This window comes from Blennius ocellaris, assembly GCF_963422515.1.
Source record: "Blennius ocellaris genome assembly, chromosome: 10".
Lineage (NCBI taxonomy): Eukaryota > Metazoa > Chordata > Actinopteri > Blenniiformes > Blenniidae > Blennius > Blennius ocellaris.
The window spans coordinates 9504325-9565272 of record NC_137659.1 but is presented as its reverse complement, the minus strand read 5'-3'; the positions used below and the strand labels follow the sequence as shown (position 1 = coordinate 9565272).

At 47.1% G+C, this 60948-nt stretch overlaps 2 protein-coding genes across 2 annotated transcripts in view; both read left to right on the top strand.

Moving 5' to 3' along the window:
* Positions 1-2371: 2371 nt before the first annotated feature.
* Positions 2372-45071, top strand: skila (SKI-like proto-oncogene a). Its single transcript, XM_080503691.1, has 8 exons — positions 2372-2476; positions 13666-14951; positions 35990-36085; positions 36690-36778; positions 38401-38543; positions 41977-42368; positions 43180-43410; positions 44595-45071. The coding sequence occupies exons 2-8, from the start codon at positions 13707-13709 to the stop codon at positions 44838-44840; spliced, it is 2442 nt and encodes an 813-aa protein (XP_080359817.1). The 5' UTR covers positions 2372-2476; positions 13666-13706; the 3' UTR covers positions 44841-45071.
* Positions 45072-51767: 6696 nt separating this feature from the next.
* nadkb (NAD kinase b) overlaps positions 51768-60948 on the top strand; it is a 10655-nt gene continuing 1474 nt past the window's right edge. Inside the window, exons 1-10 of the mRNA XM_080503912.1 lie at positions 51768-51908; positions 52842-53132; positions 53260-53343; positions 53963-54092; positions 55528-55636; positions 56342-56427; positions 56624-56726; positions 56831-57000; positions 59954-60053; positions 60145-60302. Of these exons, the coding sequence (XP_080360038.1) occupies positions 52843-53132; positions 53260-53343; positions 53963-54092; positions 55528-55636; positions 56342-56427; positions 56624-56726; positions 56831-57000; positions 59954-60053; positions 60145-60302 (1230 nt within the window). The 5' untranslated portion in view covers positions 51768-51908; position 52842. The remainder of the gene's footprint in view (positions 51909-52841; positions 53133-53259; positions 53344-53962; positions 54093-55527; positions 55637-56341; positions 56428-56623; positions 56727-56830; positions 57001-59953; positions 60054-60144; positions 60303-60948) is intronic.

The window sequence follows — 60948 nt, the reverse complement described above, 5'->3', positions numbered from 1 at the left end:
TTGTTGTTCTCGGGGGCTGGATGGGGTGTATGCACATCTGCTCTCATAATACAACTGCTGACCTGGCTGTTGGGGGGTGGGGTGGGTGGGGGGTGGGGGGGATGACTCGCTCCGCGGGTCAGCTGGGCAGACCGGGAGATGTCCATGTTCACAAAGGCCGGCTCAGAAATCGAGGCTTTAACTCACCTCAACTTAAAACACACAGTGTGATCAATAAGAAGTTCCCACTTTTTTTTTTTTTTTTTTTAATTCTCATTATTTGTACAGTTACAACAGCTCCTCCTGAGTGACCTCTTGAGCCTTTGTAGAGGACGGGTCCACATAAAGGGGGATGGGGTGGGGAGCTGTATGTGTGTGTTTTGTGTGTGTGTGTGTGGGAGGGGGGGGGTGTTGAATAGAGGAAGCCAGCCATTTGCCCACAGCAGAGAGTTTCTTTGTCCACTGCGATCGGGTTGACCATACTTTGATTTGAGACCTGCCCTGGCTTCAAACGCGTATCCCGCTTATCCGGTTCAGGGTCGCAGGGTGCTGGAGACAATCCCAGTCCACTGTGGACGAGGGCAGGTTGCCAGTCTGTCAAACGGCAAACACATATAGGGGAGACGACGAGACACACTCACATTTAGTGCCACCAATTGACCTCACATGCATGTTTTTGGACTGTGGGTTCCACTGGAGCACCTGGAGGAATCCCATGCACACGCAGGGAGAACATACAAACTCCACAGAGAAACTGTGAAGCGAGATCACGAACCACCGTGCCACCGTGGCGGCCTGACCTCAGAAGTGACACTCATAATTACTCAAAGATCCCTCATGATAATACTCCTTTCTATGGAAACAGAATTACATTATGTGGCAAAATAGCATCTCTCTGTACCTAAAAACACAAACTAAGAGGTTAGTCAACATGCTTTATTATACCTTTATTATACCTTTCACGTACCTTTAAAAAATTAAATAAACGACAAACGTTTTAGTGGACAAAACATAGACAAAACTTTGTTCTCAATGCTGGGAACGAAACCACATGTAACAACGGCCCACTTTACACAACATTTTCAATGTGAAAATGCAAACATTTTGTCATGTTTTGGGTATCTGTTTCCACGACAACAGTGCTCACGGCCCCTGGAAACACAACTTTTTGAAAACGGCTCCCACAGTTAGCTATATTACAAAAACAAAGCAACAGCACCCACTAGTGGCCCAATGCGCTAACTATATTGTTTTCAAAACGCGAACCTTTTGTGAAACAGAAACGCAAAAATAATGCGTTTTCACTTGAGTCGCTGTTTTAGAGAGGATGTTTCAACACTCTTGTCTTTTATCACCAGTTTCACCAGCGAGTGAGATAAGATCGGCTGCTGTCATGTCGTTTCCTGCTCAGCAGACATCAGCCAACATTAAACAAAAACAAACTTCGTGAAGGTCTAAGCTGAATATGCTCAAGTCATAATGCTGGAACACTTGTGAATATTTGATTTGAATGATTATGAAGTAGGAATAAAGAGCTTGTTTTATGTATTCCACCATCCGTCCATCTCCTATTGCAGAATGATGAGGCACCAGATCCAATCTCAGCTGATGTGAAAGCACGATGGTAGAAAACGCTTTTCTTGTGTGCAAAATGCTCATACTCTGGTGCCCATACCATAAATGCATTAAAAGTGGTGGATGTTTGGATTTCATCATGGCCCTTCATATTACTTTTTTAATATATAATTTAAGCTACATATGTATATTTTTTTTAAGAGTTTTTCTTGTTATTTTAAGTGTCAGTACATTTTTAAGGAGGGGGGTGTTTAAAGAACCCCTGGCTCCAACTAGTACATCTCTTTAATAATCAGTTTGTGTTACTTGTGGTATTGTGTGGATGTTTTAGATTCATCGTGGCCCTTCATATGCCTTTTTTTTTGGGCAGGGATAATTTTTGCTCTATGTGCATTTTTTTGGGGGTCATCTTGTGTGTCTTTGATGCATTTTATTTATTTATTTTTTTTAAACCGGGGAGGTAGGTAATCTGTTCATTACACGCTTTCTATTTTAAAATGTTTCTGAAACTGTATATAACAGCTGCAGTGAGGATCCAGCGTCGGAGCTCCGGGAACGACCTCTAAAAGTCCCCGCCGTTGGGCTCGGTGCGGGGCGGCCTGCTTGCTGGCGTCGGTCGGTCCCCGCAGTATTTTATTTTTTTTTTCTCTACGCCGCTGGAATCATCAGCCCTCAGACGGACAGACAGACAGACAGACGGGCAGACAGGCGGACAGACGGGCGGTTGGACTGACAGAGCAGAGAGACACCCCCGCATCGCCGCTTCCGTCAGCAGGCTGACGTCCCCGCCTCTGATCCGTGTGCAGAGTGACGTCGCGCGGCTGTAGTGGAGCCTCGAGCTGCATCTTGTTGACGCTCCGCCAGGCTTCCAGAGCCGAGCAGACCCCGGGCGAGTGAGGACGACCGACACGCAGCGTCCAAGGCAAGTGCTTTTTTTTTTTCCAACCCCCCTTTTTTTTTAAATTAAATAACATTTAATTAAAAACAAAAATGCGGGGCTTTTTTTTTTTAATAACGGTTCGACACACCGCGATTTATTATTTCATTATAACGTAGTAACGGACCTCCAGCCTTGAATTCCTGCGTTCCGCCGCAGCCGAGCGCGGCGGTCGAAGCTAGCCTGCTTTTAGCCTGCCGTAGTGCTCTCTCTCTCTCCGGGGCTAGCCTGCTCCGTCGCCGCCGCCTGCCGCCGCTCACACTCGGCTCGCGTCGCCCGCCTCACCCGCCGCGGTTCGGGGCGATAATCACGAGTACTTTTGCCGGGCTGTCTGCGGCGGAGTCGGGTCAGACGGATTTACTATCATTTCTCCGGGGGAGGAGGAGGAGGAGGAAGAAGAGGGGGGTGAAGGTGGTGAAGTTAGCCTGTCCGTGCTCTCCGGGGCTCGGTTCGCCTGCTTCAGACAGCTCCGGTGAAGAGAACCGGGGGGGGGGGGGCTGGGACTGTGGTTTGAAGGGAGCTTATATTCTTTTTTTTGGTGGACATTTTTATCTTTACATTTTAATCCCTGCGTAGTTAACCTTCCTGCTGAAATGGAATTATTTGGAGGGGGTGGTGTAGGGGTGCTTGTGGAGGAGGGCGGGCGGGAGGGCAGTGAAGCCCCCGCCGTGCCCGGACCGGGTCGGTGTCCCTTCCCTTCCCTTCCTATTCCCCTTCCTAGTCCCTTCCCCTCGGTTTCCTTCGCTTCTCCCCTCCAGACCAGACTGGAGCGTAGACAGTGAATGTCATTATCAGCACTGTCTGCATACCAGCGCCGAGCCAGCGGAGGAGGAGGCGAGGTACAGCCCGCAGACTGCGAGGGAGGGAGGGAGGGGGGAGGGGGGAGGGGGGAGGGGGGGGGGGGGGGAGGAGGAGCGGGGCGGCGGTTTACGCGGTGTCCTTGCAGCAAAAAAAAAAATCAAAAATTAAATAAATAAAAATAATGAGGAAAACTACCCCCCCACAGAAAGGATAGAAGTGTGGATGAATTGGAAAAATATGTGCGATAGCTACGATCCGCGGCTCGATTGCAAAGCGGAGTCCCCCATCCTCTTCCTCCTCCTCCTCCTCCTCCTCCTCCTCCTCCTGGAAGGTGTCTCCCCGCAGAGCCTCAGTTATTGGCCGATACACATCTATGTGTGGCTTTTCCTCCTCTTAATACCATCAAAAAAAACAACAAGCAGAAACATATACAATGTTGAAGGAGACGAGCTGGAGGTTTTCACTGCAGAGCTCCAGGGCGGAAAAAAGCGCTGGTTGTTGCTCAGATCTGCGAAGAAATACGTCGGATGTTTCTGTTTTCTGGTGTGATTGTAAGCATTTCAAGGTAATATTAAAATAAAAGGTGTATTTTCACTTTGAAGTGCATCAAATCGATGAATTCTGGTGTCATATTGCAACTGAAGGAGTAGGAACAGCCAATGGAAAAAAAATGAGTTTTTTTTTTTTATTTGAGGATTTCTGAATTTTAAGGAAATAAAAAGTCACGTTTTTGAGATTAAAGTCAGATTGATGGGAATTGAGATCTCGTTTTTATAATTAAAGCCAGACATCTTAGGAAAAACAGCCTAAAGATAGATTTATGAGACTTTTTTTTTCTTTCATTTTTCAGACTAAAGTCAGATGTCTGAGAAAGAGTCTGAATTTTGAGATTAATCTCAAATATTCACACACGAACCTGATAGAATTTGGAGGAAAAGTCAAAAAGTACTGACTTAGAATTTACCCAGAAAGAAAAGTTAGAATATTATATTTTTAGATTTATGAAAAACAGGAATCATTCTGAGTAATAATTTAAATGGGAATTATAAGATTTTAGGTCAGGATTTTGTAGCAGTAGCTAAAATCGAGTATTCAAAAGAAAATCGGGGAGCTTGTGTTGTTTACCTTCTCTCATTGGTAACACCTAAGCGTGTGTGTGTGTGTGTGTGTGTGTGTGTGTGTGGGGGGGGGGGGGGGGGGGGGGATTAATGATAGAGAAAGAGAGGGAGGGAGGGGGAAACACCATTTTCCGCAATCCTACGCGTCAAGCTGTGAGAGGACAGAAAGAAGGGGGCGACTGCTGTTAACACTTTTATCAATTGTTTTACTCCGACTTGATGGGGTCAGCGTGGGGTAAGCGGACCCACGGGGGAAGACGCTGCCACTTTCATTTGCAAAGCGAAAAGTTTCTGGACCTATTGTGAGAATCAGCTTTACATTAACAATGTAATAGAAGGGGGGTGGCTTCAGGCTTTAGTGTGTGTGTGTGTGTGTGCTTGTCTCTTCTCGTGAGCTAGTTTGGCTTGTTAAGACCCTCACAAGTTTTTTTTTTTCTTCTTCAAAACCTTTGGAACAAATCTGGATGCAGGTTTCCTCCAATTACCCGGCGCTGCAAAATAAGCCCGGTGTTTGTGTGAAGGGAGGTTAATGGCCATTTGGTTCAGTGGCCCATGCTGGAAGCCATTGACCCCCTTCAGCCCCCAGCTGGGGCTGCATAAAACATTCACTTTCTCTCGTGAGTGTTTTATGCTCCACAACATTTTATCTTGTTGGAATTATCATCAATTCCGCGCGTCCGTTTGGTTATGAAGAAGAGTCAAACCGTTGTCTGGATGAATTGCAGGAGTCTTTATTGTACTGAATGCATTCAGGGCAACCATACATGCACTACAAGAGTACAGAATAGAAGCCTCGTACTTTGACGGAGCATAAGATTTATACAGTTGAACATGACCTCTTGACCTCGGCGGACCCCTTATTTGGTCTCAGAAGGTATTTCATGCTTGTGATTGGTCACAGTCAGATAGTGGTCTCTACATGAGTCAATGCATACGTCATGGCAAAGGTAAAGTTTTTGGGGTAAACAAGAGCTGGTTTGAGCCGGTTCTTCAAACCGAAAGTACCTGAGGTGAATGTGAGGACAGAGGTTAATAAGAGGACAGGGCTCTGATTATAAGAGGTAATACTGTGTTAACCCTTTCAATCCCCCTTTTGAGCTTATCAAAGCTCAACACAAGGAAATGTGCCTAAAAAATAAAGATACTAAAAAAATATATATATTTATCCCTTTTGGGCTTTGTCCAAAAATGTAACAATCACAACTGTCAAAACATCATTTTGAGACCTTATATTCAAGTAATTACTTCAAACATGATTATGATACTTCAATAGCGGAATAAAGAGAGAGAGAGAGAGAGAGAGAGAGAGAGAGAGAGAGAGAGAGAGAGAGAGAGAGAGAGAGAGAGAGAGAGAGAGAGAGAGAGAGAGAGAGAGAGAGAGAGAGAGAGAGAGAGAGAGAGAGAGAGAGAGAGAGAGAGAGAGAGAGAGAGAGAGAGAGAGAGAGAGAGAGAGAGAGAGAGAGAGAGAACTATGGAGGTGGTTTGGCACACCACTTGTTGGAGAGGAGCACTCCTTCTCGCTCTCTTGGTGAAGGGAGGTCTTGCACCTTTTCCTTCCTGGGGCGTCTTCCGATCTCTCGTCCCGCCGAGGATCAGGGTGGACTACCTGATCCTTGATGAGCCACCAGAGGATTATTCTGCCTCTTTTGTTGAGGTGGTCTTTGGTTCCTCAGCCGAGGAGGTCCGGTCCTGCTGGTCAGCAGGTGTTTCACGGCGTCCGGTCTCTTCAGCCGAAGAGGGAAGCGCCGTTGTCGTGTGGGATAGATGGTACCAGGTGTCCCCCTTTCCTTGGAGTCGGACTGCATGGGAGGTTCTTTCGGTGACAGCGAATGGTCCGGTCCAGCGAGGTTCAGACCACTTTCGTTTCAGGGATTTCAGGTACACCTGTCCTTTGGGCAGGGCTGGTTGTCCTGTAACGTCAGCGACTGCAGCCTCGTCTGGTTTCGGGTCACCTGGAAGATCAGAGAGTCTGCAGAATTGATTAGCAACTTCTCTCGCTTGTACATTGATTTTTTCATTTGTGTACGTTACCAGTCGAGTCTGGGGACCTGGAAAAGGTCTACCCGTGCATGCCTCAAAAGGCGTCTGTGTCCTTGTCCCACTTAGGGACATTCTGACTGACATAAGTGCCAGTGGTAAAGCCTGCAGCCAGTTCATAGAGGTGGAGTGAACAATCTTTCCCAGTTTGTCCTTCAGAGTGCGGTTCATCCGTTCCACCAGTCCCTGAGACTGGGGATGATAAACCGATCCGAACCTATGTTTGAGTCCCAACATTTTCTCCACTACTTGAAGATGTTTGTTTTTGAAATGAGTTCCATTGTCTGATTGTATCACTCTGGGGAACCCGTGTTGCGGGATGTAATGGTTCACCAAACACTTAACCACTGTGCTGGCGTCTTCACGCCGAGCCGGATATGCCTCTGGCCACCCTGACCAGGCATCTGTTAGTACCAGAAGGTACCTTTGTCCATTAACTGGAATGAGCATGTCGGTGTAATCCATTACAACAAGTTGTCCTGGTTCTGTTACCTGGGTCTGAGCTCCTTTACCGGGCTCTGGTTTAGTCGTTGGTTTGGAATTGTACAGTGCACACGTCACACATTCAGACAACACATTTTGACATACTTGCAACATGTAGGGATGCCACCAACATTTTTCCAACCTCCTCCAAACTTCCTTCAGGTTTGAATGTGATGGACTGTGTGCTTCATGTATCAGTGTTATCAATGTGGATTGTGGGACTGCAATCTTTCCGTCTTTTCTCCATATGCCCTTCTCATCCTTCTTTGCACCTTTTGATATCCAGCCGGATAGTTCCTCCGGGGAAACCTGGTGCTGTTCCTGTTCAGGTTCTAATTCAGAAAGTGTTTCTGAGGTTCTTAGAACCATCTGGGTGTCAGCTGGTTGGTACCCGGCAGCCATTTTGGCTGCCTCATCAGCTGCACGGTTTCCTCGGGTAATGGGATCTATCCCATTTGTGTGTGCTTTACATTTAACAACAGCCACTTCTTTTGGTAGGTTTATCGCTCGTAGAAGTCGGTGTATGTCTGGGAGATGTCTCACCTGTTCACCTCCAGCTGTAACAAAATCATTTCTGATCCATTCTGTCAGGGTTACATGTATTATTGTACAAACGTAAGCTGAGTCTGTGAAAATATTTACAGTGCAACCTTCAGCTAGCTCCAATGCTTCGCACATTGCAACTACTTCTGCTCTTTGAGCCGATTGTTTCCCTTCAATCTTTTTGCTTACTTTTATGTACAAATAGCCAGTGTCTTGTTCCTGTTCTACCACTGCACATGCTGAAACTAGTTCGTTTACTGTAAGATCTCTGTGACAGCACCCGTCGGTGTAGAGTGTGAGGTCAGGGTTTGGGATGGGTGTCGTGTGCAGTCCGTCTCTGAGTTTGTTTTCTCGTAGAGTCAGTTCTGTACAGTTATGTGGTTTTCCTTCCAACACAGCGTCGGCCATATTGATTCCTTCATGTGTCCATGTGATGTGTGGTTGTGTCAGCGCTTTGTCAATGTCTGTTTGTCGTTTTGATGTCATTGTGAAAGCTTTGCTGTCCACTAACTGAACTAGCTCATGTGAGCAGTGTATAGTCAGTGGATGTTGCATAACAACATGAGCTGTTTTTTGTAGTAATCGAGTTGTTGCTGATGCCAGAGCTTCACACAGGGCGTGTCGTGCCTCATATTGTTCATATGGTGTGGAGATGTACATTAGGACCTTTCTCTCTCCCCCTTGCTTCTGGTGCAACACACCAGAAGCACTGTTTGTTTTTGCTGAAACATCAAGGTGAAAAGGAAGTGTATAGTCAGGGAGAGCAGCATCAGCAGCAGAAGAAAGAAGTTGTTTAAGCGAGACAAACGCTCGTTCAGTATGTATGTCCCAGTCCAGCTTAGCAGTGAGGTTTCTCATGCCTTTTTCGTTTACCAGGCGCCGCAAGATATGTGTGCGTTCCGCATAGTCTGGGACATGGAATCTGGAGAAGTTGCACAAACCCAAGAAAGAAAGCATTTGTTTGACATTTTCAGGTTTAGGATGGGAAAGAACAGCACAGCGGTGAGATGACAGCATGCCAGAGCCGTTACAGGAGACTTCTCGTCCAAGAAAAGTCACGCGTGTGCGAGCACATTGCAGTTTGTCACGGGAACATTTCAGACCTGAAGCGTTAAGATGAAGTAGGAGATTGTGAGTTGCAGTTAGAGCAGATTCTTCAGTTGGTGCAGCCAGGAGGATGTCGTCCACATACTGGATGAGGAGGACACCCTCCGAGAGTGACAAAGGAGACAGAACCTTACGGAGAACCGCATTGAAAATGCCAGGAGACAGAACAAACCCTTGGGGCAGACGCGTGTAGGTGTACTGAACTCCCTCCCACGTGAATGCCACCATGGGCTGAACCTGCGAGGAGATAGGGATCGAAAAGAAAGCATTAGCAAGGTCAATGACAGTGAAAAATCTGTGTTCAGGGGTCAGTTGAGACAAGGCAGTAAATGGGTTAGGGGTTGGGAGAACAGGCGTGGTTACGTGCGCATTCACAGCTCGAAGGTCATGGACCATCCTGTACTTTCCTTGGCCTTTCTTTACTGGAAGCAATGGCGTGTTCCATGGAGAAGGCTCCGTCGTTGGTTGGAGTACGCCAGCCATCAAAAGGTTATCGATGGTACCTTGAATTGCTAACCTGGCTTCATTTGGGATCGGATACTGACGTTCCCACACCGGGGTGGGGTCGTGTTTCCAGGTCACCGGAGTAGTCTGGACATGTCCGACATCGTCTTTTCCTGTGGACCAAACAGATTCGGGCACGGAAGACAACAACGTTGCAGTGTGTTCGGAGTCAGTGGTTTCACGGCCATGTGATCGTGGGAGAAGATGATGTTCATAAATTACAGAGAATGTTGTGAGATGTGGGGGAACGGGGATGCGATAAGCCTGCAAGGATTTAGAATACATAAGGTCCAATCTGGTGGTTGTACACCAGTCTGTGGCCTTTTCACAGTCTGCTGCAAAAGGCCCTAGATCTTTGGCGGTGTGTTTGGGGCTAATTAGCAGTGTGACGTGTGGTGCACAGGGTACCATGGGTGGGGGTGGTGTCCGCATCATATACCACTCCCGTTGTTCTGTTGTGAGCGAGATGGATAAACATGCACCCGGCGGACCTACTACCAGGTAGGTCGGGGTCATGGAGTCCATCGAGTCTGCAAGAGATTTGTCAAATGCATCCAAATAACAAGTGTCATCACATCTGTCATAGTACATAGTGCAATGCAGAGGGTCAGGAGGAGGTCTCAGGGGAGAGAGAGTCATCATCCATGGCGTCCAGCTGTTGACAAAATCAATGACAGACCTCCAGTTTGGTGCGGTGATCTGCACAGCAGCCCAGTAGATGTCAGCAACTTGAGTCGAGTTGCTGGTTTCCCACAACGGGAGCATAAGGGCAGCCACATCATCTGAGCAGTTCAATACAGTTCCATCAGGCAATGTCATTTGAATGCCGGCAGAATGGCATTTCAGCAAAGGTGTGAACACGGCCAGCAGGTCTCTTCCCAGGAGGTTTACTGGACACTGAGGAGCATATACAAAAGAACAGGAGTGTGTCTGTGCACCCAACTTTGTGAGGAGGGGTTTTGTGAATTTGCAGGAAGTTGATTGACCCTCAAAACCAGTGAGTTCAATAGATCTTTTGGAGAGAGCAGCCTGGCGTGGCAGTTCGTTCAGAGTGGATGTTCCAGCACCTGTGTCTACCATAAAAGAAAATTGTTGTTCACCGACTGTCATAAGAACTCTGGGTTCCTGCAACCCAGGTTCCAGAACTGGTTCCGGGCCCCGTCATTGTGGATAACTGCCTCCTCGCGGCGGTTGCTGTTGCTGCGGGGGCATGTGTTGTTGGGCAGGAGCCTCCCATGTGCCTGTCGGCCATGACGGTTGTGGTGGCATGAAATGAGGTTGCATCACCTGATTCTGACCACCAGGTGGCGGCATCCGTGGAGGACCTCTCCAGCCAGATGCACGGCCTCTCCCCCTTTGCTGGTTGTTTTGCGGGCAGTTCCGGGAGATGTGGCCAACCTGACCACATACCCAGCAGACGGCGGTGCTGTAATCAACACCTCCAGGTGTCATCTGTCGTTGTGGCGCCGGATAACGACCTCCTCCCCGTCCACCAAAACCTCCGCGACCCTGAAACATCACACTAGACATCACAGGTATTATTGAAGCACTTGAATCGTCAATTTGGGTCGGAGGGGATTCTTTAGGCCTAACTGGAGCCTGTACTTTCTGTTCCTTTTTTAGCTGCATGTGAAGCAATTTTTTCTGAAGGATTTCAGTTTCCTTGCCTTCCTTGCGGTTTTGATCTACATATCTTTTTAAGTGATGTGTGACGTGCAACTTCCATGTTTTCAACGGACGGGCGTTGTGTTCGGGGTCGTCTTGTAGCTTAGTAAGAACCTGTAACGGGAGTCCCTTCTCTACTCCTAGTTTATACATGAGTCCGGTGGTTGCATCCTTTGAGGGGTGTGAACCTGTTTTACTAATAAATTCACTCTCCGTTCGTTGTATAAACTCATCAGCGGACTCATTGTTTTTTAGTTCAAAAGTGAGATCCTCCACTGAACAGGGAGGAACAGGGAAGACGTCCTCGAGGGCTGCTGTAAGGGAAGTGAAGAATGTTGTGGTCAACTGAGTATTGAGAAACAGACTTCCTAAGCCTGAGCGGCTAACCACTGCTTCAAACTGTGTCTGAGTGCAAGCTCTGCCTATGGCTCCTTTCATGTCCCCCCATGCAAGTGTCATGCCGGTGCAATGTTTCAGTACCCCATTCAACCAGCGGAGGCCCCCCTCCGCGATGGGAGGCAGGGCATCCACTATGCCCTGTACTTCTAAGAAAGTCCAGGCCTTGTACGTGCTCACCTGACCATTGGGTCCCATTTTTGTGAACAGCGGAAATTGACTACCTTTGTCGCCTGCAGGTTGTTTTTTTCTGAGACTCATGTCATGTCGCCGTGGTGTGCGTGATGTAGATTGGGAATCGTCTCCCCATTCTGTGCTTTGTTCGTCATTGTCGCTATCTGCGTCAGTCTCCGGCTGCTTCATCCTAACCCGTCGTTGCCGCAATGACTGCTGTAATGAAGCAAGGAGTCCCTGTGAGTCTGGTCGATTACGTGGAGTTTCAGTCTGGGATTGTGATGGTGTGAGCGCTGGGGTCAGAGGTGGTTGTAGTCGGCGGGGGTTGTCAGAGGGAGTCAGGGGACGGGAGGAATGCGCAGGGAGGGGGCACGGGGGGAGGTCAGGAATGCTGTCAAAAGACGCTGTCGGGGCCAAAAAGTGGTCAAGAGGATAGGAGGTCTGGGGAGAAGTCAGGGTTGATGGTTTTCTGTCTCGTGTTTTGGGTTTGGCATCTGGGGTTGGTGCCAGTAGGTATGGGTAAATTGGATCGGCTGAAAGCTTTGATCTTGTCGGAACTGGTGGCTTTTCAATCACGTATCTACCCGTGGGAGCCCCTTTGTCATGAAGTTCTCCTTTTAACACTCCACTCGTAATTTCAAATGTGGGCATGCAGGTGGTTCGGAATGGATTGAACGGATTGGGTGGAATGTCTGACTGTGGTAGTTCATACTGAGGTGGAGGATCTATGTTGACGTGTGGTGCAGGTAATGTGGGGTACAGTCCAGAGGAGGAAGGCATTGCATCAACATTAAAAGCAGGAATCTCACTGAGACAGACAGCCGGCGCGCTGAGGGGGGCCCCCCCTCCTTTCTCACTCCGTCTCTTTTCCTCTCCCCCTGAGTCTTCAATTTTTTTCACTTCTGCATCTGACTTTCTCTTATAATTTTTTTCACACACCAGTGCAGTCATGTATAAATTCCTCACAATGCCCTTCCACTCATTGATCTTACTATGCGATACTCTCCTTTTTCTCGCACCCCGAGAGAATCCGACCAGTCCCTTTTCTTCCAAAGATTTCAGCTTTTTCAAGTAACATTGTTCAGCTTTACCGCATATTCCCATCAAACATTTACTTGAACTCTTCCGAGATATCCAACCTCCTTTACCCATCTCCTCAAACCAATCTTCTGCATTTTTTCTAACCTTATCTCGTTCTCTCTTGGTATAATTACCCACATATATATTCACCGCATTCTTGAATTGTGTTTCAAGATTCTGTCCATTTTCGTTTTCTGCAACATCATATATGTCGAACCAGTCCTCTTCCCTGTCAAATTCACCTTCCATCTTATCTCTCTTTTTTTTTTTTTTTTTTTACTTCACGAGACCCAGCCGTCACGTAACTTCAAGCCCAAATTTCTACACGAATACAATTATTTTGAGTCTGACCGTGACTCGCAACACGGATATCTTTTCCTGCCCTCCGCGTACGGGCCGGTCATACAATAATCTGGTCAAGATCTGCAGTTATTATTCCGCCCACTGCTGGGCGACCCATAATACAAATTATTTCACACAATAATCTGGTCAAGATCTACAGTAATTATTTCCTGCCCACTGCTGGGCGACCCATAATACAAATTATTTCCCAATTTCCCATTCAAACAGACAACAGTATTTTATCAAAATTACAGATTACTTATCTCAACACACTGGAAGAGGACCTTGAATTTTTGAAGGATAATACCTTCTTACCTTTTATTCAGGTGGCCGGCCCAAGATCGTCTATCAGTGTGAAGAAGATTTTCATCCGAAGTATTTACCTCTTCATCACGTCGGGGTCACCAAATTGTTGGAATTATCATCAATTCCGCGCGTCCGTTTGGTTATGAAGAAGAGTCAAACCGTTGTCTGGATGAATTGCAGGAGTCTTTATTGTACTGAATGCATTCAGGGCAACCATACATGCACTACAAGAGTACAGAATAGAAGCCTCGTACTTTGACGGAGCATAAGATTTATACAGTTGAACATGACCTCTTGACCTCGGCGGACCCCTTATTTGGTCTCAGAAGGTATTTCATGCTTGTGATTGGTCACAGTCAGATAGTGGTCTCTACATGAGTCAATGCATACGTCATGGCAAAGGTAAAGTTTTTGGGGTAAACAAGAGCTGGTTTGAGCCGGTTCTTCAAACCGAAAGTACCTGAGGTGAATGTGAGGACAGAGGTTAATAAGAGGACAGGGCTCTGATTATAAGAGGTAATACTGTGTTAACCCTTTCAATCTGTACGCGAAATGATTTCTGTTTTAAATGACGTACTGAAGCTCTTGTTTTTCGTTTTCTTTTTTTTTTTTCCTTAGGAAGCGGATCAGAACCTAGAGAACTTCAGTAACCATCATGCATGTGTCCAGAGACCAGAAGAGTTGTGCCATTTGAAACTAGCCAAGGTGGGAGAATAAAGACTCTTGAGGACTACAAGAACTTGGTCAAGCGGACAGAAGCGACAATAACCCCGTGTGTAGATATGGCCAGCACTCAGACCAGTATGAAAACCCCTTTCAAAGACCTGACCTCCTTCAAGGGGAACATGAAGCGTCTATACAGGGAGCGGCTGGAGGACGCGCCCATCAAGAAGCGGGTGATGGCTGAGATCAACCTGAAGCGTCGCAGCCTGGACCCCCTCCCCAAAACCCCCAAGGTAAAGAGGGAGCAGATCGAGGACCTGCGCCCGGACTCGGACGTGGACCTGGAGGGCCGCGCCGAACTGCACGTGGTGGGCTCCGTCAAGGCCCTGGACTTAAGCCCCGGGCTCAAACACACCCTGGCCCAGTTCACTCTCAGCAGCCAGAGCTCTCTCGGAGGCCCCGCCGCCTTCTCGGCCCGCACGGGCCACGAGCACTCCCCCTCCGGCCTGCCCCCGCTGCCGTCCCCGCCCGTCCTGGGGGGGGGCCCTCTCCTGGTCCCGTGCGACAGCTCCACCGAACTCACCCACTCGCTGCTGGAGGGAGAGTCCATCTCCTGTTTCGTCGTCGGGGGCGAGAAGCGCCTCTGCCTGCCCCAGGTCCTCAACTCCGTGCTACGCGACTTCTCGCTCCAGCAGATCAACACGGTGTGCGACGAGCTCTACGTCTACTGCTCGCGCTGCGACGCCGAGCAGCTGCACATCCTCAAGGTGCTGGGCATCCTGCCGTTCAACGCACCGTCCTGCGGCCTCATCACGCTGACGGACGCGCAGCGTCTGTGCAACGCCCTGCTGCGTCCCGGCGCGGCGCTGCCCGCCGACCCCAGCGGCAAGCTGTTGGCCCAGGGCCTGCTCAAAGAGAGCGAGGCCAGCTTCCAGGTGGAGCACCAGTGTCTGGGGAAGTGTCAGGGCCTCTTCGTGCCCCAGTTTTACACCCAGCCCGAGGCGCACTGCATCCAGTGCGTCGAGTGCCAGTTGCTGTTCTCGCCGCAGAAGTTTGTCATGCATTCACACAAGTCCCCCGATAAGAGGACCTGCCACTGGGGCTTTGACTCGGCCAAATGGCCCTGCTACCTGCAGCTCGCCAGGAAGTACCAGGGGACCCCCGAGGAGCCCAAGCTCAAGCAGCTGCTGGACGAGGTCAAAGAAAAGTTCCATTACCAGCTCAAGAGATCGCTGGACAAAGTAAGTTCACCTCTACTGTTTCCGTCCAATATGTCACGTCCAACTGTCTCCGAGAGGCTGATGAGAATGTCTTTGTGTTGGATGTGACCTGTCGAGAGAGGTTGGTCCGTCTTCTCTTCTGTAACGGTCTGGTCAGAAGCTTTCTTGGGCTACTGGTGTTTTCTTAAACCAGCGTTGACCTGGTGCTCACGGGACAGGTGGTGACATCTGCTAAGCCCACGTCTGATGGGTGGAGGTCAGGCCAGTTGGCCACAGATAAAGAGGAAGTGCATCATTTGTCCCCCTGAGGTCACGTGGAGGTCAGTGGGAATGTCACAGAACAAAAGGCCGCTAATGGCGGCTCACTAAAAGACGGAAGCCATAGGGTTTTGAATAACAATTAAAGAATTCTTGCCGGATTGGGTTTGGGAATAGATTCTGCACAAACCTCCACGTTTTGAAAAGAAAATGGAAAAAAAAAACGAGGCAAGGGAAATGTATCTATAGAGTACCATTCAAACACTGGGCAATTCAGTGCTTTACAAAGAAAAATATAATATAATATAATATAATATAATATAATATAATATAATATAATATAATATAATATAATATAATATAATATAATATAATATAATATAATATAATATAATATAATATAATATAATATAATATAATATAATATAATATAAAACATTTTGTGGCTGGTCAGAGGCAATTAAATGAGCCTTGTGAAAATTGCTTGGTAACTAAGGTGCTTTTTTAAAAATAAGAAAGTCTAGATTTAGTAGAAAGCCACAGCTCCAGCGCTGGAACATGGATGGTGTCTGTGACCCTTTTACCTCCAGGAGAAACTGCAATTGGAAATGCCTCATTGAATTATTGTCAGTTATCACTAAAGACCGGAGTGCTCTTTCAAAGACTATGGGTTTTTGCTGATTCTCTTGATTCTTGCTGTGTGGTGTGGGGTGGGGGGGGTGGGGGGGACAAAAGAAAAGTCACGTCAATGTAATATTGAAGTAGACGAGGGCAGCTATTGGAAAGTCGACGCACAGAGCACAAGAGTGTTTCCCTGCCATAAACTGCTTCAAGTCCCCCTGACCTCCTTCTTAAGCGTGACGTGTCGCTCTCACGGTGTTGTTGTCTGGGCGAAGGTGGTGGTTCAGTGTGTTTGGTGTGGGTCTCTGTAAAACAGGTTGTTTAAGAAAGGACCGTGCTCATCAGCCATGTTGGCTGCCTCTCAACGCTTGTTTGTCACTGTCTGTAAGGAGGTAGTTGTTTCCTGCACGCACGCACGCACACACACACACACACACACACACACACACACACACACACACACACACACATACACACACACACACACACACACACACACACACACACACACACACACACAGCTGTTTCTCTGTGTGAGATAGGGACATAATTTCCTCAGTCTGGTTCACTCGGTGTGTGATTGTACCGGAAATACCGTCTGCTGTCTCGTCTCGCGTCCTGACCGCATTCCTGTCCCGCCTCTTCCCTCTGTCCCTCTTTTTCCTCTGCCTCACTTGTGTAAGGGGCTTGAAAGAGAGGGTTTTTTTTTGTGTTTTTTTTGGTCTTAAAGACACACACACACACATGGAGGAAACACTTCCAGATATGTATCATGTCAAGGTAGAAGATGAGCTCCGTAGCCTTCTGCTGTGCATACTTGTATTTATTAATTTATTTAAATTTTTTTGTTTATGTGTGCGGGTAATGAGCCGCTAACCGGAGGCGAGCATGACACATCTTTCGTCTCTCTCTCTCTCTCTCTCTCTCCGTCTCACACTTTGCCAGGCTCTCTGGAGCCTCTGTCTCACCACAGTTTCAGGTGCTTGTCTCCTCTCTCTCTCCATCGGGTGATTTCACAGCGCCGGGGTTTTTTTTTTTTTTTCCTTCTTCTTCCACTCAGTTGTTGTTTCTCTTTCATCTCGGCAAAAAGAGGCGATGACATCTGAACCTTTTCTGCCATTTGTGGAGGTTTTGACTTTGTGAGTTTGGAATTATAGCCTTAATTGGAACTAAAGCTGAACAATGTCAGCTTAACGTTTTCCAGTATTGATACGTCACTTGTGATGAATAAATGTAGATGATGTCGATGTCTTTGTGCTTTCTCTTATTTGATGATTTTTAACCATTTAACAACAGCATTTTATATACATATTTTTAACCATTTGCAGTCTGTTGACTTGATTGTCTTCTGTCATATTTCATTGATTTTTCTGCGCGGGCCTGTTGTCACCAAGTATGACGCAATGTTGAAATAATGAAGTGATTATTGATCTGTTTTCAACATAACCGAAGGAAGTGAGGCTCCACCCGATTGACCAAATGTATTGACGTGCCCGAAAATGAACGCACGCTTCTTTGAGAAAAGAGAACGGCAACGCCACAATGTGGAGGACAGGGACTTCCTTGAGGGCTCTCGGTCGCAGTGAACTTGACCAGCTGTGACGCTCCAGACAGGAATTATGGTCGGAAGGCAGGAAGCGTCGCATGGGCTGCAACAATTGGAAGTGGTCTGTCTTTGTGTTTCTAGAAAGCTGCCACTTTGTTTAGACTGCGGCACTGGAGGTGAAGCTTGCGTTGAATTTATGGTGGTATCAACTGATGCATAGTTTTCATTTTCGGTTATGAATGACCTCATTCATGAAAACTCATTGGAAGTCTACATATGGCACAGATTGATTTTCAGAATCTGCTATGGAAATAGATTGGATAATAACCCATTAATAACAGTTTGTTTTAGCGTATACGTGGATGAGTACATTATAAGATTATTCTATTGTACATTAATCTGAATTAATCTTTTTAGAGTTTTGCACGATTTCTGCTGGCAGATTTCTGGGCCTCATAGTTGAACTAATAGTAGTTCCCGAGCAATAAAGTAGCGAGCTCTCACTACTTCGTCACTCATCTCTTGGCTCAGGTTTCAGTGTTGTTAAAAGTCCCAGACTCGTGATCCTCCGTACAGCCAAAACAGGGACTGCTCATGGAAAAGGAATCAACTGTTGTATTTGTAGTCTTCACAGTGAGTGGGCCAGATTGGACCCTCTGATGGGATTGTTTTGGCCTTTGGGCCGTATGTTTGACACCCCTGGTGTACAGGAAGCGGATGATCCTGGCATTAAAAGAGGATGCCAGCTCACCGGCCTCCTTCGGAGCGGATATGCAGGCGTGCGAAAGGTTGGCGGTCAGCACACGAGGTGAACTCGTGTGCTGTCCTCCCACACTCGGCCTGTATGCATCGGTTCCCTGTTTTTTTTTTTTTGTTTTTTTTGTTTTAATCTGTTCCACGAAAACGTACATTTTCCCCGAACAGGAAGTGAAGCAGACGGACGCGTCTCTCACCTTGAACATCCGACAGCGTCTGATCTCCCGCCGCGGCGGCGGCGGCTCCGTGACTCACTCTTTCCACATGCCGGTGGATGTCGATGAAAGGCGGCCACAGCGGGCCCACAAGTCCTTCACGTGCTCTTTCAGAAAGACGGCTCGCCTCGCCTTGTTGATGTAACCCCTGAACACGGACCCCCACCCCGCCAGGTCTTTATTTACACACAGTGTCAATGTGCACATTTACAGGCGGGCTAAAGTTTTTTTTTTTTTTTTTTTTTTAAACCAGAGCGATCTGGGCCCTGTGAGAAGAGAGTAGACACAAACAAGGAGAGCCTTCTGGAAGTTTTTCTTTTTTTTTTCTCCCCCCCCCCCCCTCCACTTTCTCCAATGGCTACTCGGCCCATATCCTGTGAGGAGGGTTTGGTTTGAGAAGGGGCAGTTAAAAACTCCAGGTCTTGCTCTCCATAAACGGTGCTTTGTGCCTTGGAGGCAGTGCTGCCCTGTCTGCTGATCCCCGCTGTGTAAATAGAGTTTGCGAGACAGACGCCACCAACAGACGGCGGCCAGCTGAAGCAAGCCTCATCACAAGAGTTACTTTTAGTATTCCGTAGACAATGACTTCATTCTGCCTTGAGGGGGCTGTGACAGATGCACATACTTCAGACAGAGACATTAGGTGTTGTAACTTTTGCTACATAGGGGTTTTTTTTCTTGTTTTTTTTTCTTTTGGTTTCACTTTGACAAGACAAAAAAATTAATCTGAATTGAAACTGCAGTGCGAGTCATACGGCAGGTTTAGCTATGTTACAAAACATTTGAGTGCGGGGTCCGAGAACCCCCGAGTTTTGGAGCGATACACATGTTTCCAGTTTATGTACACGGGTTTGTTCAACTTCGTGGTGTTCGCCGTTTGTTTGCCCAGTCGTAAAAAAAAGTGTACCAAACTGAGACAACCTGTGATGGTTTTAGGCTCGTGTCTGTGAAACGCTCCGAATCTCCGTCTGTGCGAACAGGAAAAACAACGCAGGTTCCCTGAACGGGCCCGTACTACGCAGTCAAATGCAGCCAATGGTTTTTTTTTTCCATCACGTGCTCGATAGCACCAACAATGGAAGCCTCCAGAGAGTTTACAACAAAAACACACACACAACCGACTGAAGGCAAGAGCATGCGGACACGAGTTTGTGGCACTACTGTGTTTATGGTGCGCTCTAATAAGGCTCCTCTCTAAACACGAAAAGTTTGCGATACTGTTTTCCAGGAGGTCGTTCTTGTGCAAGCCGGGCCCCGACCCTCGTTGGCCTCATCGGTTGAACATAGCGCAGCCATGTGTGGGTTGTTTCGTAGCATTGTGTTGGCCCAGAGTCAGGAGTGTCAGACAGAGCGAACAGCCCGCCTCTGTCTGCCTCCCGCCCGGCTGGGTCTGACACCGTGGCTGCGGTACAGACGGCAGACAGCTGCATCTCTCTCACTTCCTCTATTTGCTATTTGGAAAAAAAGGCAGTGACTTCATTACCACAGAGCAAGCGCAGCTGCACTCTGGCTGTCTGCTCGCTCTATCCGTCTGCGCCGTCACTCATTCTTCTGGGTTGCGTCTAATTGGATTTTGGCGGGCGGGCTAATCGTTCAGAGCACGCGCAATTCCTTCTTCTACCTCTCCGTCTCCGTTGTGTGTCTTCATTCAGCAGTTCCTCTCGGGTTCGTGCCCTCTGGAGTCTCAACTGCAAAAATCTTTCTAACCTACTTCTGCTGTTATATGCATGTATGTGCAAACAGCCCCCCCCCCCCCCCCCCCCCCCAATGGCACAATCGGCCAACAGTAACAAAGTAAGCAGCCAAATGACCCGATAAGTCGATCGTTACATAACCAATAAGACCACTTGTGTGCATCTGAGGCGGGCAGAAAGAAAGGCCAGTGGCTATCGATTAGGTCTCCGACCTTGATGGATGTGGCGGGTTGCCGGGTGACACAGACCTTCAATAAAGGAGGAAGCAAAAAGCAGGAGACTCGGCTTCAGGGAGCTGGAGCGGACATTTCAGAAGTGCCTGTCTCGGGTCAGACGTCTCCCGAGTCAACCTCAGAGTCGTCTCGAGCAAACCTAAAGAGAGTGCCTGTGGTCACAACTCGTCCACTTTCTGAAAAAGTTCAAGTAGCATAACATTTTAGGTTGATTGCTCTCTGTTCAAAACAATTTATTTAATTGTTGGCCTTTAAATGACTGTAGGCACCCAAAATTGTTAACGGTTCGACAAAACTTATGTAAATCAAATTAATTAACAAACACAGGCGCATCTTGTTTGAGTTTTTTTTTTTTTTTTTTTTTCATTGGGTTGGAGTAATCGGTTGCCAGGAACTTCAGACTCAGTCTTTTAAAATTAAAAGACCGTCTAGGATGGTGAAGCTCACTTCAGCTGATGCGAGACAGGCTTTAAAGTGTTTTAACAATGATTGGGATTCGAGATCGCAGTGCCATTTGAAGTCGTAGCTGCTCCACACGTTGGCTGTCTTCCATGAAGCAGGCCTTGTCCACTGTGATTATGTAGTCACAGGGGAGGTCTCGGGGCCCAGCTCGCCTTTCCCCACATTGAAAATTAACCTCTCCGAGTCCTGAGCTGAACCACAAATCTACTCTGTAACAGCCCTCTTGGCTGGCCAATCACACGTCCGCTCGCTTGCATGTCCCCCTGCCTGGACTCTCGTTTTTGTTGCCCCCACCTCACCGGAACCCAAGACACCCATGCACATATCTCTACATCTGCTTGTGCATTTTCCAAACAACAATTATCCACTTATGCTGAATACACAGGCGCTTCTTTGAACGCCGGCCCAGAGCGACCTACAGTGGAATACACTATGGCTGTCCTTCTGTGGGAGACTGTCCGTGGTCTGTGTTCACAACAGGCCGTGCCTTGGCCAGTGTTTGCCGCCTGTTGTAAAGGGCTAAATGGGGCCCCGCGAGGTGGGAGGAGCCTGAGGCCGAGGGGCCTCTGGTATGTCACAGCCAGGTCAGTGCCAGCGTCGCAGCTCTGTAACAGCCCCGCAGCTCACTGGAGGAACGCCAAAGTCATTACTTCTCAGCCCTTTTTCTGAAACAGATAGGAATCTTCTCAGGTTTTGGGTTTCACACAACCGCGGTCTTTTACCCACGCTTCATTTGGCCTTCACTATTAGCTGGTCACCGGCTCCAAAGCCCACGGTTAAAAATTGCACCACTTGGTCGGCTGGGAATAATTCCTCCTCGCAGCTGCAGCTCATTATTTTCGCCTGCTTCCTCAGCCCATGCTTTCCTTCCTCGTTCCTCCTCCTCGTCTTCATCGCCACTGCCATCAAGTAGGCTGAGATAGAGTGTCTGCCATGTCTGCCAGTACTTCTGTAGACTAAACGAACCAGCTTCAAGCCCCTCCCAGCTAAATATTGTCCTGCAGCCTTTTCAGAAGGGCCCCAGACTGACAGCCCGTTTGTACGCTCGCTACGTTCTTCCTCAGGGCCTCAGACTTGTTCAAAGCAAACCAAAGAGCGGGATACATAACGGGTTGCGAGTTCAAACACGACTGTAAGAGGAGAAAGAGTCTCGGACCGCCACACCTCTGGCTTGCTCGTGAAGGTTGTTTTGTATTTGTATGAAACTGGTGCAAGAGAGGGGGTAAAGGGGGGAGGGGGGGGGGGGGGGGCAGTCTTGGTATTAATGAATCGATGTGTTGATGAGAAGATCAAGTGTCTGCTCACTGTCTGGTCTCCCAGGGAGACAGTCAGACGAGCAGAGATGATGCAGGGAAGGGGGGGGGGGGGGAGGTACACAGGGAGACGCACACTGTAAAATGGGGCTGCTTCAAGTCGCGGGCGATTAAAGAGAGAGAACGAGAGAGAGAGAGAGAGAGAGAGAGAGAGAAAGCTAGCGTTTGTATTTGAAAGACTCTTGTGTGCCACTTCCACCAGTGGGAAACGGTGATTAATGAAGATATAAATGGAGAAACCCAGAGACAGCGATTTCCATAGGAGCACTGCATGCACATCAGCAGACACACAGAACACAGAGCATATAGGCACTTAGACGCCCTCGATCATATTTTCTCCCACAGCCCCAGTCCCCCAGACAAGGAGATAAACACAGGATATCAAAGGCGTGTCACGAGTCCCGCTGGGCCGCCACCCGGCACATCCACAACACATTAAGACCAGCCACTACATTGATCAATTATGTATGTTGCACACCCGGGGAAATCAGAGGGGGGGGGGACGGTCAGCAGTTATTTGTCTGTTACTAATGATGTGTCATTTCTATACAGAAGCACTTTCTTCTCGTATCCGTCACCCGGCCTTTCACATCCCCTAGTCTGAACATAACTGCATGCAATGGCAGCGCAGGAAAGGACAGAGACGTCTTTTGCGAGACGTCCTCAGCTTGGATTGGGGACGGCCTCCCCTTCAAGTCTTTTATTTCGCAGCCTCACCTTTGCTCCACAAACATCAAAAGAACTCCAACTGTGTCTTTCCCTTCCACTGCCGCCAGTCTCTCTCTACCCCGTAAATCCTTATCTCGCCGGGGGCCCCCCGAGTGATGTTGCTCGGGGGGGGGGGGCTGTAAAAGTTAGCAACCGGGGAGCGAACGGCATTAGCAAAGGCGAAACAAGTGACATCTAGTGCTTTGCCAGGCCTCTCCATCTCCTTCCCTCTTGCCTGATGTGTTTATTGCGCTGTTATTCCCACCCGCTCGTGGGAATCATCCATCTTCCTGATATTTTTTGAGGGCCAACGTACACATGCAAACACGGCGTCGTCTTTGCCTCACGTCCCTCAGGGCCCCCGTGCGGGCCGATCCACAGCCTGTAAATAGACAACTTGTGGATCTTGATTTCCCTCTGGAGCCTCAGCCGTCCCACTTGCACCTCTTCACAGCGTAAACCCAGTAGTAGACAATATGCGAGGTTGTTGACCTTTCGATGCAATTAATTACCTAACAGCACTCCTAAAACATGTAACGTGCATTTTTATACAAGTATACTTCAGCTATAGAGGCCTAATTAAAGGGTTGCGTGCGTTGAAAGTGTTGAGTGCACTACAGCATCTTTGCATGCTAACGGATAAGACTCTTCTTAACTGTCCCCAAGCAACAAAGCTGTGTGTGTGTGTGTGTTGCGTGTCCAGCTCTCTCCTGGCTCTCCTGCTTCTCGTGTTTAAATCAGCCTTGCTGCCGGAGAGGCTTGGCCCTCGTAGAGCCTTCCCGCCCTCGCCTTTATCCTTGGAAGTGTCGGTGCAACCTTGTGGTTTTAGCCCGGCGGCAGTTTTAACCAGATCCTGTGACAAACATGCGTTGTTATGCCAGACGGTTTCTTTGTCATCGAGATCAAAAGTGCACGCTGGCTGAAACACATCCTGATTCCAGATGAGGCCGTGAGTTATAGTAGGTTCTCTGGAAGTATGAGTCACTGCGAGGGATGAAATTTTGCCCCTGCGGGCTAATGATGGCAACATTTTGGCAACAATGCCTATTGTGTCAGCGACTTTCAGAGCAGAAGTTGGAATAGGAAACCTGGCATTAACTTTAAATGTGCCCTTTTAGAATTGTGAAAATTGGAAAGATTATTGTGATCCACAATATTGTTTAAATGGAGGGATGTTCCTGGTTATTAATTTCTCTGTCGACTTGATAAGACTCAGATGAGTCTAAAAAAAAAATTATTTCTCAAAGTGGTCAGATTTTAAAAGCTGCCCAACGTAGACCCACAGTATTCAATAATTCCAGAAGCCTTCAACTCGGTTTTGTGGAACCTTGTTTGGCAGGGTAATTGTCTGAATGGTATAAGAGCCTAAACAATGTCAACTGAACGAGTGTCGCAGAAGCTATGATTCATTGCTCGGTATTGCTACGGTTGAATGTGGGTGCGCATTGACCATGGGGATTGTGTGCTGGTTTTGTTTGTTGTCATTTTTTTAAAATTTAGCTGGCACGCTACATTGTTTTCATTTTTCTTGACGCATTTGTTTAGCATGACGAAATCTTTTCGTGCCTCACAAGCGCTACTTGAAAATTTGTCATCGACTCGAGCACTGCTGCAAGGAAGCGGACTGTTGGAGTTTGACGCCATACCTCCGACGCGTGGCGAGCGGATGCGTGACTGGTTGTATGCTAGTAAGGGGTCGGTTGTTGAAGCGTTTCCATTTTCAAAACTTTCAAAACACAGATGTTGGGATCAAAGCCTGCTTGAAAGAATTTTGTTTATGCGATACAGAAACTTGAGGCGTATAAGATACAGAACATTAACAACTGAACGTTTCTTCGCACTTGTATACAGAAAATAAAAACAACCTATGTTTGGACTTCAACCTAAAACAAATTGGGAAAATATTTATATTGCTACCTTCACTGGCCTGAAACAAGCCAATGGAGCTTTCTGTTTTTGGGATGCCGACGCTGGACAGAAATTACCGCGGCGTCTTTTAAAGTGTGGTCTTCCAACATGAATGACTTTTCTGATTGGAAATGTTGCCACCCAGGGTCGTTTCATATGGTTATTTATTATTTCAGCACAGTTGACGCGCCTTAAAAGCCATGCGCTAGTGCTGGTGCTGTGCAGATCACATTGTTCACAGTCAGAAAGGAAGAGTCGGACACAGCCAGGGCTGCAGCCAGACACACACGAACACAACTAGCGTCATCGCTCGCCACTTCCTCCCCTTGGCACGCCAACCGGGCCCATCCTGCAGCGTGAGTCACGGCACTGGGCTTCGTGTGGCAGTCTGCTCTCCACTCATCAGCATCACAGCGGAGCCAGGACAGAGATTTATCACCGTCCTCGTCTGTTTGATCTGCGCCCAGGTGTGTTCACTTAGAGCTCTTACTCAGACGTAATGAGATTTACAGAACCCAACTGCGCTTTTTCTTGGGCTGCTGTTAAGGAGTCTCATGTCTTAACCCTTTAAAAAAAAAATGTGCCCAAAAAAAAGAAACTCCAGCAGCGCTAACGTCTGAAATGTGGTCAGTTGGGTGGTCGAACTGAGCTAACCCAATTTGGTTGGCGCTTTAAAAAAAAAAAAAAAGCTTATATATTCTTTCATAGGTTCTCCTGTTCCGTATGGCGTGTAACCTCACTGTATTTTAACATGATTAAAGAACCAATTGGGGCAACCTATTTTTTTTTTTTTAAAGGGTTAATGAATGAAGTGGATCCATCCAATTGGCCGTGGGCTCGCCCGTCACAGGCTGTGGCACGTCGATGTGAATCGCAGACCGTATGAAATAGCAGCCTTTGGCCACACGCCGCGGGATTTCGGCGTTTAGGTTTTTGCGGGTTTTATTCTATTTCAGCGGTATTTAAAGTTAATGGAGCTGAACTCTGCAGCGCACGAACGCCGCCGGATCTTGCGACGGCCTTTGAGACGGTAGCTGAGGGATTTGCGTTTGTGTTTGTTTGTGTTAAGGAAGGTGCGGTGGGGTATGTTGGGGAGTGAGGGGAGGGGGGGGGGGGTAGCAGACAGCCCGAAGGGCCTCGACTGCAAAGCCAAGCTGTCCATGCAAAGAGGAGCAGCAGAGGCTTCAAACAAGCTCCTGCATGTAATATGGATGAGAGCAGAGCTCCCTGCCGAACGTGCCAGAGGACCCAGGGCCTGTTTGGATTTCACTGTCTTTTCTTCCAACGTCCGTGATAGATATTTACCCCCGCCGGGGCTGTTTTGGCCAGGTGGAGCATTTCTCCCAACTGTATGGTGGGTCAGCCTCCTTGCCCACCCATCCGCACCCACTTTGTCCTCCTTTTCTTCTTTTCTCTCTCTTTTATTTCTCCTTCTTCATTCCCTCCCCTCTGGCCTCGTTGCAGATGGCGAAGGCCAACCAGGCATTGACATTTACCGCAGTACTCCACATTACGGCAGAGCAGCCTCCCGTGTAGGAGAAGAGGAAGTAAACAAACTCCCGATCAATACACCAGGCGCATATGAAGCTCGGCACAGGAGGGTTTTACTTGGCGACAACTCTTAGAGGCAGAGATTTACACCCGCCATTTGAATGCCTCTTTAACTGGGAAGTTTAGTGTTCGTCTCCGGACATGTGAGGCTAATGCCTCAACAACACAAATTCCAATGCTTGTCCTGAACCGGCCTCTTATAGGAGTTTCCGAGACATGTCAACGGACATTGTGCTATTTACAGCAAATGAAAGATGTTCGGCCAGTGTCTCCATTTTGTGTGTGTGTGTGTGTGTTTTTTTTTTCTTCTCCCTGGCTCTCTCTGTAGCGATAGCAGCGCATTGCTGGCTTGCTGACAGCCTCTCCCGGCTTTCGGTCTGCTTAGCAACGCTCGTCCTCTCCGCAGCTCTCTCACTCCCCTCTGTCTCCAAGCACTCTGAGTTGTTTCATCCATTTGAGCAGCCAGCCAAGTTCCCTTATATAGGGAGGGGAGGAGGGAAGAAGGAAAAAAAAAAAAAAAGGCGGCAGCTGGCTTGTGCTGGGGTACCGCTGGAGCGCATTTGAACCGGTAACCTACCTTCAAACAGCGTCTCATGGCAGAAATCTTTTGTGAAGATGGTAAATCGCACGCACACACACACGTATACACACACACACACAGATGAAGCTCGGATGATGAGTACAGTCATCCACAGACAAGAAAAGGGCCCACTGGCCTCATTCACAGTTGATGTGTCCTCCTGGGAGAGGCAAAGTGTGTCTGCTCGTGTCTCTGTGTACGTGGGCACAACGGTTGGTTTTGCAGTGAGCTACGTCGTCCTCCTTCAGCACCGTTTGATTGAGTGTATGTGGGTCTGTGTGTGTCCAGGAGAAGAAGAAATAACAAAAAAAAAAAAGTGGAGCAAAACATTTTTAGTAAGTGTGTTCACACAATCGTGCGCCATTAGTCTCCCTCCCAAGACGTCCTTCTTAAACCCAGCAACCAAAAGTTTTGGAAATCTCGAAGCCGTTTTTTAAAAAGATGGAATTCAGTGAGTTAAAACTGAATAAAAATACAGAGTAGTCAATATTTGTCCTTTTTTTGCCATCTTTTAATGTATAAATAAATAAATAAAGCCATGGCTCAGTGTGAATTTAAAGTTGAAGAAACATTTTTTCTATTTTAAATCCATTGAGAGACTCGCTTTATTTATTTCTTTTTTTGTCTCCTGTCTTCCTGCAACAATCTAAACTACGTTTCAGACATCATAGATCTCTGTCTGTCGTTCACGGGCCTAAATTGTATCTATCTCCCCGCAAACCTCTCTAATCGTGGCCAAAATGACATTATCTGGCAATACGCTTTGTCTGTTCGGCATTATTAATCACAGTGATTGGTGGCAATGTCACTGACTGATTCGGAGTATGATATAATTGCGTGCTATGTCTTGGCTCTGGTGCTATGTCTGGAGGATGAAAAACTGCAGGACGCTTTGTAAATAATGTTTCAACCGTTATTGCTGTGTCTGCAGCAATTATATCTGCCATTATTGATCTATTCCTCACAGCGCGCATCAGATTTCCACCTCGGGTCCTTCATCTGACTGTCGAACAGGAAGCGGAGCACATTTTTTGTCAGCTGATGATGGGATTGCTGATGGATTTATTCTGCCTGTAACATGAAGCATGGAACTCGTATGCCACTGTATTACCTGGCCAATTAAAACCCATTTCAACTTTTTTTTTTTCTTTTGACCCAACATGTCATAGTTCCTATAATATCGTATACTTTTACGCAATAATGTGGCCTATCTCCATAAAGACGGAGCTCACTTCCCTTGTGAGTCACCTTGTCATTTATTGAGCTGAAAGTCCATTCTTGCTGCCCAGGCATGTATCTCCAGTTTTATGAATTCACTGCACCGGTGATATTTTGGTAGAGTTTGTTTGCCTGACCCCTTGCAGCCCTGTCTGTATATATCCGCCAGATAATTTGTCCATTCATAAGGTCACACTGTTAAGGCCCCCCCCCCCACGTCCATTGCTGTGAATATAGGCTGGTAGCTGAGCCTCTGGGGATTTTACTGTGAAATGTGAGAAACGGAGGAGGGGAAAGAGAGATGAATTGAAAAAATTGATCGAGACAGTTTAAAGAGGAGTCCTTCTATTTGAAAGATCTGAGAGATGTACGTTGTGCCCCCCCCCCCCTCTAATGATATACCCCTCTTTATCAGGAAGGGATCCCTCACTGTGGCTTTTATAACTAGCTTCATTTTTCCAGCGATTGTTTAAGTGTTCCTCCACTGGGTCCTATCTGCGGGAGCTATCAAGACTGAAAGTGTATGTGTGTGTGTGTGTGTGTGTGTGTGTGTGTGTGGATTGTAAAATGGCTGACTGAAACTGGATCTACGGAGGAAGGAGCTCAACACACTGGCGACGGGAGGGGGGGGGGGGTTGTTTGACGTGCGTGCTGTGGCTGTCTAGACAGAGTGCCCATGTGGCTGAAAAATGTTCTCAAGGCCTCAAGCCAAACCAGTCAGGAGCGAACCTGTCCTTATCTCTGGGTGTGTGTGTGTGTGTGTGTGTGTGTGTGTGTGTGTGTGTGTGTGTGTGTGTGTGTGTGTGTGTGTGTGTGTGTCGGGCATGACTCGTCTGGCTGATGCTTATCAGAACACTCATCTGGCTCTGGTTTTTCTTTCACTGTCTGCACCCAAGGAGAAACAGGTGTGTGTGTGTGTGTTGTCTGTCTGTCTCCTGGTTTGTCTTGGCAGTCTGCCGACCCCCATTTTTTTGTGTTTGTTTTTTTTTTTTGTCCTGGCTTACCCCCTCCTGCCACCTGTTTGCGTAACCATCCACCTGTCAGACCTGTCACTGCTTTTATTACTGAAAGAAGAAAAGAGGTCTTTTTTTGATAAGTTTGCAGTTATAGTATATAGTATGTATACATAATAGTATTTAAATATTTCACATTTGTTCTACTGCTACAAAGGACTATCGTATTCAAACAACAAAAGTCAAATTTTTTAAATTATGGTATTTTCTCCATTGCCTCCAAATGAAAAGTAAAGTGTGATATTAAACGGTTTCCCCACACAAGCAGTAGTTTGTAGTTTTGATACAACTGAGGCTCTGTTTACATGACAATACTTTTGTTTTCATTTCAGAAAAGCTTCACATTTATGTGACGCAATATGAAAATGATGTCATTAGCATGTAGCCACGAATTTCCACTTTTGTTTGTTTCGTAAATGAAACCACACTCATGTGGGCAGAGAACAATACCAAAGAATATGAACAATGTTGAGTACACAGAGCTTTGTATGGACAAACGACCAAGTCGGATTGTTGTTAGAGGTAACGCTATTGTTGTTAGTTCACAGCCACTCGTATTTTCAATAACTTGTATTTTGCGTGACTCCAAGCTCCGTTGTCATGTAAACAGACACCCAAAATACAACCACAGTTTTGCATTTTTCCTTGAATTCGTTGTTGTGTAAAAGGGGACTGACCCTCCGGCAGGGTAGTGTCGGCCTGTGGGCCACCTGTTTGACCCCCCCCGGGTCGTACCAGATGTACAAGCCCGAAACCTGAAAACTTGAGCGTTTGTAGTAAACTAAACCTGTTGATGTCAAAGCCGTCCCCCTCGCCTCTTTTCACTCCCTGCGTCTTCCCAAATGGAAAAATACAACAACATATTTTTCCCTTTAATTGCCCCACTTTGCTGCCCGGTCCCCCTTGTGGGCTGTTATTGATTTGGCGGCTGAAACAAAGTGTGTCTCCCGGTCCGTGGATAAATGGCTTATTGGATTAAGACCTCCATATATATATATATAAAGACCCTCTGGTGCCTGTGTGTGCCAGGTCGGACCACCAGAGCACCAGACTCCAGTAAAACCAGTAACGTAAAAAAAGAATATGCCACACGGAGGACCTCCTCAAGGAAATTTTAAAAAAAGGCAGAAGTGAGCGTCTGGCACTTTCGATGTGTTGTCACTGCGCAGCGGAGCCAGGAAGTATATATATCCGCACTCCTCGAGGTTGATCTTTGACACAGTTGACGATCGCAGCAGTGCAGGATGTGGTCTGGAAACAGACGGGGCGTGACTGAGTGTCTGCGAAGGTTGCACGCTCCTCTATGCCTCCCTCGCCGCCTTCAAACCCGATGAAAAGGTTGTTTACTTCCTCCCCTGTGAGAGGGGGCACAACCCCGTCCCAGTCCGCTGCCCACCGGTTCTGTTATTCATCGCCCTCCATCTCCTGAATACAAGGCGCATGAATGGATGAAGGGGGGGGGGTGGGGGAGGAGAAAGAGGTGGGGTGGGTGGCACAGTTTTCCAAACACCCACCCCCCCCCTCGTCCACCACCACCACAACCACCACCACCCATCCTTTCCCCGTTTCTGTCACCCTTGTATAGATTGTGGTGCCGGGCCGAGCCCCGGGGGTGGGTTTGTTTCTGTTTCCGTACGCAACCGCCGACGCCAACATTTCAACAGATGTGAAGACAATTGTTGTGCCACAGAATGGTTTTCAACACACACGGGCTCGCTGCCACGGGATGAAAGGTCAGCGCCAGGCCTGTCTGTCTCTTTATTGTGCCCTAGATAAGATTTGCCACCAGGCAAGTTAGGGCAACTCGTGTTTTTGGGTTACTGGAGTTGGATTGGAATATCCCCGAGAACATCTTTTAGTGTCGCCACGCTGTCGATCGTTCTCAACAACAACAAACAAACACGTGACTGAAAAAGACAACCGATGTTAGTATATAATCTATGTAGGTCGCATTATTTTAAACATACATTCGTCACAAAATATCACGACAAGGAAAAACAAACACTTTTAAAGACTACTGCGCTTCCATAAATGTTCATGTTTTTTTGCTTGAAAGGTTTTTTTTTTTTTTTAATAAGATTTGATAAATGCTCTTTGCATAATTTGCTATGGTTGAGTAACAACTGCCGTCTGTTTCACGGGAGTGGCCGGTTCAACCCGAGTTCACAGGTCACCTTCCCAAGCATGTTTCCTTTTTTTTTTTCACCCCTAAATCTTTTAGGGGTAAGTGCCGGTTTTCAACCCAGGGAAACGCATCACTTGAGCTATATACATGTGTGCATTTCATTATGCATGTATGGAGACAGTGTGTCTATTTATAGCCGGGAGTAACTCCCGTATATAAGCGGGTGTGTGTTTGTGCGCACTGAGAGGGCAGTCATCTGGAGAGTCCATGTGACTGGAGCCGAGGAGGAAGAGGAGGCGGCGGTGGAGGAGGACAACTTGACCTCAGACTTGTTGGCACTCTGTGTGGCAGTGTGTCAGTCTGTGTTGAGGCTTCAGCCATCAGCCCAGTTCCGCACGAAGAAACGAGCTTCTTCCCTCCCGAGTGTCTGGGAGGGATGAGCAGCGATTGGCCGGAGCTGAAAGGTTGCCAAACATACAGCTTGTGGTCCAAATCCTCTCGCGAGCAATTTAATCCAGCCTGCAGGTTGACGTTTGGATGGATCGTTGTGGTGTTAAAAAAAAAAAAAAAGGCCCGAGACCCAGAGCTGAACAGCAAATGGCAATAATGCTCGAGAGATCGTCAGTACAGCAGTGAAAGCCAGACAATACTTTCCCCGCAAAATACCACAACAGCCATACCACAATGGGTAATTTGTGAAATGCGACAGAAATTCGGCGTAGCGATTAAAGTGTTTGTTGAACCTGAACATTTTTTAGGATCTGTTCTTAGGCCTTGTTTACATGACAGCGTTTTCACGTGAAAAAGTAAAACTTTTGTTGCATTTTTTTTCCTTCTGTTTAAACGAAATCGGTGCTCGGAGCCACTGAAAACACAACTTTCTGAAAACTGCTCAACACATGCAAGTAAATAGACAATCACAACAATGGCGGCCTCCAGTGTCATGACTCCGAGTCCATATTCTCTTGGCATGTCTGTAGTTATTATTGCCATACTAAGAATCCAACTTGGTCATCTCTCCATACGAATATAATGCTGTCATACAATTTAGCGTCTAAAGCTAAAACCTTTTGTTTAAATTGCCCGGGATAATTTGACTGGACTTTGGCACAATTGACCATTTCTAATGTAAAAGCCAACAACATTTCAAAGACCTATTACTGTTTTACGTTGTCTCGCATTTTATTCCAAATGCAGATTCAAGCTGAAGAAGAGAAAATAGGTCTGGTTGGCGCAATGAATTAGATATTAGCATGTAGACCTTGCTGTCAGCAGAGAGGAAGTGCACTTACCCTGCCTGTGTTTGCCAGACGGTGTACTGTAATGTCATGGATGTCTGTGCAGTAGAAGTGGTACTTGTTGGATTTCACAGCACTCTCACACACACACACACACACACGCAGGAATGTCACGTGCACTGGAGGTCAAAGTGGGGAGGGAGGGAGTGATCTGAACTGAGGCTGTGGAAATGGGTCATTGTAAAAGTTCACATGGCTGCGTGCGCGTCGAGGGCAAGTCGTAGTGAAATAATGCAGAGCTGCAGCAGGCAGACTGCTGGTGATTAGGAACAACAGGGCAGAGTTCAGCCCAGCGAGTGTGTGGAATGCTAATCCACATTGTCATAAGGCGAGTTTCAGCTTGACAAAAGGGGGCTGGAGACATTGTGGTGGTGGGCCGACGGGTGGGTTGGGTTGGGGTTGGGTGGGGTGGGGGGGGTTACAGTCTACAGTCTGTGTGTGTGTGTTTCAACGCAGAAGCAACCGCGATAAGAGAGGTGCTTCATTATTGCAGATTAGGACTGAGTAACAGCGTGGTGTGTGTTAATAAAGCGGGGTGGTGGGGGGTGGAAAGGTGGAACCGATGAGAGAGGGAGGGAGCGTGTGTGTGCCTGTGTGTGTGTGTGTGTGTGTGTCGAGGGGGTTGGTATAGTTGTGTTGAAATGTGCAAACGTTTGCACCCACACACAGTCATTAAGGAATAGGGAGCGCGGAGCAGCAGGAATAGTGTGTGTGTGTCTGTCTGTGTGTGTGTGTGTGTGTGTGTCTGTGTGATAAGCTGTCAACTGTCAGGTAAGCAGGAATTACTAGCAGAGACAGGGCGGCCATTAGTGGAACACACACGTGACATATATGTATGGTCTATATGTTGACGTCTGTATACACCTCGCGGTCCTCTGGGGTTTCTTATACATGATTCTGTTTTCCCGAAACGTCCCCCACTTCCCAATAACGACCCCCTTCCGTCTGGTCCTCGCAAGTGCAGAAGTCCAGACAGACGCGGACAGACAGACACGGCAGACCTCTTAATGAGCTGTCAGTGGTCTCGGTGGCAGAGCATCTGCTGTCGTGGGGGTCAGGCACATGAAAGGACCTCCAGATGACCTGCAGTTAATGTGAGCTTGGCCTGGTGCTCTGGCCCCTCCGTTTTGTCCCACACTTTTCAGATTAAGGGGGATCCAGCTGGGAGGCTCTCCAGCACATTTCGTGGGCGCTTCTTATTTTGGAGGGAAAGCAGCCAGCAGGAAGTGAAGCTCCACATTACCGCAGTGCTTTTATTGTGGTCCCTGTCAATCCCACCCCCCCCCACCCACCCCCACCCCTTCTCCTCCTTTACTCCACATCGAGCTTGTCCCATCATCCCCTCTGTCCCTCGCTCTCCCCTCCCTCTCCTCAGTGCTGCAGTGCTGCCTTCTGGAGAGTGGAGAGAGAAAAAAAAGAAAAAAACACCAACCACAAGCACTTGTAAATGGACGAGCCCCCCCCTTCAGTACACACACACACACACGCACACACACACGCACACACACCTGGCTACGCATATGGCTCCAGCCTCTTTACATTTGCATGCACATGCTCATTCATCCATAGCAGAAATAAAAGACAGGCCTCCTATATATAGTGCACATGAGAATGCTCACACGTCGGCACCATTAACGACTGTTTTTCTTTCACTGCGATGTGCAAACGTTTAAAATTGCTGCCGAGAGAAACGATTGAAGTTGTAGCTTCCGACCAACATTTTCACAGTATTGTTGGAATCTTGTACTCAAACCTCTCAGGTTCTTTCATTTTGATTTAGTTAATTTTAGTAAATTTTCAGGGCTCTTTCGTTGATTCTATTTAACGAGGAACTTAAAATGAAGATGACACAACTGATTGAGCTTTATATGCACATATAGTCGTAGGTTGATTAGGTTGATACTATCATTTTGATTTTACTAAATTGGAGCAATTTTGGACCATTTTACTTTTTTATCTTTGTTTTAACTGAAAAATTTACTTCGATTTTTGCTGTTTTACTGTTGTTTTTTTCTGTTTTTTTTTTTTTAAAGGAATTCTGCTTTTGTAGTCTTTTCATTCTAATCATTCTGTTTTACCTTTTATTGCAGTTTTTAGCCATTTTTTTTTAACAGTTTCCTGTGCTTTTAATTAGTTTCCATAACTTTTGACTTTTTTCATCATATGAATTGCAAAACAAATCAGAAAGCAAATCGGCCCAGATTGAATTTAGACGATATAGAAATATGATATCATGACATGATTGAAATTCAACACTCCTTCTCGATACAATGGAAGTCTTTTGTTTTTGTTTTTTTAATGTAAAGATTGAATAATTAGTTAATTAACTCAGCCATTTGAAGCAGCCAGTGGGTCGATCTCTAATATGAATGATAAGCGGTTAATACCTCGCTGTCACAGTAATTTGCCCGCATTGTTCTGAGGCTCTTTAGCCGCTGTAATGACAGCGTCTCTCAGCCAATACAGGAGAGGAAAATCCTTTAGTCCAGCTGATGAAAGGCTGCTTGTTTATAACTCAATGTGTCTGAGTGTGTGCGTGCGTGTGTGTGTGTGTGTGTGTGGATAAACGTTTATAGATGGCTTTTAAAGGCTACTAGGTCAATTATTGATGCTTTCCACAGCCTCCATCTCTTTCTCTCCTCCTCTCTGTTCATTCCATTTGTACTCTTCTCTTCACTGAATTCTCCTCCTCCTCCTCTTCTCCTTCTGCTGCATCCCCTTCTCCTCCCACCTTCTCTTCCTCTCGCCATCTCCTTCCTCCACCTCCGTCCTTTCTCTCGTCTGTTGTTGTGGGCTGCCAAGCGGCTCCTGTTCGAGGCGCCGTCGATTGTGGACGACTGGACGACCAGTCAGTTGATGTGTGTGTGTGTGTGTGTGTTTGAGTGATGTCAGGCCCGTCTGCCGCAGATAAGCATCAGCTCCGTCGGCCACACGTCCTCCCATCTGAGCGTGCCCTATAGGCGACGCGTGTCTGGGGGGGCGGCGGCAGGCGGTGTTTACCGAGCACACTCACGACGTACGCCGCCAAACAATGCATCGTAAACATCCACGCGCACACACACAAATATACAGCTTCACGCGGCGCGAGAGGGACGCTTTCCCGCCGCGCCGCCCGTACGCCGATGAATCACACGCGCAGGAGCACGTAACAACAGACATGTGGAGTATCGGCTTGGGGTTCCGCTGCTGTTTTATTCATGGTCCTTCCTCGGCGGGAACCATTCGGTACATCCTCTCCGCCGCGCCGGGCCCCAGCCCGCTAACGCCATAGCTCACTTACTGCCGTTCACTCCTAACGCCATTTGTCTCCATTTTCTATCTCTTGGATGTCATTTGTCTCTATTTCCCATAGTTTAAATGCTATTTGTCTCCATTTTTTCTCCCCCCCCCCCTTGCGACGGCATGCCAGCTGCAATTTTCTTCCTCCCCTTGTCTTTGCCTACCGTTCCCACGCTCCCTGTCAGAGTCGGTCATTTTAATTGTTCTGAGTACTCAAACAAGTGCTATAACTACGGTGTTCTCATGCATGTTCGCTCTCTCTCTCTCTCTCTGCGTTCCAGAAGGCTGTGGAGGAAGAGGAGAGCCAGGTGCGGAAACCTTCGGTGGACCTCTGCTCCACCGCCGACAAGTTGGCCGATACCGACCCCGCCAGAAAGGTCAGCAGTCGTTTCCTCCACCCTCTCCTCCACACGTCCCTCCCGTCACCTCCCCCTCCCCCCTACATGCAGGTCAACTCTCAGGGTCAACAAACCCCCCCCCCCCCACCCCCACACGCCACCCCGCCCACCACCGTGCTCAGCCATTCGTAGCAGCACGCTTCTCCTCTCCGACCTGTCAGGAGAAGCGACTGCTCCCCACACCGTCACAACCCCCACACCACAACTTCACATGAAGAGAACAGGCTCTCCATCATGATTATTCCTTTTGACTCATGTACACACACACACACACACACACACACATGCACGCCAGCCCGTGCACAACAAGTCAGCTGACGCCTGATGGATGATCCCTCATCCACATGTATGCATGCATATATTAGCTTTATAAGATTATGGCTGCGGGAGCACCATGTGCAGTACTGCACATTCTCTTCTCCTGCTGTTTCTCTCCATATATTATAGCGCGTGCATGTGTCTGTGTGTGTGTCTGTGTGTGCGTGTGCGCGTGCGTTAACAAATGCCATCCATAATAGTTTGAAAGTTACAGCGTCTTGATGTTCGAGTGTAATATTTATGAGTGTGTTTGTCTCCTCCTCAGGGGAAAACATCTCCACCCACTCTGGTGTTTAACCGCCTCTTCTCAGACATCAAGGAGGAGCCAGAACACCCCACCCTGGTCCATCCCAGGTACTACACCTCTGTTCATTCACACAATCGAGACGTTTAAAGGGTGGCGTCAGCTCAACTTTCCAGGAGGAGGGTTCTACTTTGAATGAAGTGGGTCAAGTTATGGAAGAGGGCGTTACTTGCTGAAGCCTGTATCTATCCTGAGACTGTGCCAGTTGGGGGGGGGGGGGTGTATGTGTATGTGCGTTTAGTGCCAGATAGTGTAGGTGTGCTTTATCTAGCCTGCTGCTTTAAAGGAAAAAAAACTATCTTCAAGTAATGTTAAGTTTCGGTTTGACTTCAGTTCCTGTCTGCTCCCGTCTAATCTGACCCAGATTACCCGCCTGGATTTAGACGGTTCATGGCGCCGCCGCTACTACATGTGACTGCCTCTGACACACTGACTTGTGCGGAGGCTGGCAGACGCCGAGCCAGACAAATGGGAGGATTAGAGCCGCGGTCACCTGTCAGCGTCACGTGGTGGCTTCCAAACCGGCCGAGGCCTGCGCCGGCCGGTTCGGAGCGTGCCTCCTCTCGCAGCGGCAGCAAGCGGTCGTGCCAGACATCCGCAGCACTTACCGGCGTATTTGGGTTGCTACGAGCATCCATTAGTGGTACACGTGTCGAATATGAGCCGGGCTTACATTATTCAATCACATCTGAGCCGTTTCATGTGAGGGACTTTGTGATTGCCCATTCAGGCGAGCAGGCAGAGCTTGAAAACTGAGTGGAGGGAAACGGAAAGGCTCGGCTGCTGGAGTTTTTTTTTTTTTCTTTTTCTTTTTCTTTTTTCTTCTTCTTCTTCTTCTTTCTTTTCTTTTCTTTCTTTTCTTTTCTTTTCTTTTCTTTTCTTTTCTTTTCCAGGCAGAGTCCCACTGAGCTTGTCATGCTTAACCTAGTTCACTGCTCCAGCCTCAGCTCTGTCTGGAGGGGACTGCTGATGGGGGGGAGGGCCTCCTCCTCTCCTCTCCTCTCATCTCCTCTCCTCTCCTCTCCTCTCCTCTCCTCTCCTCTCCTCTCCTCTCCTCTTCCTCTCCTCTCCTCTCCTCCATGCAGAGCAGGAGCAGACAGATAGTGTTGGCTCAGTGCTTCAGAGCATCTCCAGGCATTATCTCTTTCGCAGTTGTAGCCACTACCTGGACATTTGTGATAAGCCAGAAGGGTCTGTTTAGGCTGAGATCCTGTAAACACACGATAAGGAACATCCATATTCCAACTTGTCCTTCCTCCTGCTCCTGCTCGTGCCCTCAGACCTTCAGGCTTGTCTCTGAGCTGAGATGCACGCGAAACGACAATTGTGTAGACTTGTGTTTTATTGCCGCGCAGCTCCTTGTGAGTTATTGCAGGTGTATAATGCAGGTTTATGTGTACAAGCGTTGCAAAGTCCATAACTCGTAATGTTTTACTATCTCCTTTGCCAAGACGGGAGTGTGTGGGAAGCCGCCGCCGCCGCCAGTGTATTAGAACAACAGTAACAACCAAGAACAGAATGCTTCACTCACTATTTACATAATGATCAGCAGAATACACCTCCAGGAAAACCTGCGACTCAACGAGAACCGCCATGGAACCCTCAAAGGGTTTTATCGTCACGTGTATTCCAGCGTTTGAAGGTCTCCTCTCTCTGTGCCTCTCTCACTCAGCTACTACTTGTACACATACGATAAGATGGTGGCGCCCAACGTCTCGCTGAGAAGAGAAGCCGAGATGAGCCCCGAGATGCTCGGAGCGCTGCTCAAACACCACTACAGCCGCAGAGTGATGGGCCACGACGAGCCGCCAATGGGTCAGTGGAGACAAATCCACACACATTCACACACATTCAACTCCGTGTATGTTGAAATATGACGTCGGTATCGCAAATTCTGTTTTAGATTGCCTTTATTCCCATAATCTAGGCTTTCTGTTTCATATTTCTGAGTTAAGTGAATTCAGAATTTTTCCCCAAGCCGCATATTTTAGTGGACCTTTATGTAGTCATCGTCATCGACAGAGCAGTGCTTGAGACTGTACTTAAAAGCCTTTCTACCATCACCGAAACAACAAATGACTAAGTCTTTGAACTATCCTTGAATGCTTTTAGGTCAGAGCATTTACTCCTAAATGTGCTGTTCATGCTAAATGGCTCCTCGTCGCCATGCAAACTCCGATTTCATTCACCTAAAGGTAATTGTAGAGACACTGATCAGCAGCTTTTAGCCATGCTTCTTGCTCTTAGATGCAGCAATGCCAACAAATGGGGCGTTTTCCTCTTATCAGTAAATGAATGTGCCAAATGCAACCTGCAGATATAGCAATAGTATCAAGGTCAAGGGTTAATTCAAAGAACTCAAAAGTAAAATTCAGGTTGTTTTCGGATTACAGATGCTACAGCTATGAACATAGAAGATACCCTCAAAACAAATATTAGAAAATCAGATCGAGGCTGTATAAAACACAAGGTTATTTTCAATATTTATGATATACTGTTGTTTTTTCTTTTTTTTTCAATTCATCTCCGTGGGAAAGTCACTGTTTTTCAATTTTCAGCAAGCAATCGACAGGCAGACAGCACTCGCGCAACTGTGCTCTTGAACCAGAGTGGTTATTTATTAAATCGTCTCGCGTATGTACAGTAGACGCGGAAACAAGGCCGACACACGCCTGCTATAAATACATGACACACATAGAGCGGGCGGGAGTATTTACATACGCGCAACATGAGAGTGGGAGCGACATGCAGATCATGCAAACGCGCCACGAATGATGAGACACGTGCTCCATGTAAACATACAGCGATTTCTTACACACACACACGCACACACACACACACTGCTGCCTGCAATGATGCCCGTAATCATGCGGTGACCTTCACGTGAAGACTCCGGGGGCACCTCGCTATTGATAAAGAGGAGTGGAATTGGTTGTGACCTCCTCACTGCACCAAGTGTGTTTTTACATGTCAAACATGCATCAAGGTGTGGTGTGTGTGTGTGTGTGCAGTCGATATATGGATATTTTTTGGGGGAAAAAGAATGAATCATAGGAATGTGTTTCTGTCTGCCAGTATTACGCCACGTCTGACGGCCATCCTCTCTCTTCTCCCCCTCCTTCCCTCACTCTCCATCCAATCTCCGGCATTTTGCTCTTCTCTTTTACGCTATACTTTTTTTCCCTTCCACCTTCTCTCTCTCTCTCTCTCTCTCTCTCTCTCTCTCTCTCTCTCTCTCTCTCTCTCTCTCTCTCTCTCTCTCTCTCTCTCTCTGTCTCTGTCCTTCTCTGCTTTTTTATATATTTTTTTTTGTTCTATTTTCTGGGCAGAGATCTCCACAACCCCTCTGATTCGTCTGCTCACACATTTCCTCCTCCAACCATCCATCCATCCTTTGCTTCTTTTTTTTTCTCCGGCTTTCCCTTCATCTCAGTCTGCTGTCATACCCCCTCCACCCCTTTTTTTCTCCATCCACCCCCCCCCCCTCCTCCTGTTTTAGTCTTCCAGACTCTTCCTCTCACTGCGCCTTTCAGCCTTTTTTTTTTTCTGTTGTGGCTCTTTTTCTCTTTTTCCTTCTCTTCAGTGCTTATTTCCTTTTGATCCACCACAGAAATGAGTCACTCCTGTTATCTGGCACTGTGTGTGTGTGTGTGTGTGTGTGTGTGTGTGTGTGTGTGTGTGTGTGTGTGTGTGTGTGTGTGTGTGTGTGTGTGTGTGTGTGTGTGTGTGTGTGTGTGTGTGTGTGTGTGTGTGTGTGTGTATGCGTGTGCGTGTGCAGTTTGGAGCACACGTGGGCGTGTATGTGTGTCAGCGGGCAAACGCACATGCGCAAGCGAGCGAGAGTTGGTAAATGAGTGTCCTCTCCAGTGTCAGACATGCTGTGCACAGAGAAGGCTGGTTCTCTCTCTCTCTGTCTCTCTCTCTCTTTCTCACTCTGTCTCTCCTCCCTCTCTGCTCTGTCTCTTTCTCACACACACAGTGTTTGAATTCATTAAAACCTTGAAACAGCTGCAGATCTCACGTTCTCGCTCTCTCCTCTCTCAGTCCATGAGCTGTTGCAAGATTAGCAAACTCAAAGTCGATTCATCCGTCCATCTTCTACACTACTTTATCCCGTGCAGAGTCTCGGGTCGCAGGAGCCGGGAACTGACTATTGTCGAGGACAGGATACATGCTGGACAGGGCGACAGTCCATCACGGGGAGAGACGGACAACCGCACAAACTCACATTCACACCTATGGGCAATTTCACAGTCACCAATTAAACATCACCCGCATGTACAAATACACACATGAACATAAGGAGAATGTGAAGCCACACAGAACGTCCAGGCTGGTCGTTGAACCCAAACGCAGTCTGAAATGATCCCGTGGAAATCTATGTTGGAAAATTACAAACGAACCTGAATAACATCACTAGTGAACAAGGTATAAGACCCAACAGTGATTATTAGTTTTCGTCCTCAGCGTAGGTTTCAAGCATTTAGCTGATTCCCGATTCGGATTCCTGTGACGAAACCTTACAAACTGTCCTCGTCCCAGTATGTAACTCCTCTTCTGATTGGTCTCTTGGGAGCGGGGCTGTTATAGGAAGGAGCGACCCTGAGAGTCAAAACTGAATCTCACATAGCAACAATGCGAGGAGCGGAGAGATCAATAACCGTAGACCTGATTGTTTGAGAAACAGCGGAGACGGATCCATACTGAGATGGTAGATTTTGTAAAAACACGAAGGATTCCTGACAAACACATTAGTCTTTTTTTTTAATTGAACATAGTTTTTTTTTCCCACCCTAGACTTTTTTTTTTTTTTGTTTTCCCATGATGCACATGTGAAGGGCCCCACTGAGGGAGGGAGCCAGGGTTTGAGGAGAGGAGGAGCCCACGCAGAGCAGTGCAGCTCCCACACAGGGCCTTTCATTCCTCTCCATTCTGTGTGTGTGTGTTTGTGTGTGTGTGTGTGTGTGTGTGTGTGTGTGTGTGCGCACCAACATGCAGAGAATTTGTGGGCGAGTGTTTGGTTCCTCGGCTGTTGCCATGCCGTACTTGTGCATGCGCTCGTGCCGAGGAAGAAGTGTGAGCTTTTCATGAGGCTGTGCGAGGGTGTTACTAAGTGTGGGCGGGAGTGTACAGCAGCATGGCTCGCACTTCCTGTCTTTCAATCAGACTCCTCTTCCCTCTCTCTCTCTCTTTCTTTTGCTCTCTCTTTTATTTTTTCCTCCTAAACTTCTCTCTTCATCTCTTTCAGATCTTCACGCGTCTCCTCCCGTCGCTGCCGGCGCCGAGGAGGCCAAATCCCACCGCGCCTCGGCCACCGAGCGGGAATGCCAAACCCAGGCAGTTTCCATGGAGACAGGCAGTCCGGGCTGCAAGAAAGCCACCCACATCCCCGCCCACACCCCTCCTCCTCCTCCCCCTCCCCTCCCTCCTCCTCCCCCTCCTCCTCCCACCACGTCGCTGTTGTCATCGGAAGTAACAGCTAAGGACATGAGTTGCGCCGCAGCGGCTGCGGCGGCGGCGGCGGCAGTGGGGGGGCCGGAGGACGACAAGGACAGGATCGTGGTGGAGATCATGCAGATGTACAGCAGGCAGCAGGAGAAGCTCAACTCCACCCTGCAGAAGCAGCTGCAGCTGGAAATGGTGAGTTTCCAGAGACCAATGAGTCAGAGATAAAGCCCCACCAGAGCTGCTCCCGCCTATTAAAAGTGTCCTTGACGTGGATTTAGAGGTGACGTCCGCCTCCCGCCGACGTATTCTCCTCCTCGGAGCAGATCGTTCTGCCCATCCCGCCGCAAATCGGCAGAAGTAGTTGGCATGAATCACAGCGTTTCTCTCGACGTCGCACGTTCATAAAAGCACTAAAATCAGCGGCTCTGACGCGGAGGCAAATGGACTTCAAGCCGCTAAAATGATCAGCGACAGTGTTTTGGCTACTTTTGTAAATCTAACCAAGCAAATTTATCTTTGCTCGAGTCAAACTATGTTGTCAGTTAGATTAAATGGCTGCACGGTATCAGGTAAACACGCGATCACGTCATAACGTCCAGTTTTGGGATAACGGGAGGATTTGCATTGACACCAGATCAGCTTGTAGACTTTGCTGGTTTTAATCATTTTTGTGATTTAGATTGTTGTTTTATAACCACCAGGTATAGAATAATCAGCGCTGCCGTTCAACAACATTTTTCATCAACACCAGTTTTTGCCATTTTATTGATTGATTTGTATTTTTTTTTTCACAATAAAAGGTGATATTCCTTTCCGACGATAACAGTCCCACTCATTGCGTACCGTTAGAGGTCAAAGGTTCTTCAGATACTTTTACGGTCTCTCAGTTTTCGAGCAGCCGAGTGGTTCTCCCACATCACACCTCCCCCGGCGGGAGGGGCTGTGGCGTGAAGCGTTTGCCCGTGCAGAGGTCGCTGACTGGCGTCCTTCCGTGTGTCTGCAGGAGCTGGAGGCGGTGCGCGGGGGCGAGGCGGCCAGGCTACGGGAGCTGAGCGCCGAGCAGCGGGAGTTGCGCAGCGAGCTGGAGGCGGTGCACAGTGAGCAGGCGCGGCAGCTCAGCCAGGCCCGCCAGGAGCAGCTGGAGCTGGAGACCCGGCTGGAGCAGCTCCGGCAGCAGGCCTGCGCCTGCGAGCCCGGGGCGCAGCGCCAGCAGGAGGCCCACTACACCGCCCAGGTACGGATTGTTCAGCGTTCACCTCTATTTACGACACGGAGGTGTCAAAACATGAGAAACTAAATGAACTGGCCCGCAAGAGACTCCAGTCCGGCCCCCCGGGAAACGACCGATCAAATTGTAGAAATTCCAAAGAGGTCATCGTAGCTAACAAATTAGCATCAGAGCGATGCTGCAACCGCAAACCTAAACCCAGCGATTGAAATGAAGTGTTTTCATTTGTATTTTGCACTAGAAAGTATCATTTAGACCTCATTTACACAATGTTTTTATCTGAAAACTTTTGTTGTGTTTCGGGTGCCCGTTTACACGACAACAGAGCTCGGAGCAACTTTTTGGAAAAACGGGCCCCAATGTGAAACTTGAAAATGCTCGGTCTCCATGGAAGTGGGGAAAGCGCAACTTTTCTGAAAAGCTGCTACTGTATGTGTTCGCCCCGGCCATAGTAAATACACGTTTTCATTGACGTGTATTTACAGTTAATATGCTCCAGTCATGTAAACACGACTGGAGCTGGTGTGGATCCAGTAGACGCGAAGCATTTTACGTTAAATGTGGATATAAATGTGTTTGTTTGGGTTCCGGCTGGACTTGATGGTTAGATAGTGGCGGGCTGCGTTGGCCCCGTCTCCTCCCTCCTCCCGTTCGCTGGCATGGCGCTCCGGCTCCGTGCCAGCTTGAGGGGGTGCGTGCATATGTTTGTGTAGCTACCAGTCTAAAGCTGGCCGCACTTCAGTGCGTGTGTAGTCATTTCAGGACCAAACGGGTTTTAGACTGGCGTATTCGTGGCGCCTTGGATTGAACTCAGCTGTTTTTTAAATACAAAAAATCATATAAATGTTTTTTTTTTTTTTTTAAATCTCATGCATTGCCTTCACAGTTTTTGGTAAAATAGGAGTTCCTACTGGTCAGTACACTTAATTGATCCATTTAACTTGAAGATGTAAAATGAAGCACAAATAATACAAGGGTCTTTTTTTTTGAAAACGCTTCGGCTCCGTCTCTTAATGTTGATAGCACACTGCTGGACACACACTCTGTTGTGTGTGTGTGTGTGTGTGTGTGTGTGTGTGTGTGTGTGTGTGTGTGTGTGTGTGTGTGTGTGTGTGTGTGTGTGTGTGTGTCGTTTCACGTGTCAGACCTCTCCGAGACCTTAACCCTTTCCCTGCCGTCTCCCCCATCAGCTGTCGGAGCTGCGCCAGCGGCTGGAGCGGGCGGAGAGCGACCGGCAGGAGCTGCAGGAGGAGCTGCGGCGGGAGCGCGAGGCGCGGGAGAAGCTGGAGCGCACCATCGCCCAGCTCAGGCAGCAGATGGCCCAGTCCGGAGCCATGGGCTACAGCCCCTCGCCGCCCCCCACCCCCTCCACCGGACCCCCCAATGCCCACTCCCCACCCGCCATGTCAGAGGCCCCGCTGGGCAGCCACAAGTAACTGCCATCCCCCCTCCTCCTCCTCCTCCCTCCTCTTCATCACACCGGAGGAGGCAGTTTTTTTTGTTTTTTTTTAAATTGGCCATCTGACCTGTTCTCCCTTTATTTCAGTGTAGAATTTTTTTATTTTTTTTTATTTTTTAATAATTTAACATTTCATATGTTTTATGCATTTTTTTTTCTCTCTCTCTCTCTCTCTCTCTCTCGTTTTCCAAACAGTATTTAAAAAGATTTCCGGGCATGTATGTTTGATTTAATTTATAGTTTTTACTGAACAAACTGCTGCTTCACAAACACAATGCTGGTCTCACTACACACCAGCCCCCCCCCCCCCCCCCCCCCCCCCCCCACACCCGTCCCACGCGGGGGAGCGCTAACCACACTTTTGGGACACGGACTCGTGGCTCCTCCTCCAGGACGCACCCCCCCCCCCCACCCCCCCACCCCAGTGGCAACTACCTGCTGCACACAGTAGCCGTGTCGGAGCCGCCCCCGCCTCGATGAGTCCCAGAAGTACCAGCCAGCGACACCGCAGGAAACTGCACGGACATGAGTTTTTCCCCTTTCTTTTCCAATCTTTTCTTTGCCTTCGTTGTTTGTCGCTCCTTTAAAACACAGAGAAATGTTTAAACTATCGAGTCTTTATGGAGGACAGAGACCTTTACTGTACAAAAAAAAAAAAAGAGAGAGAGAAAATACAAAGACATTATAACTGATGTCGTAAAACCTCATGAGAATATGCCAAGAGTGATGTTGAACTTGAACTTGAAGTTTTTCCGAGTGAGACCCCCCCCCCCCCCCCCACCCCCCCGACACCATTCTTACAACCTTATAACCTTATAACCTGGACCCCCGTAGAGTCATTTCAACTCGGATCGAACAACACCTGGATCGCCATGCAGGAAAATTTGCCTATTGTTTTTTTTTTTTTTTTTTCGGATCTCGGAGTGTGAGGTGAGCCTCCTCTCCTCTCGGGGGCGCCGCGGGCCTCGGTCATGCAGGAGACCACCAGGGTCCAAGGGAATCCCCTTTCCAAGCTGGTTGTTTGTTGTGTCAAAACACTAATTGTTTTCAATGAATTTGAGTCATGCATTTTAGCAGTTGTATCCTAAAATGTGGAAGATTTAAAACAGGCCCATTCCAGATTAAATTTCAGTTTTGCATTGTTGAATTGGGGGCTCTCCCTAACACACTTTAAGAACCTCTGGAACTTAGCACGCGTCAGGTTAAGGAAAAGCCTCCAGTTTGTGTTCATGTTACATTTGATGTGAATCAACTTTGACGCATTCTTGTGGAACAACATATTTATAAAAGTTGCAGTTAAAGTGAAGCCTTTTGTGTTGCGCGTCTATTATGCAAACTACCACGAAGCCTGCAGCACGAGACAATGGCCCCGGACATACACAGATATGCAGCCATCGTCGTTTATCGAAAGCAGCAGAAACACAACTTTGAACTCGTTTACTGCTTACTAAACTCTCCGTAGGACGCAATTAAGCCGAATTTCACACCTTTGTAACATGAGCTTCTCGATACAGTGAGTATTAAAGAACTGCCAGATCTTGAGCATTTTTTTTTAGACAAGTCTTCGACCAGTGACAAAACGATAAGGTGGATCCTCTGTGTGACCACTGCTGGAGAAGTTAGCGGTGAGCATTCTTACTCAAACTGGAGGTTTTTACTGAACCCGACGGCGTGCTTTGGAACCATGCTGGAGAACGTTTTTTTTTTAAACTGGCTCATCTCGACAATTCTATCTCCGGCCTGTGAAGAAATAGACGATGGCTTCCCGGGCTGCTAGAAAAGTGACTCCAGAATCTGCCTCATACAAAAATGACCACATGTCCAAATGTTTGCAAAACCAATCGAAAAGTTGGATTTCGGCTTTATAATGTAGGATACCCACGGTGCACTATCACCACCACGACGGAGAGAGATTCTGGCTTCACTTTTGACTAACTGTCCAGTCGGCCATATTTACTTCTTTTTTTTTTTAAATTCAGCCTGTGTGTCTGCACTCTGCTGTTTTACACTAGACAAATCAACCCCCCACCCCACCCCACACACACACACACACACACACACCTCCCATTGCCGCGACGCTGGCGCCGTTCCCCTCTGCCAGGAACCTCCTCACAACACTGTGGTTTTCACCCACTTCGGGCGAGACATGAAAAACACTGTGCTCCTTTCAGCCTCGGCTTGCAGAAGCTCACGAGCGGTGTTTGGCACTTCACAGGCCCCCCCACCCTCCTCCTCCTCCTCCTCCTCCTCCTCCTCCTCCTCCTCCTCCTCCTCCTCCTCCTCCTCCTCCTCCTCCTCCTCCTCCTCCTCCTCCCCCCAGAAGCGCCCCTGGGAAAGGAATGCGTCTGGGCACGGTTGAGCCGGTGCAGCTCTTTTCTGGGAGGCAGAAGAAAAGCCGGAGACTCACATGACGCGGTAGCCGCATTGCCACCAACGCGTCCGGCGTCCTGGCACGCCGGCGCACAGTGGAGTGTGTCGGTGCGTCGCGGGCATTCAGGCAGAACAATGGCCCCAGCATTCCCAGCAGATGATCAAAGAGTGGTCTGGGGCCTCTCTCTCTCTCTCTCTTTCTGTGTGTGTGTGTGTGTGTGTGTATCATTTGACTTCATTGATAGTTGACGGTTTTATCTGTCATCTAAGAAAGTGGGTCGCAGGTGAAAGCGGTTGGCGCGGCGCTTCACGTTATTCTGCCTGACTGAACAAACAGCTCCGGGTGAGGAAGAGGAGAGAGAGAGAGAGCGGGCGAGGTGGGCAGATGCTTTGTGGCAGACTGGGTGGCCCCGGACACCAGGGGTACCGAGGGGAGCCCCCTTGTTGTGTTTTTTTTTTCTTTTTTTCCCTCTGTTTGGTTGTTTTATTCATTCTGTACTTTCAGAATAGGGGCAGCTGTTGTTTTTTTGGTTGTTTTTTTTTGGGGGGGGGGCTTCTGCCCACCCTCTCTGGGTTAGACTGTACAGAATCACTCTTCTCTCCTACACTCATATATTTTACCCCAGAAGAGAGAGAGAGAGAGGAGTTTTAGGCCCCTTTTACACAACAATGTAAAACTTGCTCGGAGCTACTAAAAATACAACTTTTGGGGGGAAAAAAGGCTCCTAAGAGTGGAACTTTTTTGAAACACTCGAGATGCTGCTACTGCGCAACACGGACAGAGTAAAAAAAGTTCTTCTGCACATTAGTGAGTCGACACACAACAACAACAACAACAACAACAACAGCAACAATGGCGGATAGTTTTAATAGCAATCCTAACTTTTCACCTGAAACTTTGTCGTGTAATCGGGGCCTTATTGGGACAGTTTCCGGACAGGAGTGCTCTTAAAAGAATTTTATTTTATTTTTTTTAAATGTTATTGCCACTAAAGACGATGCCTGCAAAAGTGCGTGTTTGTAAATAATCCAGTGTTGGGGGTGCGGTTTTAGGATGGGATTGGCCTCAGCTAAACTCTGAGCTTCTTTCTTTTTCTTTCTTTCTTTCTTAAATCAATGCATCTGCTTTAAATGCAAAATCGATAGACATTCCACTGTGCTCCATGCAGACTTCTTACACAGCTTCGCCTTTACCAGGCAGGGTGCAGTCGTAGCTCAGAAGAAATCAAACCCCTCACCACAGCCTCCACCCATAATCCATCTTGAACCTCTATTCAAATTATGAAAGAAAAATATTTAACGTATTAACTAAAGATTTATATTCACTTTGTAAATACAGTAGTCATTAATATATTAACTGTTATTATATAAATAATCTTCTAAAGGTTATATAATTTGGACATAAAGGCTTCAGTCAGCTGAGAGAAGACAGCAAGAAGAAAAAAATACTTCCCCTTTTTCAACCCCTCCCCGACTCAAACAAGACTGTTTAATGTGTAATGCGAGCCACCCTTCCTTTGTGAAACCGAGCCAGATTAAAAAAAAATAAAAAATGTTTCAGAAAAAAAAAACATTTTTGGGGGGGGTAAGAAATAGCAAAAGAAGCAAAAAGATCTTTTATTTTGTATTTTTGCATGTTTTGCTGCCCCTCCCACTTTTTTAAACTTTCCGTGTCACTTGGCAACAATCTGTTTATTGTATTACAAAAGAAAAAAAAAAACTTTAAAAAAGTAGAAAAATTTCCCCTTATAAAGAGACTGTTGAGATCTGCATGAATATTTGACAAGTTTTTTTTTTTTTAATGATAAAGTTTGGCTGCATACAAAGTTAGGAGTCCGACTGTGACTTAAGTTGTAGCATAACTTGATGTGGAAACCATGTTTGTCTGACCAAGACAGCAGCTCTGAAAATAAAAAAATGTAAAAAATGGAATAAGATAAAAAAAAAAAAACCTTTCTCTTTCTCTGGACGTGTGGTTGTAATCTCCCAATATCGGACCCCCGACTTCCCCAAATGCCAACTCCCAAGATAACCAGTATTAATTTGTAATCTCCAGAAAAGAACCTTTGAATCCAACTCGCGTAGTTTGCATTTTATACAAAAGGGGGGCTCTATTTACCGTCGTTGAATTGTTAAAAAAAAAAAAAAAAAAAAAGAATAAGGGAGAGAATTCCTTTATACCGAGGCCGATTTATTTTTTGTTTTGTTTTGTTTTTTGGGTTTTTTTGCATTTTGCAGTGTTATGAGATCTTGGTTATAATTTGTACAGAATTTCTACAGGTGTGAATTTTTGCCCCACTGAATTAGTCTGTGTTTTTCCAACACAGGATTTGCATTACCATCTGCCCCCAGGCCGTGTGTGTGTATGTGTGTGTGTGTGTGCGCATGCACACGCAAATGTGTGTATGTGTGTGTGTGTGTAGGGTGGGGTGGGGGGGACTTGTTAACAAGTCCAAGGTGACCTTTGAAGTGTTGCAGGTGGCTTTGCTTTGTAGCCGGGTGTGTAATTTTCAGCCAGTGATTATCCCCGGAAGTGACTGAAGAGTACCATAGTTTTAATTCATACACTTCCTGTAACACATGGAGACGAAAACATTCAATGGCTTTGCTAAAAAGAACCGTCCCCCCCCCCCCCCCCCGTCCCCCCCCCCCACCTCGATGCTGTACTGAAACATGAAAACGCAGTGTCTGTGTATGACCATTGCATACTACGTTGCCAATACTACAGTGTGATGAGACTTTTGTTCTTGCATGAATCGAGACACTGTTCTCCTACCTCATGTTGTGATATAAAAAGATGTTTTTTAAAGCAGAAGACACTGCATCTCTAACTGTTTATCATCATTGATATTTACTAGTAAATTACATACCTGTAAATGCTTTTAGCTAATACCTCAGTTGTATCTAGTGTTTGTTTTTTTTTCTGTTTTTGCCCCTGCTCCCTGATTTCAGATCTTGTAAATAAACCCTGTATAGACAATGAACTTGGATCAAATTCAAGTAAAGTTCTGTAGTGTCAAAACCACGGTCGTCTCCTGGCTTCTGTTGTCTGATTGCGCGATTGTGCATATATGTCATTCACTCCACATTCAACTCAATTTTATTTATGTAGCGCAAAATACAGCACAGTCATTTCAAGCCACTTTTACTGAAGAAAAATCCAGCAATTCTTGATGAGCAAGCATAAGAGAGGGTCGAAAGGAAAAACTCCCTTTTGAAAAGGAGAAACTTGCAGAGTCAGAGGGGACTTTTTGTTTTTCTGGTTGGGGATAGGAGACAAGAGGATAGGACAGATTGTGGGGAGGGATTTAAACCCTGGTTTGGGGAGAAGGTAGAGAATCTCTGTTCAGTTCAGCAGACAGTGATCAGAAGACCCTCAGCCCACAGCTGAAACAGTGTGTGTCAGGAATAGCAGCATGGTGATCTGCAGGATAGTTGAGACAGAGAAGACTCAGTACTTGTACATCTCAAAGGAAACATCCTCCAAAGCAAAGACAACATGGAGAGCAGCAACAAACCATACCAGGTGTGTTAGAAATGTACAGGAAATCAGGTTGGTGGAGGTGATGGTATGTGACCTCAGTGTGACCGCGCCAGAAATGGCCTCAACCAGCCACCGGTAGCACTCTGTAGGCCCCTCTGAGGATTTGAACCAGCAAGCATGCGTGGTGAGTGCACGGCAGCAGGACGACAAATCCATCAGTGAAAACATGAAGGACGCTGATGGCGAGGGTCAGGACCATGTCCACAACAGCCAAGCGGGACACTGAAAGCTCCCAGGAAGCTTCTGCAGCCCAGGCTCTGCCACAGAATCGCTTCAGCAGACATTTCTACTCCAGACTGAACACAATGACATTAATGGAGGCGCGTCCTGGGGTGCAAATTACAGAAAAGAGTCTCGATTTTGCCATCTTGCAGCTACCCACTGTTAGTGGTGGAGTAGATCCAGTCACAAGATGGATGGATGCAACAACATATTTTGCTATGAATCTAAAAACATGAATCATAGCAATAAGTCAGTTCTGATCAAGGACACTTCGACACGTGGATAGAGTGAGATGGGAGAACCCTTGAAGAGACGATCAGCTCTACCAAATGAGACCTGCCCGCCCTCGATAATCGATTTCTTCGTCAGATTAAATAATTCTTGTCGGCACAATGATTCTTTGAATAATAAAAGGGATTCAGATGTTTTTACTTGGCTGCACAGTGGTGAAGTGGTTAGTTTATTAACCTCATCGCCCTGCCTCAACGACAACATTGTAATGCTGATGTAAGATATGTTGAAATATGCATTGAAAATCCTCTGCTCCCTGGATGTCTCTTGCCTTTGACCTCCAGTGTGTCTATTATAATCGCCTCTGACCCGTTATTAAACACAAATTTCCAAATCCCTGCTCTCTGACAGCAGGCTTACCTCCCTGCAGTAAACACAGAGAGTGTAGTTCCGCATCCAACCAGCAGGGATGAATATGGCGCTGTGATTTTAAATAAGCACCTCTGTGGGCCCACGTCACTTCCGGTGATGCTGCTTGTCCTGTGTTGTAATATTTGATTAACATCACGCTTTTCGTCCAGTTTCTCTTTAAAACGGAAAAGGCTTCACGGCGCTTGAAAACAGCCGAGCCTGCTTGAACTAGTCCCGATATGAGCGTGTTTTCTGCTCCGTGACAAAGTAAGGCCTCATTCGGGCTGTTTTTCATGCGTTTTAGCCGAGGCTAGCTGGTTAGCTCTGACTCGGTTTGTTATTATTGACAGGAAGCGTCACCACACACGTACAATTACTATACTCATTTTTATGTGTTAATTATTGACAGACAGCTTCAGTACTGACATTGACTCATTTTTTATCATTAATATTTACAGACAGTTTAACCGCTGACTGAAACTGACTAATTTATATGTTTAAGATTTTCAGACGCCTTCATTACAGACCGATATTAGCAAGTCATTTTTATGTTAATTATTGACAGGCAGCTTACCACTGGCACTGACTCTTTTTTAATATATTACACATCACATCACATTTATATTACATCCATTTATAATACATTGATAATATAAATGTGCCTCTTGCAATGAGCTTTTATCACACATTATCTAATTCTTATGTCCTCACTTTGTTTTACTGCTCTTATTAAACCATTTCACTTTATTATCTATTAGTGTCTGTCATCTATCACTCTTGCAACACTGAGCTTTTATCTTATTTCAGCTGTCCCATGTAAAGTTGTTATTGTTGTTAAGTTTGGATGTATGTATGTATGTATGCATTTTACCACCACTACTCCCCAGAATTGCATGAATTTTAAGTGACGATTCGTCATCATCCAAGGACCAATAGATTAGATTATGGTATGTTATGGCTAACAGTTTCCAAATAAAATAAAGAAAAAAGCGAAAAGATTTTCCATTCATCTCCTTTCATCTTTTCACATAAAAATTCCGTTGAAATTTTCTTGTAATAATAACACTAATACATGGAAAAATAAAGTTCATCATAGAAATCTGAGTGTTGACTCAATTACTTAATGTTATTTTGAGTGTCTTATCAATTCTCTGTTAACAATCTCAGTGGGGGTTTTGCATGGCTGTTGGTTCTTTGCAGAATGCAGAATTCCGAAAGTCCGTCATCGAGGCCCCTGGTGGCCCCGGAGGGAAGCATGGCGCGGCCCTCGGGGGCCCTGGGTCCGCTGTCGGAGTCGGCCCGGCCCTCTCGGCACAGGGAGCACCCGTCCAGGTCACCAAGGAGACGGCGGGAGGGGAAGAGGTCGCAGCCCCGGGGGGATGGTCACGAACAGCTGCTGTGGGAGATCGAGCGGCGAAGGTTGCCGGGCCAACACGAGCACTCGGAGCCCTCCGGTTCGGCGAGCGACGCAGCGGAAAGCTCTCCTAAGAGGTGTGCGCCGCAGGTCGCCGGCTGGTCTGCTGCTGCGTTAGACTCCCAGGACATCCGCACATGACTTGATCTCGTCTTCACGTTTTGCCCCTCCCCCCCCCCCCCTTTTTTTTTTGTGTCCTCACAGAAGAGCTCACTTTCTTCATGGACCGTATCCGGCCACCCACTTCGGACCCAAAGCCTGTATTCTTCCCAACCCAACTTCAGTGATGTAAGCATGAGGCGAGCATGCGTGTGTGTACAAACTGTTTTTTTTGTTTTTTTTCAGGCCATTGACATTGAAAAGTTTGTGCAACTGAAAGATAAGATAAACTGAGCTTGCTCTGATTGGATGTGAGGTGAGATGTTGTGACTCATGGTACGAGCTACACATGGTCATTGTTGGCTCGCTTCATGAAGTTTTCCTCAGAACTGATTTGGAAACACACACACAGACACAGACGAAACCATCCTCACCATGCCGGTCGTCCGCCGCACAACAAAGGAGAAACAGCAATGGTAAAAGGGTAGAAAAAACAAGATTTTTCATTCTTTTCTTTTTTCTTTTTTTTAAACCTCGTGTTTGGAATTTGACCGTTTCTCATCGACACATTTTATCGAAGTAACAGATGAGTTAATAAATAACTGGGAGCAAGTTGTTCAATAATCCGTGTCGCTCACAAGACGTGATGTCTGTCAGGATCCAAAGCAAACTGAGTCAAAACTCTCTGGACAGTGTGTTTAGGTTCAGACTGTTATTTAGTCTGTATTTTTGCGACTTGTTGTGATAGGCAGCGTGTGTGTCGGATGAGTGTACTTTCTTGTGATTCGTTTACTTTCTCTCAACTCAGGCACATCCAGGACCCGGCCAGCCAGAGACTCACCTGGAACAAACCCCCGGTCAACGTGCTGGTCATCAGGAAAATCCGAGATGAGAGTCTGGTCGAGCCTTTCAAGGAACTCTGCAGATTCCTGGTGGAGGTACAGGACATGGAAAATATATGCTGAGAGTATGACAGTGGTGCATTGAAGCTGCTGTCGGTGACGTCTGTGGTGCCACATCGTGTCAATGTGCTCCTTGAAATAACTAGTAGCATCAGAGGCTCCGATCATACCTTAAGTTTTTATATTATAAAGAACAGCGATGCCGGTAACGCGTTAATTAGTAACGCGTTACTCTGGTATGACCTTTCCAAACCAGTAATCAGATTAAAGTAACTTATCCAATTCACTGTGCGTTACTATTGCAGTGTCTAAAAAGACAAGATTCTTGTCTGCAAAGCCGCTTTATTATCAAACAGAACCTGCCGCTCCTCTGTCCTCTGGGGACTCAGTCACACAGTGCATGCTGTCATCTGACCCGCCTCTTTCTCCGCTCTCAGCCAATCACAGGCCGACTCCCACAAACAAGTAGTAGAAAAGAAGTATGGGGGGGGGGTGTTGTCGGATGCTGCTGAAAGTAACTAAAAAGTAACTTGTACTCTAACTTAGTTATTTTTAAAAACAAATAATCCGTGAAGTTACTAAGTTACCTTTTAAATGAGTAATCAGATCACTTTTTAAAAAAAAGTAACTGTGGCAACACTGATAGACAGAAGCCACGAAGCACATTTTACAAGATACAATTATAAGATATGAACCACCTGAATAATTAAACTCAGTCGATAGTCTTAACAGCAGCTTCAATCTTTCCATTAAATTATCGTATTTTAATTATTCTCCTTCTTCACATGCCTTTCTTAATCGGCTTGTTTGAATGTATAGCAATTTGCCCAAGCCCACACAGCACAGCGTCAGTCTGCCTACCATTACACGTATTAGAACTTTGTTTTTGTTCTCATTCATCTATTATAACTGCTCAGTCTCACGCACATTTCCATTACCACTGTCTGTATGTGTTATGGATGTTCTCCATGAAACAAATGCCCCTTCAGGTTTGTGCTCTGTGCGTTTAATACAGCATGAATGATGGGTGTGCAGGCGCCACAGCGTATATTATTGGATGTCGTTTACAATTCTCTCTCTGTGCTGCTTTTTTTTTTCTCCAGTAAAAATATGACTTTCATATATTGCACTTTTAAGCACCGCTGGTCTAAACGACGCGCATATTCCTGCTGGGAAGCGTCATGCAGCAAAGCACAGAGTGTCTCCAGAAACATTTATGATACTGAGGAGCAGCAAGTTAAAAAAAAAAGAAAGAAAAGGAATCCAGGAAATGGTGCAGACATGTTCAGGAAAGCCACAGTCTGGTCTCAAGCAGTTCCAGCACCTTTGGACCACATGTCTCTAAAACAAGAGCGGCCACTGTTGGCAACGGGCCACGTTTACATTCCCGGATCCTGAAATTGGTGCGTCTGGAGGCTGTTTGCACTTCGAAAGGCCTGAGGGTTGTGTTTGCGTGTGTCTCGTGTGCCAGGAGAAGCAGATGATGGTGTACGTGGAGCGCAGGGTCGCCGATGACGCCACGCTGTCAAAGGACGAGGCCTTCGGATCCATCCGCAATCAGCTCTGCACCTTCAGAGAGGGTGAGACGTGGAGAGAAGTCATTATATATAGACTTCATCCCGACACACGTACACTGCTGTTTTCGTTGTGGCTTGCCAACTACGTACACATGCTAAGGTAATGAAATCTGGCTATTTTCACTTTAATGGTGCTGGTTTATTACAGACCCAGTCATTAACTCTTTCTCATGCACAGATGTGTTGACCTGTGCAACATCTACTTCACTGAGCTTTCCGAATTGAATGAAACACAACTTTTTCTTTAAATGTGTCTTTCATCTGTAAAATGACCACTTGTTCATATCTGGTCTTGTGGATTTAATCCCCCAATATTCACAGATCATTGTTTCGTCTTGAGTGAGTCGGACTGGTCAAATTGTGCCATAATAACCTTCAAATGTAAAGTTTTTCTTTGTTGCGGCACACAACAGTTTAGTTGAGTTGAGTTTACGTGATGAAAATGTCAACAATTATGACTGAAATTACGACAATCTCAACATAAAGGCAATTTTAATGAAAACTTGCGCTGCAAAATACACTGGACTATGTTGAGCCCGCTACTCCTTAGAAATGTTTTCTTTGAATTTTTCCAATTGACTTTGTGGTTTGGGGGGGGGGTGCCGAATTGGAGTCTCATATTTGACACCCGCTAGGCTCGACTCTTTAGATTCTGCATATGAGAGAAACTGAATCAATGTAATCAACAGTCATTTTGTGTGACGTCAGGTTACGATGACATCTCCGACTGCATCGACCTCATCATCTGTCTGGGCGGCGACGGGACTCTGCTCTACGCTTCTTCTCTCTTCCAGGTATTGGCATTTATTTATTTGAAGTCGGCCATTATGACTGTCAGGAGGAACTGTGGCTACATTAGAGTGACCAGTGAATCGGCTGCTCTTACTGGGTGAAAGAAACCCTTTGTTTTAAAAGTCTTCTTGATTAGAGAGCTCGTAAACGCGTCTACGTCTACAGAGCTAGACTAGGAAATCCTTCTCTGCTCTGCAGGGCAGCGTCCCCCCGGTGATGGCCTTCCACCTCGGCTCTCTGGGCTTCCTCACACCCTTCAAGTTCGAGTCGTACAAATCTGAGGTCGCAAAAGTGTTTGAAGGTAAACTGAGGCTTGTCGTAAAAAAAAAAAAAAAAAAAGCGAGGTCCTCTCTGACTCCTCGGGAATCGCCGTCGTCTTTAACTTCTGTGCCTGTGGTTCGCCAGGCAACGCGGCCATCACTCTGCGCAGCCGCCTGAAGGTGAAGGTGGTGAAGGACATGCTCCAGAGGACCGGACAGCAGCCGTCCAGCAGAGAGCCGCCGCAGGAACACAACGGGCTCCTTCCTCATGGACACGCCAACACCGAGGCCGGGAAGGTCACGCTGCAGCTGCAGGTGAGGAAACGTGTGTTTAGAGCGACGATCGATCCTCCCTCCTGCCTCGAGTCTTATCCAGAGGACAATCCTCCACGCATACCAAAGGTCGATTCAGAGTCGCCAGTTAATATGGGACGTTTCAGGACCTCTGCTGTGGCGCCTTGAAGCTTTGACAAAAAAAAATTGTTTTAGTTGCAGAGCAAACAATCTTTCAAAACGGTCGTCTCATGTTTGGAGGTGACGTTATTAGATGTAACCTAAAATACATGATACTGTAGCGCCAGCCTGCTGCTTCTCACAGCACATCATAAATGATACGTTTCACACCGCTGTGTTCAAAAAGCTCCAAGTAATTCCAAAAAAAGAAAATGCAGTATATATATACAGTTTTATTCTAAGTGAACAGACTCATTTGCTGTGATTATGGAGCAAAGCTGTTTGATCAGTTTCGAGAAATTGACATCTGAGACAATAATATGACTAAACCTGCTGTTACAGTTTAAAAGAGGGAAACTGAGACGAGATGAAACTGTGGCTGAAACAGCAAAAAAAAAAGTTGGAAATTGTATGGAAGTTCATTTGACCATTTGAGAAGTACTGCCCTGTTACAGCTGCAGAGGAAAGCCGTCAGTTGTTCCACAAGCCGTCATGGAAGGCAGCGGACTTTTCCGTGTGTTGGCTTTCCAGGGACTGTGCATGAGTTCTCCGTCAGACACATTTGTGGAATATTGTAAGCGATGGCCAGTTGCTAGGGCAAAACATAAACACATGACTTGTTGGTGACCTCCTCTTAAGTTTTTGTAAAGAAAACAAGGCCAAAGTTGCTCGTTCTGCGTTAACTCCCGTCGATTAAATTGTTGAGTAAATGTCATGTGCAATGACAAGACCTGGCTGTCTGTTGTCATTTAAATATACACTAGCTTTCATTTCTCTCGCTTTCTGCATGTTGGGGAGTTTAGCTCAACTGTTCAACATTCAGAACTGAGAGCCTCTCACTCCCATTAACTGATGTAGTCGGTCATTAGAGTTATCAGAAAAGTAGCTTTGCTTTAGTCTTAAAGGCTGTAACAAGCATGAACTTATAAAAAGGGCCACAACTCAGACTGTTGGAGTCACTTGCTGCCCAAGGATCGTTGTGTATCTTCGAGTTGAGTTGTTCTCGCTGCAGAGTTCTTGTAAATATTTGGTCATTATAAAAAAAAGAAAAAAAAGGGACATATTACTGCAGTCTCCATGTTCCCGTCCCGCCCTGGTTATGATGCTGTAATTACTGTGCGTGTGTGTGTGTGTGTGTGTGCGTGTGTGTGCTCTTGGCTCGGCGAGGCAGCATCAGCTGGGTTGCCCTGACAACAGTCATAATAAAAACCAGCTTGTCGCAGATGTGGGAGAGCGAGTCGGATGTTGTGAAGGCCTGTTGAGCCAGTTGCCATGGCGACCGTGGCGTCAAGAGCGGGAGCCGACGACGAAATGGATATTTAACGATTCCCGACGCTCTCCGTCTGACACACTGTGTATGCAAATAGCATACCAAACACACAGACGTACACACACAGACACACACACAGGTTTGCAGTTAATGTCTCGTCAGTCCCCCCCCCTCCTCCTCCTCCCCCCTCCTCCCCCCTCCTCCGTCTCATCGGGAGACAGTGACGGATTGTTCTGGAGCCCGATCGCCCGTTTGACCTCGCATTACATCACGTCTGCAGGATGTTTGTGTTGCGCTCGGTACGACGTCAGTACAGCTGCCAGACGTCGCAGCCAGACTGGGCGACGGGAGCCAGGAACATGCAGGGAAGCCTCCATTCTGGAAAAAAACAACCAACATGATAAAACTAATAATTAAACACCGTGAAGACAGTTCATACCCTATACTGCAATCAGTTTAAAAAAAAAAACATAACGCCAGTTTTTCTCCTCTCTGTCATGAAGCGATTTCATATTTGTGGACCTGCAGCAGGGGGCTTTCCCCGTCTGTGCCCTCCTCCTCAACCCACTGCACACTAGGACTTGATTTGTATGCTGCGGGCCCGTGGTAGTAGTTCCCCCGTGGTGCCGCGGGTGCATTAACCCACTGCGACTTCCCGTCTGCTGCCGGATGATTTAATGTTTTTATTGAGAGCGTTGATCAAATTTACCGTCTATAAAAGGGAATTGCACTCCGGCGAGAACACGGGGTTACGCGCGAGAATCCGGTTCGATACCGCTCAACGGCTGCAGTTACTCTACATCACAAGGCCGTGTTTTATCTCCAGGAGAGGCTCTCCTGCCATGTCTCAAGTGTTCAGGCTGAGAGGCAGAGGACGGACGGGCTTGTTCTGGCGAATAGCGCCACTGCCGGAGACGTCTGGAACACATCACGTCCACCGCAGTCTGAATGATAATGCTCGAATACATTATAGTTGAGGGGCCACATGCAGCTCAGTTTCATCTCCAGTGGGTCAGACTGGTCAAATAGTGCCATAATAACCTGGAAAGGTTTTTCATAATCGTAGCGAAGAGTGAAAGTCATGAACATGTCTGTATTTTCACAAGACAACAGAACAACATGACCTCGTCCACTAATGTTTCTGTGTCTTTTGTGTTTGACACTTCAAGGAAAGCCGTTTTTGTCACAACTGGGTTAAAAAAAAAAGAAGAAGCTGAAAATACGGGAAAAATATCCTCATATTTAGATGTTTACATTGAAGTTTTGCACTTGTGGAAAATAAGTTTGGAAATGAATTCGATTGACTCCAGATGAAGCTTCTACTGTGCAGACTTCAGTTCTCGCCGATGGCCTCTAGATGGCAGTAAAGGTTTTCTTAAAATCACTGTCATGCAGCAGTGGTTTTGCAGATACAATGGTTTTAGTATTTGCCATAAATTACCCCCCCCCTCCCCCCTCCCCCCTAATCCCCCATGATCATGTATCAGCTGCATTCCTCCACATTAAAAGCACCGCTCAGCCGTCGTCGTATCGTGAACTGTGCAGGTGCTGAACGAGGTGGTGGTGGACCGAGGCCCCTCCTCCTACCTGTCCAACGTGGACTTGTACCTGGATGGACGCCTCATCACGTCGGTGCAGGGAGACGGTGAGCAGCCGCACGAGACTCCAACCGTAAGCCCGCGTCGTCACGTGTAAATCCTAACGTGAGGAAACGCCCCGCGGTTCCCCTCCCCAAGGTGTGATCGTGTCCACGCCCACGGGCAGCACGGCGTACGCGGCGGCCGCGGGGGCCTCCATGATCCACCCCAATGTCCCCGCCATCATGGTCACTCCCATCTGCCCGCACTCGCTCTCCTTCAGGCCCATCGTGGTCCCCGCCGGCGTGGAGCTCATGGTGAGTTCGCCGTGGGCCGTGACGCATCACTTCCTCCCTGTTCTTCCAGTCTGCGCTGCTCTGGAGAGGCCCGGTCCTCAGCTGGCCGCCACGGCTCGTTCCTCTGAGTCCGGGGCCGTCGTTTAGCACCTGGCTCTGTAACGTACTCCGAAAAGAAAAAGAGATGGAAAATCTCTGAAAAATGGCTACAAAATCTAAATGTATAATAAATTGCATCTAAATTGCAGCTATGACACTTCATGAATGCAGCTTGCAAATATTTTTTTTCTTAATTTCAAATAATTTACGTATTTTGTGGCTCCAGACAGATTTTATTTGGAGGAAAATCCAGAAAACGGCTCTTTTTAGTTGTAAAAGTAGCAGAAATGTGTTCTCACTGCTTACCAGTAGGCGGCACAAGTGAGTTGACGACCAATATTTCACATGTAGAATATGAGATGGGAAATGGAGTACTTCTTAGTGTAGACGCTGGATTTCCTCAATACTAATAGAAACTTTCTGTAAAATATTATTATAGTAGGGATATTATTGGAAAAGCCAGATTTGTTTTTTTTTTTCTTTTCTTTCAAAATATTTCTTTTAAATGGTGCAACATCTGTAGAACGTGTGCACCTGTGGGAGGAATCATCTCTCTTTCGGGATGCAT

Bases quoted from the DNA above. Each gene is read 5' to 3' on its own strand.
- skila (XM_080503691.1), top strand. From the start codon at position 13,707: ATGTGTCCAGAGACCAGAAGAGTTGTGCCATTTGAAACTAGCCAAGGT. The intron at 38,544-41,976 runs GTCAGTGGAGAC...CATCTCTTTCAG, and splicing joins CCACGACGAGCCGCCAATGG to ATCTTCACGCGTCTCCTCCC. The intron at 42,369-43,179 runs GTGAGTTTCCAG...GTGTGTCTGCAG, and splicing joins AGCAGCTGCAGCTGGAAATG to GAGCTGGAGGCGGTGCGCGG.